Source organism: Papio anubis, chromosome 20 (genome assembly GCF_008728515.1).
Source record: "Papio anubis isolate 15944 chromosome 20, Panubis1.0, whole genome shotgun sequence".
In the NCBI taxonomy this organism is placed as follows: domain Eukaryota; kingdom Metazoa; phylum Chordata; class Mammalia; order Primates; family Cercopithecidae; genus Papio; species Papio anubis.
The window spans coordinates 7,699,265-7,770,730 of NC_044995.1; the positions used below are offsets into that span (position 1 = coordinate 7,699,265).

The following is a 71,466-nucleotide window of genomic DNA, read 5'->3' on the forward strand; positions in this document are numbered from 1 at the left end:
TCCTGGAGAAGCCCACACACACGCTGCAGCAGTGGGAGCTGGGTTGGAATGAGCTCCCCTTTAGGACACAGACGCAGCCCTGACCAAACCCCACACAGAGGCTGGATGTGGTGGTTCATGCCTGTTATCACAGCACTCAGAGGCCAAGGCAGGTGGATTGCTTGAGCTCAGGAGTTCGAAACCGGCCTGGGTAATACAGTAAAACCCCATCTGTACTAAAACTACCTAAATTTTGCCAGGTGTGGTGGTGCACGTCTGTGGGTCTTTGGGCCCAGCTACTCAGGAGTCTGATGTGAGAGGATCGCTTGAGCCCAGGGGCGGAGGTTGCAGTGAGCCAAGATTGCATCACTGCACTCCAGCCTGGTGACAAGAGTGAGATTTATCTTAAAAACAAAAAAGCCCAGGTGTGGTGGCTCACGCCTGTAATTTCAACACTTTGGGAGAGCCAGGCGGGCAGATCACTTGAGGTCAGGAGTTGGAAACCAGCCTGGCCAACATGGCAGAACTCCATCTGTACTAAAAATACAACAATAAGATGGGTGTGCTGGTGTGGGCCTGTAGAACCAGCTACTCGGAAGGCTGAGGTAGGAGAATCACTTGAACCCTGGCAGGGGAGGCTGCAGTGAGCTGAGATCATGCCATTGCATTCCAGCCTGGGTGACAGAGTGAGACTCCGTCTCAAAAAAATAAAAATGAAAAATAATCTGGAGAAAGCAGGGAAGGATAGTCTGCTGGTTTGCCATTTTGATCCCTGGCACAGATAGTTCCTCTATTTTTGCCCCCAGTCATATAGTATACGCTTAATAGCTACTGAGTGAGTGAATGAATAAGAGTGATACTAGTATGTCCTCTCTGGGGTCTCATGTGTACCAGGGTCCTGTTTGACTTTGGAATGGTCTTCATCTTGACGGGGGAGATGAGCAGGAACAGCTGAGGGGGACAGCCTAGGGTCCCTCACCCAGACCAGTCTGCTTGCCCAACAGGTGGGAAGAACAAGTGTATGTTCACCCAGAAATACATCTGGCGGATCTAAGGGGTCGCTGCCTGACCCTGAGCGAACCCACATTGGCAATTAAAGACCCTAAATTAAAAACCTTCCTGGGGCTGGGTGCAGTGGCTCATGCCTAAAATGTCAACACTTTAAGAGGCTGAGGCAGGCAGATCACCCGAGGTCAGGAGTTCAAGACCAGCCTGACCAACATGGAGAAACCCCATCTCTACTAAAGATACAAAATTAGCCGGGTGTGGTGGCGCACGCCTGTAATCCCAGCTACTCGGGAGGCTGAGGGAGGAGAACAGCTTGAACCCGGGAAGCAGAGGTTGCGGTTAGCAGAGTTCATGCCATTGCACTCCAGCCTGGGCAACAAGAGCAAAACTCCATGTCAAAATAAATAAATAAATACAGACATACATACAGACGTATATACATACATACATAAAGTAGTTCCTTGATATATTTATCAAGTACACGTTGAAACAACCTAAAATCATGTATCAGGTACTAGAAAATGTTTTCAATATATGATACAGACTAGAAAGCATGCAGTCCCCAGTGTAAACTGAATACAATAAATTTCATAAACTATTTTAAAATGGTTAAAAAATACATCTAATGAATTGTGGGGACAAAGGAGAAAATTTTGAACACATATCATAGTTACAAAACAATGATGTGAGCTCATAAGATTCTACCAAAGCTTGAGAAGATTTATTTTATATTTTATTTTATTTTATTTATTTTATTTTATTTTGAGACGGAGTCTCGCTCTGTCGCCCAGGTTGAAACGCAGTGGTGCGATCTCAGCTCACTGCAACCTGCGCCTCCCGGGTTCAAGGGATTCTCCTGCCTCAACCTCCTGAGTAGCTGGGAGTAAGATTACAGGCGCCTGCCACCACACCGAGCTAATTTCTGTATTTTAGTCGAGATGAGGTTTCACCATGTTGGCTAGGCTGATCTCGAACTCCTGACCTCAGGTGATCCGCCCACCTCGGCCTCCCAATGGGAGGCCGGTGCGGCTGGATCGCTTGAGCCCTGGAGTTGGAGACCAAGCTGGGCAACAAGGCGAAAGCCCGTCTCTAATCAACAATACAAAAATTAGCGCGGTGTGGTGGCGCGCGGCTGTGGTCCCAACTACTTTGGAGGCTAAGGTGGGAGAATCCCTCTAGCCCAGGATGTTGACGATGCAGTGAGCTGTGATCCTGTCACCGCTCTCCCGCCTGGGCAACAGAGACCCATCTCCAATAAGAAAGAAGAAAAAGGAAACACATGGGTCCTGGGTCTGGGGGCAGCGAATCTAAGGCCAATGAACGTGAACTTTCCAAAACTAGGCCAAAAGGAAAAACCCCATCTTTCCATCCGGAGCAACAAAGAATCAAAGGCTGCTCTCCCTACCGCCCTGCCCCTTCAACCACGTCTCAGATGGAAAGGGAAAGAGCCCAGGAGTGGCCAAGGCCAAGCACCGGCCACCCCTCCATCTGCATAGGGCACCCATCTGCATAGGGCACAGGGCATAGGGCATAGATAAGGGGTAGCCCATAGAGACCTCAAAAGAAATACTTTAAGCCCCAAAAACTTTGTAAACGGGGCCCTGGAGACGCTCGCTCGGGCCCACTCCTCCCTGTGGAGTGCTGTCTTGATTGATAAATTCCTGCTATCACCGCTTTGTTCTTTTGTGACTTTGGGCGAGTTATTATTATTATTATTATTATTATTTCATTCTATGTTCAACAGCGAAGAACCTGGAAACCTCAAACTCCAAACCCGCCTTCTGGTAACAACAGGGACAGAACGGGATAAGAGGGTTGCCTCCAAGAAGAGCATGTTTTCCAAGGGTTGGAATTGGGGAGCAGCAGGGCCCGGCACGAGGGGGGAGGTGGAGGGCGACGGCGCCTTCAGACCACGGTGGGGTCTGCAGGACCCCAGGACCAGGCAGAGAACGCAGCTTCCCCGGGACTGGGGCTGCCGCGGTGCGCTCCAGGCGCCGACAAGAGCAAGGCTGAGGCGCCCAGGGCGGAATTAAGCTCGCGGGTGAGGACTTGAAACAGCGCAAGGCGGGAGGACGGGTCAGGAAGAGTTTTGCGAAGGAAATTTTCCCGATAGGAGGTGTCTTCACGGCCCCACTGCAGAAAGACCGGGGATGGGACTGAAAGGAGCTGGGCACATTCCTCAGCCCCCGGGCTCAAAACTCCCTGAGCCCAGTACAAACACCACCTGGAAAGTCTCCGATAAGGAGACAGCCGTTCAAGGTTACTGAAAGCGCGGGAGCCAAAAGAATTTCTTTGTTCCCCTGCAACTTTCGGGCTATAAAAAGCAAATGCTCGCATTGTTCGGGGCCCTCTTGTATACTGTGTAAAGGAGGGACCAGGTTCGAACTTGTAGTAAAGATCCTTGCCGCTTGGCTTTGACTCTGGACTCTGGTGGTCTTCTTTGGGGAACAAACTGTCTAGGCATAACATCTGGGGGCCCGTCCGGGATTCCCCAAGCCCACCAGACCCCTGGTCAACGGATCTGCTAAGATCGATCTACTGATAGGTGAGCTGGCTCGTCTCCGGTTGTCTGTCTGTGTCTGTATGTCTGTTCTGAATCTGAATCTGTGACTCGTGAGGTCTGAAACTGAAGCTGGCACAGTCCTGGCGGACGCACTATAGGACAGCCACTGGAGACCGGTGGGAGACGTCCCCTGGCTCTCTTCTGATTTAAATTCCGATCTGAGCTGCGGGAGCGTGTTTGCGATCCAGGCAGCAGCTGCGCTGGCGATCTGAGTTGCCGGAGCGCGTTCGCGATCCAGGCAACAGCTGACTCTGAATTGCCCCGGTCCCCGGGCGCGCGCTCGCGGTCTGAGTTGCCCCGGTCCCCGGGCGCGCGCGCTCCCGGCCCCGGTCCCCGGGCTCCTGGCTTCCGGCGCCGCGCTTGCAGCCCTGGTCCCCGGGCTCCCGGCTTCCAGCGCGGATTTCCTTTACAGGGATTCTAACCCACATTCCTTTACAGGAAGAGACACAGAAAGTGAGACTGGGGAGAGGGAAAAAATAAGTGAGAGAGAGACCATAAGAGAGAAAGTGAGAAGGGAAATCGGAAAGAGAAAGGAGAGGAAACGGCAGACGTGGAGAGTCAGAGAGAGAGACAGAAAGAGAAAGAGACTGAGTGTAAAGGAGAAAGGACACGGGATGACAGAGAGAGAGAGAGCGCGCGCGAATGAGATAGAGACTTAAAGAAGAGACCCTGTGAGTCTGTCAATCAAAGATTTAGACAGAAACGAAAAGATTAGAGAGAAGGATAGAGGGAGGAAGCAGGCGGAGGGGAGGTGGCCGGCACTCACGGGCCCGCTGAAAAGGAAAGTAACTTTGAAAGACCGGTGGGGCAGACGCGAGGGTGCACTTCGCGAACTAGCCCCCACCCCCAGCCGCCTGACTCCACGGTGGCTTTACCCCTTCGGGAAATAGGACCCCCAGATGACACAGGAATCGCCAGGCTCCAGTACTAGCCATTCTCCACCAGTGATCTATATAACTGGAAGACTCAGAGTGCTCGGTTTTCAGACAACCCCAAAGATTTACTGGCTTTACTGGATAGTGTCATGTTAACCCACCAGCCCACTTAGGATGATTATCAGCAGCTCCTCCGAATCTTGTTTACCATGGAGGAGCGAGAGAGAATACAGGTAGAAGCTAGAAAGCTGGTCCCGGGGGACGACGGTCAACCGACTGCCAACCCCGACCTCATAAACGCGACCTTTCCTCTGAGCAGGCCGGCGTAGGACTACAACACAGCAGAAGGTAGAGGACGGCTACACCTTTATCGCCAGACTCTAATGGCAGGTCTCCAGGCAGCTGCTCGCAAGCCCACTAATTTGGCCAAAGTATATTCTATTCTATAGGGAAAGGCAGAGAGCCCAGCCACCTACTTAGAAAGATTAATGGAAGCTTTTAGACAGTACACCCCCATAGATCCAGAGACTCCAGGAATTCAGGCAGCTGTTGTAATGTCTTTCGTAAATCAGGCAGCCCCAAATAAAAAAAAAAACTCCAAAAATTAAAAGACTCGGAAGGAAAGCGGATTCAGGACCTCCTTCAAATAGCCCAGCGGGTTTATAATAACAGAGATACTCCAGAGGAAAGGCAATTTAAGGCCACTGAACCAAGGTCCTGGCAGCAGTAGTACAGAAAAAACATCTACAGCCAGAGTACACCCAACCTAGGCGCCCCCCCCCCGGCATGATAATCTGAGAAAAGACCAATGTGCCTACTGCAAGGAGGCTAGCCACTGGGTAAGAGACTGCCTCGCTGCTGCCCAACCCGGACCTGGACGCCCCACTCCACGACTGCACCGAGATACTAACTCAGTTGCACGGAGTTCGAGAAGACCTGCAGGACCGCCCACTTCCTGACGCCGACCTCGTCTGGTTCACTGATGAGAGCAGCTGCATGCATCAAGGCCAGAGGTACGCTGGAGTGGCAGTGACTTCAGAGACTAAGGTAATCTGGGCGGAACCCCTGCCCCCGGGGACATCGGCCCAGAAGGCCGAACTGATAACGCTCACCCAAGCTCTTACCTTAGGGGCGGGGAAAAAGCTGACGGTATATACAGACAGCCGATATGCTTTTGCAACGGCGCCTATACATGGGGCCATTTACAGGGAGCGGGGGTTACTGACGGCTAAAGGAAAAGAGATAAAAAAAAACAAGCAAGAAATCCTAGCCCTGCTAACAGCCCTATGGAGGCCAGAAAAGTTAGCCATTTTGCATTGCCCAGGGCATCAGAAACTAACTACTCCAACTGCTCAAGGCAACTTTCTGGCAGATCAAACTGCAAGAAAGATGGCGAAGGCTCCCAGCCAACTCCTTGCACTCCAGCTCCCTGACCCGGGCCCCCGGGACTTGCCATATTTCCCTGATTATTCAGAACAAGATCTCCAGTGAACTGACAAGCTTCCCCTGAAACAGATCCAGAATAGGTGGTGGACTGATACTAATGACCAAACCATCCTACCAGAAAAATTAGGACAACAAGTGTTAAAACACATCCACCGAACCACCCACCTGGGTGCTCGGCGGATAATAGACCTGATCAGACGCTCTAAGCTCAAATTCAGACATACAGCCAAGATGGCCAGCAACATCGTGACAAGTTGCAAAGTCTGCCAGCTTAACAATGCCTACCCCCAATCCCAGGCTGCAACAAGAACAAGGCTCAGGGGAACCAGGCCCAGTATCTACTGAGAAATAGATTTTACTGAGATAAAGCCAGAAAAATATGGGTATCGGTACTTACTTGTCTTTGTAGATACTTTTTCAGGGTAGACTGAAACATTCCCCACCAAAAAGGAAACTGCTCAGGTTGTAGCAAAGAAAATCCTGGAAGATATCCTCCCCAGGTATGGCTTCCCCGTCCAGATAGGGTCAGACAATGGGCCGGCCTTCGTCGCTAAGGTAAGTCAGGATTTGGCTTCCATCCTTGGGGCAAATTGGAAACTACATTGCGCTTACAGGCCCCAGAGTTCAGGACAGGTAGAGAGAATGAATCGGACCTTAAAGGAGACCTTAACTAAATTAACTATAGAGACTGGCACTAATTGAGTGGTCCTTCTCCCCTACGCTCTGTTCCGGGCCCGTATTACCCCTTATAGACTAGGCCTTACCCCTTATGAAATTATGTATGGCAGACCCCACCCTTAGTTCCCAGCCTAAAAGATAATCTGCTCAAGTCTGAAACAGAAAATGTCTCTGAACTCTTATTTTCCCTACAAGCCTTGCAGAAAATTCATCAAGAAATCTAGCCCAAGCTAAAGGAACTATATGAGACCGGTCCCCCGCCAACACCCCATCCGTACCAGCCAGGAGACTGGGTCCTAGTCAAGCGACACCGACAAGAGACCCTAGAACCCAGGTGGAAAGGACCACTCCAGGTACTCTTGACCACACCCACCGCCCTGAAGGTAGAAGGCATCGCATCGTGGATCCACTACACCCACGTCAAGCCAGTGGACCCAACCTCCGATCTTCTAGGACCAATCACGGCGGCGGCTAAAGCACCGGACGCGTGGACTGTGGACAGAGCTAAGAACAACCCCTTAAAACTCACCCTGCGCCGGCAGCATAGCTCACTGCAAACATGCAGTTAGGTAGTCTAACCCTAACGTTAGTCGCCCTAGTGGCCGCTGGAGAAATCACAAAACCAGCTCATAATCCCTTTGTCTGGAGATTCTGGCTTTATGAAAACCGAACCCACCCTGGGCAACCTCATAAGCCCGGAAAATTATTGGCCAGTGCTGATTGCCCTTCCTCAGGGTGCAACAGCCCAATTCTACTAAATTTTACTGGTTTTCAAATAGCCAAACCTATGACACCAATAATATGCTTTAAGTTTGATCAGACTAAATACAATTGTAAACACTATTGGTGGCACCAAAATGCCGGCTGTCCTTATAACTATTGTAACATCCATAGACCCCGTTATTGAGGAGAGAAAAAACAGTTAGACCCTAAGTGGCCCTTCCATCGTAGACAGGATAGAGACTTTTCATATACATGGATAGTTAGAGACCCCTAGAACTCCTGCAGGACCACACCTCAACATAGGGCTATATACTACTCCCCCTCCTCCACATGGCCTAGCAGTCACCTCTATCTGTGGCGAGGCCTTGTGCAAGTACTGCCCCTGGTCCACAGGAATATCCAACGACAAGAAAACAGACTAACACAAGACTTACGTCCTTTCTCCTGGTTAAAGTTATTACAAGAAGGACTAGAACTTGCTAACCTTACAGGACTTCATAGCCGGTCTGGCTGCTTTCTGTGCGCCACTCTAGGGCGTCCACCGCTAACGGCTGTCCCTCTGCCATGGGGATCCTCTACCTTTGCCCAAGCTAACAACCTCCGAAACCTCTCGTATGCTCCTATCCTGAACGTACCCCTATACCTAAACCCCAGTCAGGAGAAGTTTCCCTACTGTTTCTCAAGAACCAATTCCAGCCTCTGCAGCATCACTGCAACGCCCCCTAATATCACCTTAAAGGCTCCATCAGGCATATTCTTCTGGTGTAATAGAACCTTATCTAAGAACCTACCTAGTCCCTCTGTTAATAACCTACTGTGTCTCCCTGTCACATTAGTTCCCCGGTTGACTCTACTAACTGCTGGCGAGTTCCTAAAGTATACCAGTAACTGGACTAGTGCTGTTATTCACCCAGACCCTAGACCGAGACCTGCACCATATTTCTCCCCCTCATTGCAGGAATTTCCCTCACCGCATCCTTCATTGCGGCCGGACTGGCGGGGGGAGCCCTAGGTCACACCCTCATAGAAAGTAACAAGTTATACCAACAATTTGCCGTTGCTATGGAGGAGTCGGCTGAGTCCCTTGCCTCCCTTCAGCGACAGCCCATGTCCCTAGCTCAGGTAACCTTGCAGAACCAGAGAGCCCTAGACCTACTCACTGCAGAAAAAGGTGGTACATGTATGTTTCTAAAAGAAGACTGTTGTTTCTACATAAATGAATCAGGACTTGTAGAGGACCGGGTCCAACAGTTACGCAAGTTAAGCACTGAAGTAAAAACATGGCAGTTTGCTTCAGCTGCAGACCAATGGTGGAATTCCTCTATGTTTTCTCTGTTAGCCCCCTTCCTTAGACCCCTGCTAAGTCTACTATTTCTGCTTACCGTAGGACCTTGTGTTATTAACAGAATTTTACAATTTGTTAGAGAGAGATTTGACACCGTACAACTCATGGTCCTCAGAGCCCAATACCAACCTGTAAATGCTGAAACAGAATCAGACTTATAAGACCCAAGATTAGCTCTAAAGATACCTGAAAAGAAGGGGGGAATGAAAGGAGCTGAGCACATTCCTCAGCCCCCGGGCTCAAAACTCCCTGAGCCCAGTACAAACACCACCTGGAAAGTCTCCAATAAGGAGACAGCCGTTCAAGGTTACTGAAAGCGCGGGAGCCAAAAGAATTTCTTTGTTCCCCTGCAACTTTCGGGCTATAAAAAGCAAACACTCGCATTGTTCGGGGCCCTCTTGTATACTGTGTAAAGGAGGGACCAGGTTCGAACTTGTAGTAAAGATCCTTGCCGCTTGGCTTTGACTCTAGACTCTGGTGGTCTTCTTTGGGGAACAAACTGTCTAGGCATAACAGGACCAGCCTCAGGGTGACTTTAAACTCAGAAGGAAGGGACTCACGAACTCCCACTTGGATGTCTCAACTTGCTCTGGGTTGAGAAAGTCGCGCCGGAATTTCCGGGTCTGTGCGAACCCCACCTCCCTGGTATAGCAGCACCAGAGAATTGGGAAGCGCAACGCCGTGGTGCAACCCTCAGGCCACACCATCCGCTTCCGGGTCTGTGCCAATCAGCGCAGGACAGAAGCCAGACCTAGGCGGAACCCCCAGGAGGTGGACGGGGTATGATTGAGGAGGGGGCGAGGGAGAGTGACAAGGGGCCTGGCGCCGGGGAGAAGAGTCCCGGGTTGTGAGGCGTCCGCGGGGGCGGGGCCTGCGCTTTTCTCCATCTCGTTCCCCGCGCATCAGTTTTCCGGGTTTTGGAGACGAAACCCGCCAGTGAGGCTGGAGCAGCTCAGCAGTCATGGAAATAGTACCTCCCTGAGAAGTCGACGTGGGGCGGTAATTGGATCCAGGAAAGTTCCTTGCTATTGAAATTAATTTTACCAATTTAATTTCAAAGCCTTTAAGTTGTCTAGGGCAGGAAGGCAAGCTAGAATGCGAAATGCAAAGGCTTCCCTGAGCGAAACGTACAATTTCATGCCGATGGCCCACAGAACAGAAGAGAAATACTCCTCCTTTCTATTCTCCATTTACTGGGGTGGGAGACTCCACCCTGTGCTCAGCTCCAGAGACTTCCCTAGGGCCACCCCATGGGGTTCGGAGCGGACGGCCCAGACCTAGGAAGAGTGAGGTCACCACCTGATCCTTAAACACAACAGGGATGCGGGCGAGGTGGGTGGAGTCTGGGGTCCCAGCTACTCAGGAAGCAGGAGCAAGAAGATCGCTGAGCGCAGAGGTCCAGCCTGGCCAAAGACCCTCTACCCCAGAGCTCCCTCCTCCGTCTCAATAAGAAAAAAGGTGATTAAAAAAAAAAAATATATATATATATATATAAATTGCCCAGTTGTTCCTTACATTTGTTATTTCACGCTGCACTTAAAATGAACTATTCTTGTGGAAAAGAGTCAAACTCAGTAAAATATTTTGAGAGGTTTATTCTGAGCTAAATATGAATGACAATCAGGAGGTCCTGAGAACATGTGCCCAAGGTAATGGGGAACAGCTTGTTCTTAGACATTTTAGGGAAGCATTAGACATCAATCAAACACATTTAAGAAATACATTGCTTTGGCTCAGAGAAATGGGACAACTCAAAGCGGGTCTTCCAGGCTATAAGTAAATTGAAACATTTTCTGATTGACAGCTGGTTGAGTTTGTCTAAATACCTGGGATCAATAGCAGAAATGTCAGGTTAAGACAGAAGATTGTGGAGACAAAGGTTGTTTTGAAGTCTTCTACTGGCTGCCTTAGAGACAATAGATGACAAATGTTTTCTATTCAGACCTTTAAAAGGTGCTAGCTTCTTTCTTAATCTCTTCAGGATTGGGAGGGCCTAGAATAAAAAGATCTAGCTATGTTAGAGATTCTTTACAGATGCACATGTACCCCTCACAAAGGACAGCTTTGCAGGACCATTTCAAAATATGGCAAAGAAACATGTTTTGGGGTAAAATATTTTGACTTTCTTCTTTGTCACGTTATTCCAGAGTCAGACTGGAAATAAGACAGGATATATAGGACTAAATAAAACCATCTGATGAGTATTTATGGTTTGTAGGGCATGACTCCCCAGATTCCTCAGATAGGAATTTAGGCAAGATAAAAAAATCAGACCTTAGTCCTCATTCTCAAACTTTTTTTTTTTTACATTTCTTCCTGCAATATATTTAAGCGATAAATGTTGACAACATATCAATTCCTAAATGTAATATTCACTTTATGTGCCTTCTGAAAATAAGTACAAAATGTACTTTTTATCTTCAAGCTGTTCTTTTTTTTTTTTTTTTTCCCTAGAAACAGGACCTAGTTCTGTCACCCAGGATGGAATGCAGTGGTGGGAACGCTGCTCACTGCAACCTCAACCTCTGGGGCTCAAGCAATCCTCCCACTACACCTCCCAACTAGCTGGGGCCACAGGCCCTCACCACCATGCCTGGATAATTTTTTAACATTTTGTAGAGTCAGGGTTCCACTACGATGCTCAGGCTAGCCTTGAACTCCTGGACTCAAGCAATCCTCCCACCTTTGCTTCCCAAAGTGCTGGGATTACAGGTGAACCACCACACCCATCCAATTGTAATCTATTTTAGGTGTTTTCTTTATTGTTCTTGCATGAGTGTTCTATCAGGTGTGAATAATAAAGGCTGTAAAATAGGCAGTCTTCAAACATTGGGATTTATTTTCATATAGAGAATAATTATGAGATATTACTAAGGATACATCCCAGTCAGGTTATTCTGTTTTACGTGGGCCCTGAAGAAAATATAACTAAATTACAAAATTGGCTGGGCGCCGCGCCTCCTGCCTATAATCCCTGCACTTTGGCAAGCCTAGGCGAATGGATCACCCTGAGGTCAGGAGTTCGAGGTCAGCCTGGCCAACACGGCGAAACCCCATCTGTACTAAAAATACAAAAATTAGCTGGGCATGGTGGCACGCGCCTGTAATCCCAGATACTCAAGAGGTTGAAGCAGGAGAATCGCTTGAGCCCAGGCAGCGGAGGTTGCGGTGAGCTGAGATCTCACATTTGCACTCCAGCCTGGCCAACAGAGTGAGACTGCATCTCAAAAAAAGAAAAAAAAAAATTATAAACTTTTAAATCACCTCATTTCTGCATGCAATAATTTTATGGCAATATCTGTAAGTTAACATGTACTATGAACTCTATTTTTCACTCATATCCCTAGTTATCAAAGGTTTCATTTATCAAACACTAGTAATTAGCTAAAACATAATTACGTTTAGGAAGAAATTAGCATATCCAAAATATTAGCAAGTTTGAAAAAGCATAATGTGGCCAGGGGTGGCAGCTCGTGCATGTAGTTCCAGCATGATGGGAGGCTAAAGCAGAAAGATAGTTAGTGGCCAAGAGTTGGAGGCCAGCTCAGGCAACATGGTGAAACCTCATCTTTATATTTTAAATATTTATTTATTCATTCATCTTGGAGATGGAGTTTTGTTCTTATTGCTTAGGCTGGAGTGCAATGGTGTGGTGTTGGCTGACCACAACCTCTGCCTCCTGGGTTCACGTGACTCTCCTGCCTCAGCCTCCCGAGTAGCAGGTATTACAGGCATATGCCACCATGTCTGACTAATTCTCTACTTTTACTAGAGAAGGGGTATCTCCATGTTAGTCAGGCTGGTCTCGAACTCCTGACCTCAGTGATCCGCCCACTGAGGCCTCCCAAAGTGCTGGGATTAGAGGCCTGAGCCATTGTACCCAGCCTCTATGTAGCTTTTTAAAAAATCCTTGTAGCTATCTTGTTTACGGATAAAATTGGAGGAAGGTTTGCCTGACACTGTTCCCAGCTTGACTTTTCTCTTTGACTTAGTAATTTTTAGTTTCTTTCACAAGCTTCTGACAGACATAATGCTTTGATACACTGATATTGCTTTATATAGATTTTCCAGAACAGTAAAGTCCAAGGGTCTGTCATGAACTGGGTTAGTGGAGGCAAGAAGATTCCCAGAAGACTCCTGGTCTCAAGCAAACCTCACACCTCAGCCTCCCAATGTGTGACGAACACAAGTGTGATCCACTGAGCCCAGTGGAGTCTCCATCTCAAAAAAAAAAAAAAAAAAGCAATACAGGAGTTAAGGTACTCTATGGAATTACATCATTTGACTTTTTTTTGGAAATGAAAAGTCTGACGTATTTATTACTGAACCCAGCCAACCAACGTGTTCATAACAGATTCAGAGAGAAAAAAATGTATTCCCAATAAAACATGTCCCACTCTTCAGATAGTGGTGACATTTTCTGCTTGATATGGTAACGTGATTGTAATGCTCAGACAGCATAAATATGTATGTCATCTCATGTGCAATTCCTTATAGACCCAGCTTGGCTCTTCTCCAGTGTCTTCTTTTAAAGTTGCACCTGATTTTATTACCAGTTTTCATCTGAATCCACTGGGGAATGGAACGATTTTGCTTTTTTTCTTGGCCAGGAATCACTTAATCCCGAAAGTCTTATGAGAAGATATGGCTAGAAGTGGAGTCAAGTACAAACCACGATGGCAGACAAAGGAAGAGAAGGGGCTTGATATTTATTAGTATTATTATTATTATTTTGAGAGAAAGTTTCACTCTTGTTGCCCAGGCTGGAGTGCAATGGCATCATCTCGGTTCACTGCAACTTCCGCCTCCTGGGTTTAAGCGATTCTCCCACCTCAGCCTCCCAAGGAGCTGGGATTACAGGTGCCCACCACCATACCTAGCTAATTTTTATATTTTTAGTAGAGATGGCACTTCACCATGTTAACCAGCCTGTCCTCAACCTCTTGACTATTGTTTCTGCTGTTAGCTATCAGTCCTCTTCATTGCAGCACAAACAAGATTATTGTTTTTCCGTGAAACTGACGTGGATGGTCTGCCTGCTGCTCCATACATAACCTTCAACCTTGTCTTCTCACAACTCAAAATGAGTTATCCATTTACAAACTGTTGATTTCTTTTGGGCATTGTCCCCATAACCTTTTCATAAAGCATCAATGATATCATTATTCGTCTACCCAAACTTTACCATAAATATTCTTTTTTTGAGACATGATGGAGAGCAGTGGCAAGATCACAGTTCACTGCAGCCTCGACCTCCCAGGCTCATGCCATCCTTTGGCTGCAGACTCCACAGTAGCTGGCCCTGCAGGTATGTGCCACCATGCCCAGCGAATTTTTGTATTTTTTTGTATAGAAGGGGTTTTCACCATGTTACCCAGGCTGGTCCTGAATACCCAGGCTCATGTGACACACCTGTCTCGGCCTCTGAAAGTGCTGGGATTAGAGACCTGAGACACTGCATCTGGTCTCATCGTAAATTTGATGTTTCTTCTTATTTCAATTTTAGCAGAATTTATATTGCTTTGATAGTCTCTTTTCAAACTCATGCCTTATCCTTCTTAGTGCCTCAAACTACAGCCTGTTCAGACATGTTATAACAGATTTGTACCAGTTTATTTTGGTGCAAAAACTGTGAAATCCATGCACAATTTTCTCATAATACATATTTTTCCATGAGCTTCTTGAAGACCTCTTGTACTAGAAAACTGTATTCAAGTGGCTATATAAAAGGATTGTAGATATGCAAGTGCCATTTACTTCTGACATCCAAGGATGGTTCAACATATTCAAGCAAATCAATGTGATATACCACTTGAACAAAATGACAGATGAAAACCACATCATCTCAACAGATGGAGAAAAATCATTTCACAAAATTCAACGTCTGATCATCATAGAAATCTTAAAACAGCTGGGCGCGGTGGCTCACGCCTGTAATTCCAGCACTTTGGGAGGCTGAGGCGGGCAGATCATGAGGTCAGGAGATCGAGACCATCCTGGCTAACATGGTGAAACCCTGTCTCTACTAAAACTACAAAAAATTAGCCGGGCGTGGTGGTGCGCGCCTGTAGTCCCAGCTATTGGGAGGCTGAGGCAGGAGAATGGCGTGAACCCAGGAGGCGGAGCTTGCAGTGACCGAGATCGTGCCACTGCACTCCAGCCTAGGCGACAAAGCAAGACTCCGTCTCAAAAAAATAAATAAATAAAAAGAAATCTTAAACAAAATAGAGAAGGAAATTTACCTGACCATTGATGAAGTGACCAACGTGGAAATAACCAAGCAGGGAAAATGGAATGCTTTTCCTATAGGATCTCAAATGATGCAAGAATGCTCTCACTTTTTCTATTCAATAAATACAGGCTGTCCTAGCCAGAGCAATGAAATAGCAAAAGAAATGAAATGCCTCGAAATCAGAAAAAAGTAAAATTATATTTGTTTGTAGATGACATGATCTTCTGTGTAGAAAGTCACAGAGTCAAAGTACTACTGAGATTAATAAACACATCAGTAGATTTGCACAATACAATATCAACACCAAAAATTAGTTGAATTTTCATACATTAATAATAAACAATTTTAAATGAAAATTTAAAAACACTTCCATTTGCTACAGAACTTAAAGTAAGAAATACCTAGGAATAAACAGAAAGAAGTGAGAAATTCATACACTGACATCTACAAACATTGATCAAAATGATTAAAAACATATATAAAGATACAACCCATACTGATGTTTTGGAAAAATTAATATTGTTAAATGTTTATATAACCCAATGTGATTTAGATTCAACACGATACCCATAAAAATCCCTATCAGTATTTGTTGAAGAAACAAAAAAACAGGCTGGGAAAATGGCTCACATCTGTTGGCAAGGCTGCTCTCAAACTCCTGACCTCAAGTGATCTACTCAACTTGGCCTCCCAAAGTGCTGGGATTACAGGTGTGAGCCACCGCACCTGGCCTAATCCTCTGAACATAAACACTTTAATCTCAATTAATGCTTGAACTCAGTGTTAAGTCAACTCAAACTCAAGTCAATGCTGATTTGAATCTAATGTCAATTAATGGTTGATGGTTTGCTATACTCACTGCATTTGGAACTATTACCTCAAAAATGAATTTCCTGATGTCCTGCAAGGAGTCACCTCAGACTAAAGACCTTGCCACACATGACACTTGTAAGATCTCTGTCCAGTAGGGATTCTCTGATGTGTAATGAGGCATGAACGTGAAATAAAGGCTTTGACACAATCATCACACTTGTGAGGTTTCTTTCCTGTATGAATTCTCCTATGTTTTGTGTAAGATGAAACTTGACTGAAGATCTTGCCACAGTCATCACATTTGTAAGGTTTCTCTCCAGTATGAGTTCGCTGATAAACTGCAAGGTAAGAATGATGCCTGAAAAATCTGCCACATTTATAACACTTGTAAGATCTCACTTCGTTATGGTTCTCCAATGATTTGCAATGGTTGTAGCGTTACTGAAGACTTTGCGACAATCATTACATTAGTAAAGTTTCCCTACAACATGGATTGCTTGATGGTGAATGAGTGTTGACTGGCCACAGAAGGCTTTGCCACACTCATTACACTTGTACGGTTTCTCTCCAATGTGAATTCCAGTATGTTGTGCCAAATGTGAATCATACCTGAATGCCTTGTCACAAACCTTACATTTGTATGGTTTCTCTCCAGTATGAACTGTCCTATGTATTTCAAGGAGTGACTTGAAATTGAAAACTTTGTCACATTCTTCACATTTGTAAGGTTTTTCTCCAGTATGAAGTCTATAATGACGTGCAAGGTTTGATTTTCGATTAAAAACCTTGCCACAATCATTACACTTGTAAGGTTTCTCTCCAGTATGAAGTCTATGATGATATGCAAGACTTGATTTGTGATTAAAACTTTTGCCACATTCATTACACTTGTAACGTTTCTCTCCAGTATGAATGACCTTATGCATTACAAGAGATGAATTTTGAACGAAGGTCTTGCCACAGTCATTACACTTGTAAGGTTTCTCTCTAGTGTGAATTATAATATGTTGTGCCAGGTGTGAATCACGTCCAAAAGCCTTGTCACAAATCTTACATTTGTATGGTTTCTCTCCAGTATGAATTCTGCTATGTCTTTCAAGGTGTGATTTGCGACTGAAAACTTTGTCACATTCTTCACATTTGTAAGGTTTCTCTCCAGTATGAAGTCTACGATGACGTGCAAGGTTTGATTGTTGATTAAAAACCTTGCCACATTCATTACACTTGTAAGGTTTCTCTCCAGTATGAATTGCCTTGTGAATTACAAGGCACGACATGTGACTGAAGGTCTTGCCACACTCATTACACTTGTAAGGTTTCTCACCAGTGTGACATCTACTATGGCATGCAAGGTATCGCTTCTGATTAAAGACCTTGCCACATACATCACATTTATATTGTTTCTCTCCTAAATGGATTATCTGACGTTTTTTTAACAGTGAGCTACAATTAAAGGCTTTGTCACTCTCATTACATTGGAAAGATTGTTCTCTCATGTGTACCTCCTGTTTTTGTGTGAGTAATGAAGAATGGAGGAAATTATTCCCATACTTATTAGAAATATGGGTTTTAGGAATACAAGAAATTCTTTGGGATGTTGAAACCGAGGAAGCATCACTGATAAACTTCTCAACTTGATTATCAATTTTCCCTTTGCTCTGAAATACCTGCAGTTCAGGCAGATGCAAATGAAAGCTTTGTCCAACCTGATCTTTAATAGGCTTGTTTCTAGCATGCCTTTGATCATGTCGGTCTGTACTACCAGTCAACTTTTTGATTTCTGTCATGAGTGCTTCATAGCCATTTCTTTCATCTTCTTGCCACTGAAACTCAAAGTCCTGAAAATCTTTCTCAATTTCCTGGAGGGAAAAATCTCCAATGTGATGACTTGCTTGTCTTTGCAATGTCCCAGTGTGGATCACTTCCGTACTGCCTTGCCCTGTTAATGAGAACTTCCTTGTCATGCATTTGGAAGAGACAGCTACAAAATATAAACACCAATAGGTTTCCAATTAAGTGCAGACGGTAAATAATACTGAAATGTGTAAATAGGACACAAATAACAATACTTATTTTGAAATTCCCAAACATGACCTTCAAAGTTTAGGAACACAAAAGAACTAAGATTCTTTAATAAATAAAGGGCAATTACATGTATTTCAAATCATTTCTACAGAAGCCTATTCCCAATATTATGACAAAACACTGACAGGACACAAACATGTGTAAGCCTGAAGTAAGGAGTGTTTTTCCACTGTGACCCTAAAGTATATCACAATTTGCAAAAAAAAAATTACTGTCACATCAAAGAAGGAAAAAATATATATTCTTTATATTTACAGCATATTCAGAGTATACAAATAAGTGCTAAAGGACCGGACAACGTACTATATTGGTAAATAATCCACAACAAGCCCTTGTAACGATAATCAAAATCAATGGAAATTCTGTATTGTCAAACAATCATAGCACTGAGAAGGTAAGAAAAGATTACAAAAATTAGCCAGGCATGGCGGCCCGCACCTGTAGTCCCAGCTACGTGAGAGGCTGAGGCACAAGAATTGCCAAGAGGCAAAGGCTGCAGTGAGTCAATATCGCACCACTGCACTCTAGCCTGGATGACAAAGTGAGACTCCGTCTCAAAAAAAAAAAAAGGCAGGGCATGGTGGCTCACACTTGTAATTCCACTATTCTGGGAGGCCGAGGCAGGCGGATCACCTCAATACAAAAAGTAGCCGGGCATGGTGGTGTGCACCTGTAATCCCAGATACCTCGGAGGCTGAGGCAGAAGAATTGCTTGAATCTGAGAGAGGAAGACTGTGGGGAGCTGAGATTGTGCCACTGCACTTCAATCTGGGCGAAAGAGTGAGACTCCGTCTCAAAAAAAAGAAAATGTTAATACCATATTTTCCTGAATAACTGTGAAATATTTCCTATATCCATGTGGAACAGGCACTTTGTGACTTTTTAAAAAATATTTTATTACTTTTATATTTTTGAGACAGAGTCTTGCTCTGTCACCCAGGCTAGAGTGCAATGGCACGATCTTGGCTTACTGCAACCTTCACCTCCTGGGTTCCAGTGAGTGTCTTGCCTCAGCCTCCTGAGTACCTTGGATTACAGGCAAGTGCCAGCATGCCTGGCTAATTTTCGTATTTTTAGTAGAGATGGGGTTTCACCATGTTGGCCATTTCGGATTACAGGCATAAGCCACTGCACCCGGTGGCACTTTGTGACATTAATGAGTGCAGTGTGTCAGTTATATTGCATGCCACATACTGAATACTCACATGCAGAGTCATAAAATTCAATTAATAAAATATTGTAACCAATGATAAAACAAGAAAATAATACATACATTCATACAGTCTGCAGAATTGTAAACAATTTCCACTTAAGAAAAAGCCACAGCCGGGCACGGTGGCTCAAGCCTGTAATCTCAGCACTTTGGGAGGCTGAGACGGGTGGATCACGAGGTCAGGAGATCGAGACCATCCTGGCTAACACGGTGAAACCCCGTCTCTACTAAAAAATACAAAAAACTAGCCAGGCGAGGTGGTGGGCGCCTGTAGTCCCGGCTACTCGGGAGGCTGAGGCAGGAGAATGGCCTAAACCCAGGAGGCGAAGCTTGCAGTGAGCCGAGATCCGGCCACTGCACTCCAGCCTGGGCGACAGAGCAAGACTCCGTCTCAAAAAAAAAGAAAAAAAGAAAAAAAAAGAAAAAGCCACAATTTCTACTTACCACCAGCACACAATATAAGAACTGAATTACATGCTAAGATCACTACCTTCTGATTTTAACAGATTGACCTCTCATGAGGTCAAGGAAATACACAGCATTACAACGAGTAAGAATTGACTTAACAGCCAGGTGCGGTGGCACATGCCTGTAATCCCAGCACTTTGGGAGGCTGAGGCAGGCGGATCACGACATCAGGTGTTCGAGATCAGCCTGGCCAACATGCTGAAACCCCATCTTTACTAAAAATACAAAAAAATTAGCTGGGCATGGCGGAGGGTGCCTGTAATCCCGGCTACTTGGGAGGCTGAGGCAGGAATCCTTTGAACCCAGGAGGTGGAGGTGTCAGTGAGCTGAGATCAGGCCACTGCACTCCAGCCTGGGCAACAGGATAAGACTCAAACTACACAACTACTTCTCAAATTCGCTTTGGTAGTTTTGGTATTCTCTAATAGGATGTTCCTGCAGATGCAGACTTTGAGAGAATTTAGTCATGGGTGTTGACTACTCATGAATAGGACCAGTGCATTTATAAAGAGATATTAAAGGGCTCACTGCCTCTTCTTTCCACAGTGTCAGGACATGGCAGGAAGATGGCTGGGCTAAACCATGAAGAAGGCTCTCACCAGGAACCAATTTGGCTGGCACCTCGCTCTTGGATTTCCCACTTTCCAAATTCATGAAAAATAAATTTCTGCATCTTAAGCCTCCCAGTTTAAGTTATTTCCTTGTTTGTTTGTTTTTCAGATTCAGTCACGCTCTATCACCCAGGCTGGAATGTAGTGGCATGTTTCTCCTACCTCAAGTGATTCTCCCACCTCAGCGCAGAGTCACTCTGTCACACGGGCTGGAGTGCAGTGGCATGATCTTGGCTCAGTGCAACTTACACCTCCTGGGTTCAAGTGATTCTCCTGCCTCAGCCTCCTAAGTAGCTGGGATTACAGGTGCACACCACCATGTACAACTAATTTTTTTTATTTTTAGTACAGACGAGGTTTCAGCATGTTGACTAGGCTTGTCTCAAACTCTTGACCTCAAGTGATCGGCCTGTCTCAGCCTCCCAAATTGCTGGGATTACAGGTGTGAGCCACTGCGCCTGGCACATTTTTGGCATTTACTGCATTCGAGGTTTCACCATGTTGGCCAGTCTGGTCTCAAACTCCTGACCTCAAGTGATCTACCCACCTTGGCCTCTGAAAGTGCTGGGATTAGAGGGGTGAGCCACCATGGCCGGCGATTCTAAGCTATTTCTGACAGGACAGTGTTAATGACTGAGGCAGGAACAGGAGAATCTCATCATCAAAATCACTGACAGCTGACAAATCTTATTAAACAAAGGAAGTTAAGAGTCTGTACCATAAAAATTGCAATCCTTGAAGCCATCTAATGGCACTAACATGTTAAAAACCTTGAGAAAGGCTGGGTGCAGTGGCTTATGCCAGTGATCCCAGCGTTTTGGGAGGCTGAAGCAGGAGGATCAGAATGTCAGGAGATCGAGACCATCCTGGCTAACAAGACGAAACCCTGTCTTTACTAAAAAAAAAAATACAGAAAATTAGCCTGGCGTATTGACACCCACCTGTACTCCCAGCTACTTGGGAGGCTGAGGCAGGAGAATTGCTTGAACATGGGAGGTGGAGGTTGCAGTGAGCTGAGATCACACCACTGCACTTTAGCCTGGGCATCAAAGCAAGACTCCATCTCAAAGAAAAAAAAAAAGAGGAAATGAAAGAAGGCTACAGAGTAACTCTAACACACAAACATAAAGTTCTCCAATAAAGGTAAATAAGAAAAACAGATAGGCCGGGCATGGTGGTTCATGCCTGTAATCCCAGCACTTTGGGAGGCCAAGGCAGGCAGATCACCTGAGGTCGGAAGTTCGAGACCAACCTGACCAACAAGGAGAACCCCTGTCTCTACTAAAAATACAAAATTAGCCGGGCGTGGTGGCCCATGCCTGTAATCCCAGCTACTTGGGAGTCTGAGGCAGAAGGATCGCTTGAACCCAAAAAGCAGAGGTTGCGGAGAGCTGAGGTTGTAGCCTTGCACTTCAGTCTGAGTGACAAAAGCAAAACTGTCTCATAAATACATATATTAATTAATTAATAAAAGGACAAATACAGAAACTGGCACACGTGTACCTTTTCTTCATAACTAAACTTTTTTTCATATTATTTAAAATAAAAAGGCATGAAAAAACACTGTACATACATGTCAACCGAAATGCAACATACACAGAAATAATGTTGACATAAATTTTAAAAAGTTCTAGTGGAGAGGGAGTAGTTTTTGCAGGTTATCAGATTCTTCTGTTTTTGTTTGTTTGTTTGTTTTTGAGATGGAGTCTTGCCCTAGATCCCAGGCTAGAGTGCAATGGTGCAATCTCGGCTCACTGCAACCTCCACCTCACGGATTCAGGCAATTCTCCTGTGTCAGCCTTTCAAGTAGCTGGGATTACAGGCACCTGGCACCATGCCTGGCTAAGTTTTCTATTTTTAGTAGAAACGGAGTTCACCACATTTGCCAGGTTGGTCTCAAACTCCTGACTTCAGGTGACCTGCCTGCCTCCGCTGGGATTACAGTCACGCACTGCCGTGCCTCACTAATTTTTGTAATTTTAGTAGAGACAAAGTTTCGACATGTTAGCCAGGCTGGTTTTTAACTCCTGACCTCAGGTGATCCACTCACCTTGGTCTCCCAAAGTGCTGGGATTACAGGCGTGAGCCACTGCACCTGGCCAGGTTACGCAAATTTTAAGTTTCATCATTATGCTATAATTTAAGATGTTTAACATACCTGCAACAACAACCTCTGCCCAAATATCTATACAACACACTTCACTTCTGCATACTGAAAGGAATGGACACTAACGTGGTTGTTATATTCACCCTGGAATCATGCTTCAACCACTTACATGTTTACTAAGAACTAAAAGACAAAACTATCTAAAATAATAACAATGGTTGGGCCATGGTGGCTCATGTCTGTAATCCCAGTGCTTTGGGAAGCTGAAGAAGGTGGATCATTTGAGATCAGGAGTTGGAGACCACCCTGGCCAACATGGTGAAACCCAGTCTCTACTAAAAACACAAAAATTAGCTGGGCATTGTGGTGAGTGCTTCCAGTCCCAGCTACATGGAAAGCTGGGGCACAAGAATCCTTTGAGCCCGGGAGGCAGAGTCTACGGTTAGCCAAGATTGCGCCAATACACTGTAGCCTGGGCGACAGTGTGAGACAAGGAAAAGACAGAAAAGGAAAAGAAAGAAAGAGAAGAAAGAGAAGAAAAAAGAACAGAGAAATAAGCGGGGGAAAAAAGATGTCTATTCAGAGATCTCAGGATTGAACCTTTCCTTTTCCCACAGAATTCTCCCACTTGCAGAGAGTTTCCCCACACACTATTTGAAGGTGGAGCTTCCACTCTGCCCATCTGGGCTCTTACCTGCCTTTACACCTGTAATACATTCCCACCCAGCTGGATTTATTTATTTATTTATTTATTTATTTATTTATTTATTTATTTTGAGACGGAGTTGCCCAGGCTGGAGTGCAATGGTGCGATCTTGGTTCACCGCAACCTGTGCCTCCTGGATTTAAGGGATTCTCCTGCCTCAGCCTCCTGAGTCTCTGGGATTACAGGCGTGCACCACCACGCCCAGCTAAGTTTGTATTCTTAGTAGCGACAGAGTTTCTCCATGTTGGTCAGGCTGTTCTCGAACTCCCAACATCCAGTGATCCACCCACCTCGGACTGAAAAACTGCTGGGATTACAGGCAGGAGCCACTGTGCCCGGCCCTGAATTTTTTTTGCTATTTTCAGTTCACACTCCACAGTCCAGGGCTCTTTCCCTTGCTCCAACGTAGAGATAACAGGTGAGAAAGAGGCTTCTGCTTATAAAAAGAAAAAACCATAACATGCTGGAGCTTTTCTAGAGTCCCAGCCCTACGTTTCTGTAGGAAAGAAGACATTGCAGATGATCTAGGAAAATATTTCACTAATTGCTCCACTGATTGCCTCCTTCTGAATGCTGAGGGAGCATCATAATATGTAATACGTGGACATCGAGCTCTCTTCCAAGAACTACTGAATCGAAAGCACAGGAGAAGCAAACAGGGAACTGGATATCTTTAAAGTCTGCCAGAAGGTTTTATTTTTGTTTTTGTTTCTTCAGACAGTCTGTCGCCCGGGCTGGAGTGAGTGGAGTGTTTTCAGCTCACTGGAAACTTCGCCTCCTGGATTCAAGTGATTCTCTTTCCTCAGCCTTTCTAGGAGCTAGGATTAGAGGCATGCACCACGCCAGGCACGTGCCACCATGCCGGGCTAACTTTTCTATTTTTAGTAGAAATGGGGTTTCTACATGTTGGCCAGGCTGGTCTCGAACTCCTGACCGGAAGTGATCCACACACCTGGGCCTTCCAAGGTGCTGGGATGACAGGTGTGAGTCACCATGATCAGCCTGCCATAAGGTTTTATGCCTACTTTAGTTCTGGAACCCACACTGAGGTACCACGAAAAATGCAGAACATCTAAACAAAGGGGACAGTGAAAGTCCAGATGCTACATCATGAAGTTTTTCACTTCAAACTCAATATAGTGTCCATTTTAGTCAAGCAAGAATGGGGCTCCCAAAAGAAACAAGAGAAAATACAAAGACACACAAGGGCACATGCCCAGCAGGGAAGTTATCCTCACCCAAGGAGACCAGGTTCCTATAATTCTCCAACATCACGTCTCTGTATAGAGTCCTCTGAGCAGGGTCCAGGCATTTCCACTCCTCCTGAGAGAATTCTATGGCCACGTCCCTGAATGTCAACAGACCCTGAAATGAAAACACATTTTATGGCCGGGCGCGGTGGCTCAAGCCTGTAATCCCAGCACTTTGGGAGGCCGAGGCGGGTGGATCACGAGGTCAGGAGATCGAGACCATCCTGGCTAACATGGTGAAACCCCGTCTCTACTAAAAATACAAAAAACTAGCCGGGCGTGGTGGCGGGCGCCTGTAGTCCCAGCTACTCGGAGGCTGAGGCAGGAGAATGGCCTGAACCTGGGAGGCGGAGCTTGCAGTGAGCCGAGATCGTGCCACTGCACTCCAGCCTGGGTGACACAGCGCGAAACCACGGCAAGCAGGGTTCCTGTTAAAGAAATGTGAAAACACATTTTAACTAAATGGTTATGGGAGGAGTTCTTATCTTTATAGAAAATGAGAAGAGGAGAGAGGGGAAAGCAGGGATTTCATCGTAGTGAATGTTCTGACAAATCCGAGTAAGGGACTTTTTGCCACATGATGTCTTCCCAGTTGTGTTTGATTACACTTTTTGAAGAGGTCATGGCACCCTCTCAGTATGAATTTCTTATGTTTGTGAAAAATACAAGAAATAAGTAAAAAATGAAAGCAGGGTTCCTGTTAAAGAAATGTCTGAAACTTATATTGACACACCAAGTGACATTCAGTATCTAGATGAGACACAGCATGAGTGATGTCTTCAGAGATGACAACGTCCACAGTAAAAGATCAGCCAGGTGCGGTGAAACATGCCTATAATCCCAGCTATGCCAGAGGCTGAGGCAGGAGAATCGCTTGATTCCAGGAGGCAGAGGTTGCAGTGATCCCAGATGGCCCCACTGCACTCCAACCTAAGCAACAGAAACTCCGTCTCAAAAAGAAAAAGAAAAAAAAATTAGCCTCGCGTGGTGGCAGGTACCTGTGGTGCCAGCTACTTGGAAGGCTGAGGTGGGAGGACAGTTTGACCCTGAGGGTGGAGGTTGCAGTGAACCATGATCATGCCAGGGCACTCCAGCCTGGGCAACAAAGCGAGACCCCGTCTCAAAATAAAATAAAATACATGAAAACAAAATTATTCAAAGTCCAAAAATCCATCTATATTGGATTTTTGTACAAAAATCCAATTTGTACAAAAATCCAAAACACAAAAATCCATTTATAAACATATAGATATGTTTATAAAATAATAAAACCTACTCGGACTGACAAAAAACTAGATGTTAATACAAAGCACTGTCAATGAGGAAAGAGAGAGACCCTCTCACATTGTTTTATACTGTTTTATACTCAGTACCTGTTTTAAGAAAAAAACAAGGAAGTAAAACCAAAGACAGGCAGCCCGGTGCCAGGCCCGAAACCAGGCCTGGGTCTGCCCGGCCTAAACCCAGTAGTTAAAAATCAACTCATAACTTAGAAACTGATGTTATTCATAGACTCCTGACACTGTATAGAAGAACACTGTGAAACTCCCTGCCCTGTTCTGTTTCTGACTACCAGTGCACGAAACCCCTGTCACGTATCCCCTAGATTGCTCAATCACGACGCTTTCATATGAAATCTTTAGTGTCATGAGCCCTTAAAAGGGACAGAAATTGTGCACTCGGAGAGCTCAGATTTTAAGGCAGTAGCTTGCCCATGCTCCCAGCTGAATAAAGGCCTTCCTTCTACCACTCGGTGTCTGAGAGGTTTTGTCTGTGGCTCGTCCTGCTACATCATTTGTCCCAGATTTTCAAAACACATACGTGTGTGTTTATATAAGTATGTGTATGTCATACGTGTGTATATGTGTGGGGATGTGTGTGTGTATATATATACATATATGTGTGTATATATGTGTATATATATGTGTATATGTGTGTGTGTATATATATGTGTGTGTGTATATATATATATATGAGTTTTAAAAATACAAAAAGTAGCAAGTTTTGTTTAACTGAAGAGGAATCTCATCTTTCTGGAAAAGGACACTTTGGCAGTTGGGGGCAGGGGGGAATCTTGAGGGATCTGAGAAAACAGGAAATGCTTCATCCTAGAGGAGGCAATCACTCCTTCAACTGCCTGACCTGGAGGAATCTTCAGATATCTGTAGAAATGCAGGCATGCACGGAGGCAGCCACTATGGCACTCTTTATACAGGGAAAAATCGCAAATGACCCACAGGTTGTCACTCAGCCAATTTCCAACGCCAAAGAGCAAGCTATCCATATTTACTTGTAAATTTTCACAACTAGCAGGATCAAATATCAAAGTAAAATGTTTCCTGGAACACAAAGAAGAAAACAACAGACACTGGGGTCTACTTGAAGGTGGAGAGTGGGAGGAAGGCGAGGAGCAGAAAAAATAACTATTGGGGGCCAGGCGTGGTGGCTCACGCCTGTAATCCCAGCACTTTGGGAGGCTGAGGAGGGTGAATCACCTTAGGTCAAGAGTTCAAGATCAGCCTGGCCAACATGTTGAAACCCTGTCTCTACTAAAAATAGAAAAATTAGCCAGGTGTGGTGGCAGGTTTTTTGTAATCCCAGCTGAGGCAGAAGACTCACTTGAACCCTGGAGATGGAGGCTGCAGTGAGCTGAGATCATGCCATCACACTCCAGACTGAGCAACAAGAGCAAAACTCAGTCTCAAAAAAAATAAATTAAAAAAAAAAGTTATTGGGTACTGGGCTTGACGCCAAAGTGATGAAATAATCTGTACAACAAACCCTGATGACATGAGTTTACCTACATAACAAACCTTCACATGTAGTCTCAAAGCTAAAGTAAAAAAATATATATATATATAAAATTTTCTTTTTTTAATTTAGTACAGTTTTTTTTTTTTAGGTCTCACAACAATGCAGAAATACACGTGTACGAGACTTGCTCTGACACCTGGCACAGAACTGACAGTAGCGGCTCCCCAGTGAGGTTGGAAGGAGGGTGGAGGACGTGACAAGGAAAGGAGAAGCTTTATAGCTAAGAGCCTAAGCTGCAGCTTTGCTTGGAGTTTTACCACAAAACAAATACATACATCATGTGATGTTTAAATATAACAATATATATTTAATAACAATTGGTGTGCCTGCAATCCCAGCACTCTGGGAGGCTGAGGTGGGCAGATCACTTGACGTCAGGAGTTCGAGGCCAGCCTGATCAACATGGTGAAACCCCGTTTCTACTAAAAATACAAAAAAAAAATTAGCCCAGTGTGCTAGCACACACCTGTAATCCTAGCTACTCGGGAGGCTGAGGCAGGAGAATAATTTGAACCCGAAAAGTGGAGGTTGCAGTAAGCTGAGATCATGCCACTGCACTCCAACCTGGGCAACACAGCAGGACTCTGTTTCAGAAATAATAATAATAATCATAAAAATAGGTGGAATGAGAATATGGCTTTATCCCATAGGACAAAAAAGAAGTACTGCTCCCATATTTGAGAAAAATTGTAACCATTTTTATCAAAAACACCTGTTTCACAAAGCGCTCCACAGCAATTCCACAGTCTCCATGAGCTAAATGGGCTAAGAATGGTTGAATGAATCTCCTGCTATTACTGAGGTTGATTTCATATTCTTAAAATAATAATGGAATCAGCTGAGTGCGGTGGCTCATGCCGGTAATCCTAGCACTTTAGGAGGCCGAGGCAGGTGGATCACCTAAGATCAAGAGTTGGAGACCAGTCTAATTAACATGGAGAAACCTGTCTCTACTAAAAATACAAAATTAGCTAGGCGTGGTGGCGCATGCCTGTAATCCCAGCTACTTGGGAAGCTGAGGCAGGAGAATTGCTTGAAAGTGGGAGGTGGAGGTTGTGGTGAGCCGCGATTGCGCTATAGCCCTCCAGCATGGGCAACAAAAGCAAAATTGTCTCAAAAAAACAAAAAACAAAAAACTAAACCAACAAAAACTGATGGAATCATTCATGTGTCATTCATGTCAATCTAATAACTTTCTATTCCAATTAGTAAGTTTTTTTAGTCAGAAACACAGTAACTCATTCAATTACCTAAAAATGTAGCATAAAATCAGGTAGAAATCGGCTGGGCGCAGTGACTCATGCCTGTAATCCCAGCACTTTGGGAGGCTGAGGTGGGCGGATCACCTGAGGTCAGAAGTTTGAGACCAGCCTGACCAACATGGAGAAACCTCCTCTCTACTAAAAATACAAAATTAGCCAGGGGTGGTGGCACATGCCTGTAATCCCAGCTACTCAGGAGACTGAAACAGTAGAATCGCTTGAACCTGGGCGGCGGAGGTGGCAGTGAGCCAAGATCACGCCACTGCACTACAGGCTGGGAAACAAGAGCAAAACTCCGTCTCAAGAAAAAATAAAAATAAAAAAAGAAATTAAGCAGAAGATTTCCCATTATTGTTCTCCTATTCTAGAATTTTCCACATACTTTGTGTACATTAATATGTCACTTCTATTGGCAACTGCTCTAATCCTTGTCTACAGAGAGCTCACAGTGTATCCAGATGTGGCCCTTAAACAATCCCTGCTGCCCAACAGCACTGACACCACGGGACCCTCACCCCGTCTCCATCCATGTCTGGTGTGAGCCCTTCCCAGGCCCATGCCCAGTGCAGCCTCTTCCCAAGTTCATGTCACTGGGTCATGAGAGACGGAATCTAAGCGAGATGAGAGAGACTGAGGGAAGGCACTGGTGAGTGTGAGCAAACCTGTCAGACAGGACGCTTCAGACTCAGAGAAGATTCCCAACTCCAAGGCCCAGCGTTTCTGAAAGGAAGGAGACAGAACAATCCACCGAGAATATCATCTCACCTGAGGAAGAGCCATCCCTGACTCCTCTGCTTTCCTCTTCTGGGTTTCTTCCCCACGGACTAAGAGTCTTTGAAGTCAGTCCTGAATGTTAAAAATATGTTGTTTATTGCTCAGAATCAACACACCCCCTCCCTGTAGGCCACATACAAAGGAGACCTCAGCCTGAGGAAATACGGTCCCCTCTGCTGCCCACTGCAGCAAGGATGATAAACTCCTACAGGAAAACTCCGGCTCTCCTGGAGAAGCCACCACACACGCTGCAGGAGTGGGGAGCTGGGCTGGAATGAGCTCCCCTTCAGGGCACAGACCCAGCCCTGACCAAACGCCATGCAGAGGTTGGGTGCAGCAGCTCATGCCTGTCATCCCAGCATTCTGGGAGGCCGAGGTGAGTACATCGCTTGAGCTCAGGAGTTTGAGACCAGCCTGGGCAACACGGTGAAACCCAATCTCTACCAAAAATACAAAAACTTAGCCAGGTCTGGTGGTGCACGCCTGTTTGTCTGTTGTACCAGCTACTTAGGAAGCTGAGGTGGGAAAATCACTCGAGCTCAGGAATCGGAGACCAGTATGGCCAACATGGTGAAACCCTGTCTCTACTAAAAATACAAAAAGTGGACTGGGCACGTTGGCTTACGCCTGTAACACTAGGACTCTGGAAGGCAAAGGGGGTTAGATTACTTGAGGTCAGGAGTTCGATACCAGCCTGAACAACATGGTGAAACCCCATCTGCAGTAAAAATACAAAAAGTAATGGGCTTGGTGGGCATCTGTAATCCCAGCTACTCGAGAGGCTGAGGTACGAGAATCGCTTGAACCTGGGAAGTGGAGGTTGCAATGAGCCAAGATTGTGCCACCGCATTCCAGCCTGGGCAACAGAGTAAGACTCAAAAATAAAAGGAAATACAAATACAAAAATTAGCCAGGTGTGGTGGCATGCACACACCTGTAATCTCAGCTGCTTGGGAAGTTGAGGCATAAGAATTGCTTCAACCCAGGAGACGGAGGTTGCAGTGAGCCAAGATCACGAGACAGCACTCACAGTCTGGAGGACAGAGTGAGAACCTGTTTGGAAAAAAAAAAAAAAGCGCGTTTCTGATGTGACTGACACAGAGATAATAAAACCTGAGTAATGTGACAGAGACTGATAGGCAGAGGGAACTTCAAATGGGGGTGGGAGGGCATGGGAGACATCACAGAGCCCAGACCTGAAGGAGGAGAAAGGGCAGGGGACATAGGGTAAGAGCAGGGACAACGACTCGAGACAGGAAGGGTTTTGATGTTTGGGAAAAGAGAAAAGCAAATGTGACTGGGGCAGAGGGAGTCAGGAGACAGGGGCAAGCTCCCAGAAGGAGGCTGGACACTGGCAGGGGCCCTGGACACAGGGCTGTGGAGCCACAGTGAGGAGTTGGGCTTTCATCCTGGGGAACACGGGAAGCCGGTGGAGGGTTCCCTGTCAGGGACTGACACGACCTGCTTTAGATGTAGCTGTGGATGTACTGCATCCCATTGAAAATTCTAATTACAACCGGGCACTCCCCTCTCCCAGAGGAAAAGCCACACCCAGACACACATTCTATTTTGCCAATCATTTCAGGGGCCATGGTCACTCGGGTTGAGCTTTTCTAGTCTAGTCCGTCATCTCCAAGTTGCAGGGAGGCTCACTGGGGCTCAGAGCTGGAGACATTTTCACTGAGTTACCCTGAGAAGGTCTGAGATGAGTGAGAAGGTGTATCTGAATTCTTACATAGGGGCCTGGAAGGGCTAATGGGAAGGGTTGGTCTTTATCACCCCTATCCTTGAAAATTAGGGAAGCATTTTTCACACACCTGGGCTAAAGAAACTTCTTTTGCAAGGTTCTGATGCCATTGATTCCCAACATTCAATTATTTCTTACAAGAAAATCAGAGTAACATTCATAAAATGCAGAAGTGCGAACACACAGCTATTGACCTTGAAAACAGGGAAAGAAGGTCAGTTGTAGAACTAAGACATAAGCAAATTTTTTCAATCAAGAATACATGGGTGGCCGGGTACGGTGGCTCGTGCCTGTAATCCCAGCACTTTGGGAGGTCGAGGCAGGTGAATCACCTGAGGTCAGGAGCTCGAGACCAGCCTGGCCAACATGGTGAAACCCTGTCTACACTAAAAATACAAAAATTAGCCAGGCTCCATCCTCCCAACTCATTTGACCTCTTTTTACTCCTTCTCCCCAATCTTTAGATTGTGTTCAATCTCCATAGATTTCCACCTCTTCTCCCATCTCTGTGCCTCCTCTGCTCTCCCTGTTAAATTCTCTCTTCCCTGTTATACCCCCATGTCCTCACTCTCTAGCACCTCAGATCCCCAGGTGTCCTCCCTGCTGTCCTTCCCCCTCTGTTCTCTTTGCCACCAGCACCACTCTGCTCTGTCTGCCCCGGCTCCAAATCCCTCCTCCTCTCCCTCACTCTGATGAGCCTCCCTCTTTGCTGCCCCTCTCCCTACCTTGCTGTCCTTCATCTCTCTGTACATCTAGCTTTTCTCTACATTTCTCCAGTTGCTCTTCTCCTCCTGCTTTCTTATCTTTTGTTTAATCGCTTTTGCTGTCTCTTGGCAAATCCCTCACCCATCCTCTACTTTGCCATCTGTTATGGGTCTTTCTCATTCTTCTTTTCTCTGTCTCAGGTTTTCTACTGCTCTCTCAGTCCCTCTTTCTGTCTCCTGATCCCTTTGGCCCACACAATCACAGGAGGGTTTGGAGGAAGACGCCTGCATCCGGAAGGAGAGCATTTTCCAGGGGCTGGAGGTGGGCAGACAAGAACACCCCCGTGTCACAGGACAAGCCCCGGGCACCTCTCCCCAGCGCGGGCTCAGGGGAAGCGGTGACTGCAGAGGGGAGACATGGAGAGCAGTAGGGCCCAGTCTGAGTAAGAGGGAGGCGGGGGACAACGACGCCTTCGGAAAAGCGTGGGGTCCGCAGGATCCCAGCACCAGGCAGAAAACCCAGCCTACCGGGGACTGGGGTCGCGGGGCTGCGCTCCAGGGTCCGGCGAGGGTGAGGCTGGGAGACGCCCAGGGCGGGAATCCACCTCTCAGGTGAGGACTTTAAAAAGTGCGAGGCGGGAGGAGTCAAAAAACGGTTTTGAGCAGGAAAACTACGCGATAGAAAGTGTATATATTGTCCTACAGCAGAAAGACCAGGGACAGGAGCAGCCTCAGGGCGACTTTAAACCCAAAAGGAAATGACCTCCGGACTCTCACGGGGACGTCTCAATTTGCTGTTGGTGAAAGAAGACGGGCGAGAATTTCCAGGTTTGTGGGGATCCGACATTCCAGGTAAAGAAGCGCTGGGGAGGCCGGGCGCGGTGGCTCACGCCTGTAATCCCAGCACTTTGGGAGGCGGAGGCGGGCGGATCATGAGGTCAGGAGATCGAGACCATCCTGGCTAACATGGTGAAACCCCGTCTCTACTAAAAATAGAAAAAAACTAGCGGGGCGTGCTGGCAGGCGCCTGTAGTCCCAGCTACTCGGGAGGCTGAGGCAGCAGAATGGCGTGAATCCAGGAGGCGGAGCTTGCAGTGAGTCAAGATCGAGCCACTGCACTCCAGCCTGGGCGACAGAGCTAGACTCTGCCTCAAAAAACAAAAACAAAAACAAACAAACAAAAAAGAGCGCCGGGGGCCTGGGAAACGCAGACTTAATAAAAGCAGAGCGAAACTCACGCGCGGTTGTAGGACCTTTACTCCACGCGATCCGCTTCCGGGTTTGCGAGAATCTGCGCGCGCAGGGCAGAAGCCAGACCTGGGCGGGACCCCCGAGGAGGTGGGTGGGGCCTGGGTGAGGTAGAGGCTGGGCGCGAGGCGGAGAGACCTCACCCTTTAGAACCGGCAGAGGGCGGGGCCGGGGCGGGACCTGTGCCTCTCTCAGCCTTTTTCCCAGCGCCAGTGTTTTTCGGGGTTTTTAGGCAAGAACCGCCAGGAAGACTGAGGCGTGATTCGAAAGCCCTGGAATTATGTGGAACGGCCTCCCGGGGACTAGGGTTGCGAGGCTGCGCTCCAGGGGCCAGCGAGGGAGAGGCTGGGAGGCGCCCAGGGCGGGAATCCACCTCCGGGATGAGGACTTTAAAAAGCGCGGGCAGGAGGAGGGGTCAGGAAACGGTTTTGAGCAGGAAAACTACGCGATAGAAGGCGCGGGGACTGGACCAGCCTCAGACTGACGTTAAACCCTAAAGGAGGCTGGGCGCGGTGGCTCACGCCTGTAATCCCAACACTTTGAGAGGCCAAGGCGGGCGGATAAGGAGGTCAGGACTTCAAGACCTGTCTGGCCAAGATGGCGAAACCCTGTCTACACTAAAAACTACAAAAATTAACCGGGCAAAGTGGCAGGCACCTGTAATTCCGGTATTTGGGAGGCTGAGGCAGAAGAATCGCTTGAACCCGGGCGGCAGAGGTCGCAGTGAGCCGACATTGCGCCACTGCACTCCAGCCTGGGCGACAGACTGAGACTGAGTCTCAAACAAACAAACTCAAAAGGAAGCGACCCCCGGACTCTACAAGGACGTCTCAATATGGTCTGTGTGGAGGAAGGAAGGTGGGAATTTCCAGGTCTCTGGGGACCCTACCTCTCGAGTATAGCAGAGTCGGGGGCCTGCGAAGGCCCGACTTAACTAGAGACAGAGGGAAACTCACGCCCTGCGGTATGACCTTCACTGAGGCGATCTGCTTCCGGGTGGCGCGGGGATCTCTGAACCTGGGGGGTCCAGTTCAGCCTGGGCGACAAAGTAACACCCCCTCCCGCTGGGCTCCCTTACCCTTACTAGTCTCTCTTTGTTTTGTTTTTTTTAAAAACTTTTTTAAATAAAATTTTTGATGGTGTGACATAGGGGTGCAACGTTTTTTTCCATGTGAATATCCAGTTAGTTGTCCCAGCACATTTGTGGAAGAGATCTATTACTTTCTTTCATTATATATACTTTTTTCTTTTCTTCTTTTTTGAGACAGAGTATTTCGCTGTCACCCAGGCTGGAGTTCAGTGGCAAGATCTCGGCTCACTGCAACCCCTCCCAGCTGAACCCCTCTCCTGCTTCAGTCTCCGGAGCACTACTCCGGAGACTACTACTTGGTAGTCTCAGGCAGGAGAATCGCTTGAACCCTGGAGATTGTGGTGGAGGTTGTGCTGGGCTGAGATCACGCCATTGCACTAGAGCTTGGGAAATAAGAACAAAACTCCGTCCAAAAAAATAAAAATAAAAACCACTTTGGAAGAGAGAGAAAATGCATTTACGAATTTTCTAAATAAATGTCCTAATAAAAGAGATGCAAGGAAAAAAAAGTCTTCCCTTATTTTCAGAGGAGGACTTATACCTCTTATTTATTTGCTTGTTTGTTTGAGACAGAGTCCAGCTCTGTCATTCAGACTGGAGTGTGGTGGCGAGAAGAGGGCTGACTGCAGCCTCCAATTCCGTGGCTCAAGTGATCCTCCCACATCAGCGCCCCGAGCAGCTGGGACCACAGGTGTGCACCACCACACCTGGCTGAGGTTTTTGATTTTTAGTAGAGTGGAGGTCTCACTATGTTACGTTGCCCAGGCTGATCACGAACTGCTGGGCTCAAGCAATCCTCCCGTATTGACCTCTCAAAGTGCAGAGATTATAGATGTGAGCCACCCCTCCGGGTTCTAGCTTTATTTCCACAAAATATGAAATTGTCCTCCACCTCCTGTGTGTAATAGAGTGTTGCATGTCACCTTTCAGTTTCCATTATCCACTCAACTCATGATTTTGATTAGTTTAATAAGCCGTTCTAATTGTCAGTCCCCACTGCAACCAGCGCCTCACTTCACCCCTCTACCTGTCCTTTTCCCCTGCCCTGCCCCGCCCCAGACTGAGGGAGCTCGCCCCGCCTGCAGGACGACTCTACCTGCTCCAAAAAAGCGCTTTGCATTAAAACCATTTTCAACTTAAAAGGAAAAACAATTCAGCGTTCGGTACTGGTGGCCCACTACAATATGTTGTTTTACCTTCCATTGAAATATTAACTTCATATGAAATATTAACTTAAAACGGGCAGGAAGCATCCTATGATATTAGGGGTAATATCAGGACACATCAGAAACAATCCACCAATCAGAACCCGGAGGATCCAGTCCTCGGGGGCAAGAGGAAGACAGCAGGTGACACCTGGGGCCAAGCTGAGGAGAGAGCCCGGACCGCCCCCTCTGGCCCCGCCCCTTCCCGCTGTCCGGCCCAGCCCCAAGGCAGCCTCCTCCCTCTTGCCCTGCCCCAGTCCCGTTCCAGGCCCGTCCCCAAAGCGGCTTCCACCCTCTCGCCCCGCCCAGGCACCTCTTCTGGCCCCGCCCAAGCACCTGTTCTGGCCCCGCCCGCTAGGAGACATTTTCCCCTTCCCGTTCCGTCCCCGCCCACTGTCCAGAACCGGCCCAGACAGGGTCGAGGGCCCGCCCACCGTTGTTTTGCAGCGCCCGGGGCTGACTCAAATGAGTGTTTTTTTGTGTGTTTCTGCTTCAAACCTGTCTTTCGCAGGACCCCAGCCCCGAGTCCAGCCACACCAGGAATCTGGGTGTTTCGGGATGTTGAAATCCCCACGAGAGTTTGTGCAGTTTTCAGGGAGTCACTATGTTGGCCAGGCTGGTCTCGAACTCCTGAATTCAGGTAATTTGTCCCTCTTGGCTTCCCAAAGTGCAGGGATTACAGGTGTGAGCCACCACACGTGGCCAATTTTTTGTATTTAGTAGATTCAAGGTTTCATCACGTTGGCCAGACTGGTCTCAAACTCCTGACCTCAAGAGATCCACCCACCTTGGCCTCCCAAAGTGCTGGGGTTAGAGGCGTGAGACACCAGGGTCGGCCAGTCTAAGCTATTTTTGACAGGACAGTGAAATGACTGAGACAGGAAAAGGAGCATCTCATCATCAGCCTCACCAAAGGCTTACAAATCTTATTAAACAAAGGAAGTTGGCCCCCGCGGTGGCTCAAGCCTGTAATCTCAGCACTTTGGGAGGCTGAGATGGGCGGATCACGAGGTCAGGAGATCGAGACCATCCTGGCTAACACGGTGAAACCCAGTCTCTACTAAAAAATACAAAAAAAAAAAAAAAAAAAATTGCTGGGCGAGGTGGCGGGCGGGCGCCTGTAGTCCCAGGTACTCGGGAGGCTGAGGCAGGAGAATGGAGTAAACCCGCGAGGCTGAGGCAGGAGAATGGAGTAAACCCGGGACGCAGAGCTTGCAGTGAGCTGAGATCTGGCCACTGCACTCCAGCCTGGGTGAGAAAGCGAGACTCCGTTTCAGAAAAGAAAAACAAACAAAAAACAAACGAAGTTAACAGTCTGTACTATGAAACTTGCAATACTTGAAGCCATCTAATAGCACTAACAAGTTTTCAAAACCTTAAGGCAAGCAGGGCATGGTGGCTCACGCTGGTAATCCCAGCACTTTGGGAAGCTGAGGCAGAAGGATCACGAGGTCAGGAGATTGAGACCATCCTGCCTAACACGGGGAAACCGTGTCTTTACTAAAAAAAATACAAAAAATTAGCCGGGTGTGGTGACATGCGCCTGAGGTCCCAGCTACTTGGGAGGCTGAGGCAGGAGAATCCCTTAAAATCAGGAGACAGAGGTTGCAGTGAGCCCAGATCGCATCACTACACTCCAGCCTGGGTGACAGATGGAGACCCCATCTCAAAATAAAAAAGAAAAAGAAAGAAATGAAAGAAGGCTAAAGAGTAACTCCAACCCACAAATATATATAAAGTTCCCCAGAAAAGGTAGATAAAAGGACAGATAGGCTGGGTGCAGTGATGCAGCTTATAGCTTGCAGTGAATGCAGAGAATGAAGTACTCAGATAATTCCAGCTGAGTGGGGTGGGGAGCAACCCTTCTGAGAGAGTGCCACCCCAGAATCCGTCCTCCAAGTGTTTATTGAAAGGGCTTGTTTAAACTACACTTCAGACAAACAAAAGGCATCCACCATGGAGCTCTTTGCAGGCAGATCGTGAGGCACATATGGCCTTGTGAAAGCACGCAGACCACATTTACAGGAGACTGTTTTCAGCGTTCCTTATCACACAGTCTACTCCTTGTCCTGATTTCAGGGTCAAGGAGTTACAGTCTCCTACACAAACAACATACACACAATGCCTCAGTATTTTTCCATGCCTCAATCTCAAATGCCTTGTACATAAGCTTGATTATGTTGCTGTGCACCCACCAAAGGTGATTCACACCCAAAATCTCAGCACTTTGGGAGGCTAAGGCAGGCAGATCACCTGAGCTTGGGAGTTCGAGACCAGCTTGACCAACAAGGAGAAACGTTGTTTCTACTAAAAATACAAAATTAGCTGGGTGTGGTGGTGCATACCTGTAATCCCAGTTACTCAGGAGCCTGTGGCAAAAGAATTGCTTGAACCCAGCAGATGGAGGGTGCAGTGAGCGGAGATTGCGCCATTGCACTCCAGCCTGGGGGACAGGAGCAAAACTTTGTCTCATAAATAAATAAATAGACAGACAGATACAGAAACCGGTATAAGTGTCTTTTTGTTATAACACAACATTTTTTCCAATTATTTAGCAGAAAAAAGCATGAAAAAACACTATACATGTGTTAATGAAAATGCAACACACACAGAAGTAATTCTGACATAAATAACAAAGAGTTCTAGTGGAGAAACAGTAGTTTTTGCAAGTTATGGAAATTTTTGTTTGTTTCTTTCTTTCTTTGTTTTTTCAGGGATGGAGTCTTGCTCTGTCACCCAGGCTGGAGTGTAATGGTGCCATTTTGGCTTCTGCAATCTTCACCTCTTGAATTCAAAGAACTTAGCCTCTTGAGTAGCTGCAATTACAGGTGCCCACCACCGCGCTTCGTATTTTCAGTAGAGATGGAGTTTTGCCGTGTTAGCCAGGCAGGTGTTGAACTCCTGACCTCAGGTGATTTGCCCTGCCTTGGCCTCCCAATGTGCTGAGGTTACAAGAGTGAGCCAGCCAGGTAATGGAAATTTCAAGTTTCATTTTTATGCTATAACTTTAAGATATTTAACATACCTACAACAATAACCTCCCCTCAAATATCTATACAACATGCTTCGGTTTTTGTTTTGTTTTGTTTGAGACAGAATCTTGCTCTGTCTCCAGGCTGGAGGGCAGTGGCGCCATCTGGCTCACTGCAACCTCTGCCTCCTGGGTTCAAGCAATTCCACTGCCTCAGCCTCCCGACTAGCTGGGACTACAGGCATGCACCACCACACCTGGCTAATTTTTTCTATTTTAGTAGAGACGGGATTTCACCGTGTTGGCCAGGATGGTCTCAATCTCCTGACCTTGTGATCCGCCCGCTTCGGCCTCCCAAAGTGCTGGGATTATAGACATTAGCCACCGTGCCCGGCCCACACTTTGGTTCTTCATACTGAAAGGAACGGACACTAACGTGATTTTTATATTCACACTGGAATTATGCTTAAACCACTTATAAGTTTACTTAAAAACTAAAAGACAAAACTATTTAAAATAATGATAATGGCTGGGCATGGTGACTTGCGCTTGTAATGCCAGCGCTTTGGGAAACTGAGACAGGTGGATCACTTGAGATCAGGAGTTCGAGAACAGCCTGGCCAATATGATGAAACCCCATCTCTATTAAAAACACAAAAATTAGCTGGGTGTGGTAGTGCACCTGTAGTCGCAGCTACTCGGAAGCTGGGGCACAAGAATCGTTTGAGCCTGGGAGACGGAGGCTACGGTTAGACAAGATAGCACCACTGCACTGTAGCCTGAGCAACAGAGTGAGACTCTCAAAAAAAAAAAAAAAAAAAGTAAGAAAGAAGGGAATCAAAGCATGTCTACACAAAAAAAGCAATTAAACCCAAAAAGTAGGAAATGAGAAATGAAGAACAAAAATTCCTAGAAGAAATACAGAACAAAAACACAACGGTAAGGTCTTCTCCATCAGTAATTATTAAAATGTAAATATTTACCTCTGCACTCAGAAGGCAAAGACTGCCTCAATCAACAGGAACCAACTACATGTTGCCCACAGAAGACTCGTATTAGCCCTAAGGACACACATAAGCTAAAATTTAAAAAGTAAAAACCAGTAATTAGGTATGGGGGTTGGGGCCTGTAATTCCAGCTACTCGGGAGGCCAAAGAGGATCTCTTGAGCCCAGGAGATCAAGACCAACTTCAACAACACAGCATAAAAATGAAAGATAACCTGAAGAAAGCAGGGTATAGTCTGCTGGTTTACCATTTTTATCCCTGATACAGACAGCTCCTCTATTCGTGTCCCCCGGCATACAGTATAGGCTCCATAGCTACTGAGTCAGTGAATGAATGAGAATGACAGAGTGATACCAGTATGTCCTCTCTGGGGTCTCATGTGTGCCAGGGCCCTGTTTGACTTTGGAATGGTCTTCATCATGATGAGGGAGGTGAGCAGAACAGCTGAGCAGGAGAGCCCAGGGTCCCTCAGGCAGACCACTCTGCTTGCCCAATCAGTAAGAAGGACAAGTGTATGTTCACTCTGAAACACATCTGGCTGACCCAAGGGGTAACTGCTGGACTCTGAGCAAACTTACATTGGCAATTAAAGACCCTAAACTCTGCAGAAAGAGGAGAGGCTTCCTTGCTGCCCAGACTGTCAATGAAGAAAAATTCCTGGGGTCTAAGACTTCTCGCTTGGCAATGACATTGGCTTAAATATTCCCAGACTCAAATCCTTGGGTCTTAGGTTGGGTCTTGGGATGATGCAAACTGACAGAATTGCAGGCAATGAGTGTCAGAATAGACCAGTGGACAGGAAGGTAGAAGACTTGAGGGAGGGGATCAAGAACAGGCACAGAGAAACCACTCCCCTCCCTTAGACACCCACCTGGGGAAGCACCAACTTTGCCATCCTTGAGTAGACAACGGGAAAGGGGGGAGTATGCATAGGGTGGGTGACGGTGTGTACTGTTTGGAGAAAAACTCCTTTCCCTAAATGGGACTCCATTAGCTTAGCCCATCTATTGTACCCACTGCTGAGCACAGAGGCATCCTGTAAGGATAAATATGGCTCTTCCTTCCTCCAGTTCCTGAATCTCCAGGCCATGACTAGGGCTGTAACCCTCAAACTCCCTTCCCAGGACCCAGTGTTCCCTCTTTGTGGGAAAAATATCTGTGCTCCACATTTAGATTATAGCATCTTATTTATTTATTTATTTATTTATTTATTTATTTATTTATTTATGTTGAGATGGAGTCTCACTAAGTTGCCAGGTGGAATGCAGTGGCACGATCTCAGCTCACTGCAACCACCGCCTCCTGAGTTCAAGCGATTCTCCTGCCTCAGCCTCTTGAGTAGCTGCGACTACAGGCATGTGCTACCAAGCCCAGCTAATTTTTACATTTTTTCAGTAGAGACGGGGTTTCACCATGTTGGCCAGAATGGTCTTGATCTCTTGACCTCGTGATCTGCCCACCTCGGCCTCCCAAAGTGCTGGGATTACAAGCATAAGCTACCACTCCCGGCCATCATTTTTCATTTTTCATCTTTATTTGAGACGGAGTCTTGCACTGTCACCTGGGCTGGAGTGCAATGAAGCGATCTCGGCTCACTGAAACCTCCGTCTTCTGGGTTCATGTGATTCTCCTGCCTCAGCCTCCTGAGTAGCTGGGATTACAGGTGCACACCACCATGCCCAGCTAATTTTTGTTTGTTTGTTTGTTTGTTTGTTTTGTATTTTTAGCAGAGAAGTAGTTTCACTATGTTGACCAGGCTGGTGTCAAATTCCTGACTTCATGATCCGCCTGCCTTGGCCTCCCAAAGTGCTGGGATTCTAGGCGTGAGCCCCCATGCCCGGCCCACATTTACATTATAACATCTTGACCCTTGGCTCCCTAGCTGCCTTGTGACTCTGTGTGTGTGTGTGCGCGCGCGCGCATGCGCACGCATGCTCACGTGCTGTGACAGGCAAGGAAAAGCCAGTAGAGAGTCATTGCCACTGGCCTGGCAGGAGGAGGTGGCCCTCGGGCTGCAGTTCACTGTGCTGTTTGCATTCTGATCCTCGGAAGAATCTTTCCTGAAGTCGTAGAGCTTCTAGCTCCTCTGGAACAGAACTAGTTGTGTAGAGGTGTGTCCTTCATGACTCCAAGGCCTCTGACCTTCTCCTCATCCTTCCTGAAGGGAATCCAGCACCCCTGACTCTGAGCACATCACCTGCTGGTGGCAAAGCCCCTGCCCCCGATGGCCAAACTGGGCCCTGGTGATGTGCAGAGCGCGGAAGACCCGGGGGCTGGAGTGAGGCAGTGACACAGATGACAAACATGGGGATGCCTCGGCACTGCCTGAGGACACAGGGTCTGGTCTGTAGAGCTGTTCTGACCTTAGTGAGGCCTCACGCCTGTAATCTTAGCACACTGGGAGGCCAAGGCAGGCAAATGACCTGAGATCACAAGTTTGAGACCAGCCTGGCCAACATGGTGAAAACCTGTTTGTACTAAAAATATGAAAATTGGGTCAGGCACAGTGGCTCATGCCTGTAATCCTAGCACTCTAACAGTCTGGAAGGCCAAGACAAGCAGATCACTTGAGATCAGGAGTTCCAGACCAGCCTGGCCAACATAGTGAAACCCCATCTCTACTAAAAATACAAACAGTAGCCGGACTTGGTGGCTGTATGTAATCCCAGCTACCCAGGAGGCTAATGCAGGAGAATCGCTTGAACCCAGGAGGTGGAGGTTGCAGTGAGCCGAGATCGTGCCACTGCATTCCGGCCTGGACGACAGAGTGAGACTCAAAAATAAAATATAATAAAATAAAATAAAAACAAAAATCCAAAAATTAGCCACGTGTGGTTGCACACACCTGTAATCCCAGCTACTTGGAAGCCTGAGCCACAAGAATCACTTGAACCCAGGAGACAGAGGTTGCAGTGAGCCAAGATCACGAGACTGCACTCACAGCCTGGAAAGCCTGGAGGACAGAGTGAGAGTCTGTCTTAAAAAAAAAAAAAAAAAAAAAAAACGCATTTTTCTGATGTGACTGATGCAGAGATAATAATAAAACCTGAGTAACCTGCGTAACATGAGTAACGTGATAGACACTGATGGGCAGAGGAACTTCAGATGGCAGTGGGAGGGCATGGGAGACATCTCTGAGCCTAGACCTGAAGGAGGAGAAAGGGGCAGGGGACATAGGGTAAGAGCAGGAACAACGACCTGAGACAGGAAGGGTTTTGAGGTTTGGGAAAAGAGAAAAGCAAATGTGACTGGGGCAGAGGGAGACATGAGATGAGGGTAAGCTCCCAGGAGGAGGCTGGACACTGGCAGGGGCCCTGGACACAGGGCTGTGGAGCCACAGTGAAGAGCTGAACTTTTGTCCTGGGGAACACGGGAAGCCAGTGGAGGGTTCCCTGCCAGGGACAGACATCAGCTGCTTTAGATTTCACTGTGATATCCTCATACAGAGAAAGGCCCCGAAGATGGTCTCTGTGTCTGAGTCTACACTTCTGTTTCTTCCATTCTTCTGCGTTTTTTTTCTTCTTTTTTTTTTTTTTCATTTTTAGGGTACTGCAATTAGAATTTAAATTCTAGGGTACTGTTTTAGGGTACTGTACAATTTTAGGGTACTGTAATTAGAATTTAAAATTCTAATTACAACTGGGCACTCCTTTCTCACAGAAGAAAAGCCACACTCAGACACACACTCTATTTTGCCAACCATTTCAGGGGCCAAGGTCACTCAGGTTGAGCTTTTCTGGTCTAGCCCATCATCTCCAAGCTGCAGGGAGGCTCACCGGGGCTCAGAGCGGGAACATTTTCACCATGTTACCCTGAGAAGGTCTGAGATGAGTGAGAAGGTGTGCCTGAATTCTTACATGGGGGCCTGGAAAGCCTAATAGGAAGGGTTGGTCTTTATCACCCCTATCCTTGAAAATTAGAGAAGTATCTTTCACATATCTGGGCTAAAGAAACTTCTTTTGCAAGGTTCTGATGCCATTGACTACCAACATTTAATTCTTTCTTACAAGAAAATCACAGTAACATTTATAAAATGAAGAAGTGTGAACACACAGCTATTGACTGTGAGAACAGTGAAAGAAGGTCAGCTGTAGAACACAAGCAAAATTTTTCAATCAACAATATGTGGATGGTCAAGCACGATGGCTTATGCCTGTAATCCCAGCACTTTGGGGGATCAAGGCGGGTGGATCACCTGAGGTCAAGAGTTCAAGACCAGCCTGACCAACAATGTGAAATGCTGTCTCTACTAAAAACACAAAAAATTAGCCAGGTGTGGTGGCGGGCGCCTATAATCCCAGCTACTTGGGAGGCTGAGGCAGGAGAATCACTTGAACTTGGGAGGCAGAGATTGCAATAGGCCGTGATTGCACCATTGTACTCCAGCCTGAGCAACGAGACCAAAACTCTGTCTCAAAAAAAAAAAAAAGAGGCCAGGCGCGGTGGCTCACACCTGTAATCCCAGCACTTTGGGAGCCTGAGGCGGGCAAATCATGAGGTCGAGACCAGCCTGACCAACACAGTGAAACTCTGTCTCTACTAAAAATACAAAAATTATCTGGGCGTGGTGACATGCACCTGTGGTCCCAGCTACTCAAGAGGTAGAGGAAGGAGAACTGCTTGAACCCAGGAGGTGGAGGTTGCAGTGAGCCGAGATCGCAAAACTACATTCCAGCCTGGGTGACAGAGCAAGATTCCATCTCAAAAAAACGATTCTACCAAAACTTACTTCATAAGTAATTTTTTTTTAAATTAAAAAACAGGCTGCACGTGGTGGCTCATGCCTGTAATCGCATCAGTTTAAGAGACCTATAAAGCTGGATCTTTTTAGCTTAGGTGTTCGAGACCAGCATGGAAAACATGGCAAAATCCGGTATCTACAAAAAAATACAAATATCTGGCCGGGCTTAATGGCTCACACCTATAATCCCAGCACTCTGGGAGGTCAAGGTGGGCAGATCACTTCAGGTCAGGAGTTTGACACCAGCCTGGCCAACGTGGAGAAACCCCAATCTCTACTAAAAATACAAAAATTAGCCGGGCGTGGTGGTGCACGCCTGTAATCCCAGCAACTCGAGAGGCTGAGGAAGGAGAATCGCTTGACCCCAGGAGGCAGAAGTTGCAGTGAGCCTGGATCCTTCCACTGCACTCCAGCCTGGATGACAAAGAGAGTCTCAAAAAATAACAATAGTAATAAAACAAACATTAGGCAGGCATGGTAGGGCACACTTGTGGTCTCAGCTACTCTGGAGGCTGAGGTGGGAAAATCACTTGAGCCCAGGAGGTTACAGCTGCAGTGAGGAGTGATCCTGCCACTGCATTCCAGCCTGGGCAAGAGTAAGAGGGTCTCAAAAAATTAAAATTAAAATTAAAAAAAAAAAAAAACTAATGAAATGAGGAGGAACTAGAAAAAAAGAAAACCCAGCACAAAAAGAGAACAAAAGCACTTTTAATATTTCTTTTATCAGGTTCGATGTAGTAACAGAGACTCAGTCGCTTCTTACCCTACTTCATTCTCCCACCCCCCACCCCATCCATGAAAAGGGAAGAGGGGGATCTACAACTAATGAGATGAGTCACTGTCCTCTGGCTGAAGAGGGGTTGCAAAGGGAAGCTCGCCTCTGCTGCCATAATTATACAATGCACCACACTTAGACCCAGGAGTTTGGCAACTCTCATTCTTATCTGTATAATTTAAACAAATTTCAAATTTCTTACCTTCTTTTTTTTTTTTGAGACGGAGTCTTGCTCTGTCGCCCAGGCTGGAGTGCAGTGGCCGGATCTCAGCTCACTGCAAGCTCTGCCTCCCGGGTTCACGCCATTCTCCTGCCTCAGCCTCCCGAGTAGCTGGGACTACAGGCGCCCGCCACCTCGCCCGGCTAGTTTTTTTGTATTTTTAGTAGAGACGGGGTTTCACCATGTTAGCCAGGATGGTCTCGATCTCCTGACCTTGTGATCCACCCGTCTCGGCCTCCCAAAGTGCTGGGATTACAGGCTTGAGCCACCGCGCCCGGCCAAATTTCTTACCTTCTAAACAGAGAAAGCAACATGTCATCACTTCCTCATTACATCCAATCAACTCACCGCACATCTGCACCTAGGGTCCCCCTTTGTCTTCATTACTGTTTCCCTCCCTCATTCTGTACATAGCTCTTTCTCACCTTCTCCGAAATTAGAATTAGCCAGGTGTAGTGGCACATGCCTGTCATCCTAGCTCCTTAGGAGGCTAATGTGGATATCACTTGAGCCCACAAATCTGAGGCTGCTGTAAACTAGAATTGTTCCACTGCACTCCAGACTGGGCCCAAGAGTGACACCCTGTCTCTTAAAAAAAAAAGTTTCGACTGGGCGCAGTGGCTCATGCCTGTAATCTCAGCACTTTGGGAGGCTGAGGCGGGCGGATCATGAGGTCAGGAGATCGAGACCATCCTGGCTAACACGGTGAAACCCCATCTCTACTAAAAATATGAAAGATTACTCGGGCATGGTGGTGGGCGCCTGTAGCCCCAGCTACTCAGGAGGCTGAGGCAGGAGAATGGCGTGAATTCGGGAGGCGGAGCTTACAGTGAGCCCAGCAAGACTCCCTCTCAAAAAAAAAAAAAAAAAAGAAAGTTTCAAGTCAGACATATTGACTCACTAGTGTAGCTTCAAATCCATTACAAAATCAGACACAAAATATCTCCCCTAATTTGTCTCCATTTCCAGAATTTACCAGATATTACTGCACATTAATGTATGACTTTCATATACAGTTTCTCTGATCTGGTCACAGTTTCTCTGATCTGGTCCACAAAGTACTGAGCGTGCATCCAGATGTGGCCCCTGAACAATCCCTGCTGCCCAACATCACTGACAGCTCCATCCATGTCTGGTGTGAGCCCTTCCCAGGACCATGCCCAGTGCCGCCTCTTCCCAAGCTCATTCACTAGGTTATAGGAGATGGAATTTAAGTGAAGATGACAAGGACTGAGAAAAGGCATGGGTGAGCGCCAGCAAACGTGTGAGGCAGGACGCTTCAGACTCACAGAAGACTGGCTACTACAATACCTGACATTTCAGAAAGGAAAGAGACAGCAGAATCCACTGAGGAATATCACTCACCTGAGGAACAGCCATCCCTGGATCCTTTTCTTTGCTCTTCTTGGTGGCTTCCACCAAGCCAAGTAACATGACTCTTTGGAAATCAATCCTGTATGTGAAAAAAAATAATAATAATAATAAGAGATTTAATGTTTAGAAACCACTCACTCCTTTCCTGTGACAAAACACACACACAGGGGAGACCTCACCCGGGAGAAAGATGGTCCTCTGCTGCCCACTGCACCAGAGGTCATGCAGAGATAAGAACGTCCCACAGGAAGACATACAAGGGTAATTTTGACCCGTTTTCAGATCTTGCTCCCCTCCTGGAAAAGTCCACACACACGCTGAAGCAGGGCACAGATCTTCAGGGCACAGATCTGGCCCTAACCAAACCCCATGCAGAGCACAGTCCCCTCACCTCCCTGTGGATCACAGGCGGATCTCAGCTCTCAAGATGAAAGAAATTTCCTTGACGTTCAGTGCTGGACACAGATGAGAATCACCAGCGTCATTGTAAGAATTATTGAGTGTGGGTTTAATCCTATGATAACAGCAATCTCCGATAAAACAGCATAAAAGATGTATTTGCAAAATGCCTGAGAACCCTAATGTGAAGCTAGGGTTTTGCTCTATTCAGACGGCACCAGCCCAGCACAGCCCCACCTTCTGGCTCCGCTCTCTGCTTCCATACTTGTTCCCACCAGGATCCAGTGAACAGCGAAGGAGCAAAAAGAATCACACAGAACAGGCAATGTGGACCAGAGGTGGGGGTGAAGGTGGAGCTACCATGTCAAATGGGGACTGTGGGCGATCACAAACGTTTCCATAGAGAAAGTAATGTCAGAACAAAGACTTAGGTATGAAACGCTGCTTGTTACTTGCAGCTGAGGGGCCAGAGAGTCCTAGGAAGAGGGACATCTCAGGTGAAGGCACTGAGACAAAAGCAACCTCAGTCCCAGAAAAAGGAAAGAGGCCTGCGTGGCTGGAGCAGAGGGAGTGAGGAGGACACAGGCAGGAGATGAGGTCAGAGGGGTCCTGGGAGCACAGATCCCTAAGGATGAGGTTATGAAACATTTTTCTCTCATATCTCAAAAGAATTTTGGAAATGATGTATTTTCTCACTCCTTTCATGTATACACGCAACTTTCTCTTTACATTATAAATGACAACACTTACAAATAATGGAATTTATTTCCCATATTTAAAATACATGCTGTCAATTTCAGCTAAGCTCCCAGAAGTGCACTGTCATCCTCATCTGAGACGTGTGAGACTGCAAGGAATGTGTTTGGGGTTTAAGAAGTCACTTATGGACACCTGAAAGTGGAGATGACTGTTTGATGTCCCAGTAGAGAGAAGAGGAGGCCACTGGACACAGAATTGTAGAGCTCAGGGGAGAGGCCTGCAGGGGACATGGAGCTGTGTAGGTGGGTTAAAGCTCTGAGATGATAAGGCTCAAGGTGATTTGAGTCTAATCCCCTGTTTTTCCCATTCTTGTGCTTTTGTTTTTTACATTTTTGGAGGACTGGAATCCACTTAAAATTCAAATTACAACTAAGCACCTCCCTCTCCTACAGGAAAAGCCACACACTCCATTTTGCCCATCATTTCAGGGTCAGTGTCACTCTGACTGAGTTTTTCTGGTCTTCTCCCTCACCTGTATGTTACAGGCGGGCTCACCGAGGTTCACAGCGGGGGACGTTTCCCCAAGTCATCCTGAGAAGCTCTGAGTTTTGGAAGGAGGAGTCGCTGGTTTTCATGTGATGGCCAGGAAGGGTCCATAGGCTGCGTTGGTCATCCTCCTCTAGAAAATTCCAGGACTGGCCACGTGTGGTGGCTCACTCCTGTAATCCTAGCACTTTGGAAGGCTGAAGCAAGTGGATCAGTTGAGCCCAGGAGTTTGAGACCAACCTGGCAACATGGTGAAACCCCATCTGTAACATAAGTACAGAAAATTAGCCAGGCATGGTGGTGTGCATCTGTGGTCTCAGCTATTTGGGAGGCTGACCGGGGGGGATCACTTGGGCCTCAGAGGCAGAGATTGCAGTGAGGCAAGATTGTGCCACTGCACTCAAGCATGGGTGATAGAGTGATACTCTGTCTCAGAAAAAGGAAAAAAAACAATTCCAGGACCATCATTTATATAAAAGAAATGTCCCTTTCAACATCCAAGATTCTGATGGCACGAATCGTAAACATGTAATTATTTTCCCAGAAAAATGACAGTAATAACGTTCAAAATAAACACAATTGTGAACACATAGCTATAGGTTTTTAAAACACTGAAATTGAGGCAGCGGTAGAACTAAGCTGTGAGCAAATGTTTTCTTCATGAACACATGGGCTCTGCTGAAACAAGGTTCCAGGTCAATCCAGCCCATCCTTCAACATCTGCAAAGAATATTATGGACTAGAGGAACTTGAGGGGAATGTTTACTTAGAAGCTCACAGTTCACCATTTTATCAGATGACATAAGGAAAGAAAATGGAGAGATAGGCTACTTGAACTAAATTTTTATGTTAGTGTAAAGAAAATAGGTCCTAGGGCCAGGTGCAGTGGCTCATACCTGAAATCCCAGCACTTTGGGAGGCTGGGGCGGGCAGATCTCCTGAGGTCGGGAATTTGAGACCAGCCTGACCAACGTGGAGAAACCCCATCTCTACTAAAATTACAAAATTAGCTGGGCGTGGTGGTGGGCGCCTATAATCCCAACTACTCAGGAGGCTGAGGCAGGAGAATCGCTTGAACCCCAGAGGCGGAAGTTGCGGTGAGCCAAGGTCACACCATTGCACTCCAGCCTGGGCAACAAGAGTGAAACTCCATCAAAAAAAATAAATAAATAAATAAAAGAGAAAGAAAGTAGGTCCTTGACATCTTCATCAAATACACATTGAAACAACCTAAAATCATTTATCAGGTACCAGAAAAAGTTTCCAATATATGATACAGACTAGAAAGCATGCAGTCTTCGATGTAAACTGAACACAATACATTTCATAGATAAACTATATTAAAATAGTTAAAAATATATACTTCTAATGAAATGTGGGGTCAAAGGAGAAAATTTTGAACACATAGTTAAAAAACAATGATGTGAGGCTGGGGTGCAGTGGCTCACAGCTGTAATCACAGCACTTTGGGAAGTCAAGGTCGGCAGATCACAAGCTCAGGAGTTCAAGACCAGCCTGGACAATATGGTGAAACCCTGTCTCTACTAAAAACATAAAAAATAGCCGGGCGTGGTGGCGGGCACCTGTAGTCCCAGCTACTCGGGAGGCTAAGGCAGGAGAATCACTTGAACCCAAGAGGTGGAAGTTTCAGTGAGCCGAGATCGTGCCATTGTACTCCAGCCTGGGCAACACAGTAAGACTCCATCTCAAAAAAAAAAAAAAAAAAAAAACCGATATGAGCTCACAAAATTCTACCAAAGCTTATTTGAGAAGTAGCTATTTATTTTATTTTTTTGAGATGGAGACTCGCCCTGTCACCCAGGCTGGAGTGCAGTGATGCAATCTCAATTCACTGCAACCTCTGCCTCCCAGGTTCAAGCGATTCTCCTTCCTCACCCTCCTGAGTAACTAGGATTACAGGCGCCAGCCACCACACCTGGCTATTTTTTTGTATTTTTAGTAGAGACGGGGTTTCACCATGTTGGCCAGGTTGGTCTCGAACTCCTGACTTTAAGTTATCCGCCTCCCTTAGCCTCCCAAAGTGCTGAGATTACAGGCGTGAGCTACCGTGCCTGGCCCAAGAAATACCCTATTTTATTTTATTTTTTGAGACAGAGTCTCACATTGTCACCCTGGCTGCTGTGCAGTGGCACAGATCTTGGCTTGCTGCAACTTCCGCCTCCCAGGTTCAGGCTATTCTCCTGCCTCAACATCCCGAGTAGGTGGGATTACAGGCGCCTGCCACCATGCCCGGATAATTTTTTGTATTTTTAGTAGAGACCAGGTTTCACTATGTTGGCCAGGTTGTTCTTGAACTCTTGACCTTGTAATCTGCCCGCCTTGGCCTCCCAAAGTGCTGGGATTACAGGTGTGAGCCACTGCGCCTGGCCAAGAAATACTCTTTACTTCACTTTTTAAATGTTGAGAAAATATAATTGAAAACAAACAAACAAAATATTCCCCTAAATGAGATATCATCTCCACCACAATAACAAGACCTTGCCACATACATCACTTTCATATTGTTTCTCTTCTAAATGGATTATCTGATGTTTTCTTAAAAGTGAGCTACAATTAAAGGCTTTGCCACTTTCATTACACTGGAAAGACTTTTCTCTCATGTGTACCTCCTGTTTTTGTGTAATGATGAATTGAGGAAATTATTTCCATAGTTATAAGAAATATGGGTTTGGGGCCTACAATAAATTATTTGGGATGTTGAAACTGAAGGACCATCATTAGTAGACTTCTCCACTTGATTACCAATTTTCCCTTCGGTCTGAAATATGTGGAGTTCAGACCAATGTGAATAAAAGCTTGATCTCAGCTGGTCTTTAATAGGCTTGTTTCCAGCATGCCTTTGATCATATCAGTCTGTACTACCGGCCAACTTTTTTATTTTTGTCATGGGTGCTCCATGGGCATTTCTTTCATCTTCTTGCCACTGAAACTCAAAGTCATGAATATCTTTCTCAATTTCCTGTGTGAGGAAAGAAAGAGAGATCAGATTATTACTGTGTCTATGTAAAAAAGGAAGACATGAGAAACTTCATTTTGATCTGTACTAAGAAAAATTGTTTGTTTTGAGATGCCGTTAACCTGTAGCTTTAGCCCCAACCCTGTGCTCACAGAAACATGTACTGTATCGAATCAAAGTTTAACGGATTTAGGGCTGTGCAGGATGCCCCTTGTTAACAACACGTTAGCAGGCAGTATGCTTGGTCATCGCCATTCTCCATTCTCTATTAACCAGGGGCACAATGCACTGCAGAAAGCCACAGGGACCTTTGCCCAAGAAAGCCTGGGTATTGTCCAAGGTTTCCCCAATAAGACAGCCTGAGATATGGCCTCGTGGGAAAGGAAAGACCTTACCAGCCCCCAGCCTGACACCCATAAAGGGTCTGTGCTGAGGAGGATTAGTGAAAGAGGAAGGCCTCTTTGAGGTTGAGATAAGAGGAAGGCTTCTGTCTCCTGCTCGTCCCTGGGAATGGAATGTCTTGGTGTAAAGTCGACCATTCCCATTCTTTCTATTCTGAGACAGGAGAATATTCTGAGATAGGAGAAGGCCCTCCTCCTTCCCCCTTGCCTAGTTCTCAAGACAGGAGGAAAGGAAGAAAACAAAAAGTTAGAAAGAAACAGAAGTAAGATAAATAGCCAGACAACCTTGGCACCACCATTCGGCCCTGGTGGTTAAAAAAAATAGTAATAATAATATCAACCCCTGACCTAAACTACTTACGTTATCTGTAAATTCTAGACATTGTGTGAAGAAGCATTGCAAAACTTTCTGTTCTATTAGCTGATGCATGTAGCCCCCAGTCACATTCCCCATGCTTGCTCGATCTATCACGACCCTTTCACGTAGACCCCTTAGAGTTGTAAGCCCTTAAAAGGGCCAGGAATTTCTTTTTCGGGGAGCTCGGTTCTTGAGACGCGAGTCCGCTGATGCTCCCGGCCGAATAAAGCCACGTCTTTCTTTAACCCAGTGTCTGAGGGGTTTTGTCTTCTGCTCGTCCTGCTATATTTCTTGATTCCCTGACTGGGAAGCAAGGTGATTAAATGGATGGTTGAGGCAGCCCCTTCGGCGGCTTAGCCCTGCCCTGTGGAGCATCCCTCCAGAAGACTCTGGCCAGCTTGAGCGACGTGGATCCTGAGAGTGCTCCCGGGTAGGCATTTGCCCCAGTGGAACACCTCATCAGAGCAGTGCCTGGCAGGCCTCCATGGAGGATCAACGCAGTGGCTGAACACTGGGAAGGAACTGGCACTTGGAACCCAGTCATCTGAAACACAGTAAGACTGGTCTTGGGAACTTGCCCACTCCATTTGAGTGGAAGCGTGGCCTGATCACCCATGGCGTGCCTTCATTGGCACTTTGGTTTTGGTTTTAACTTGGCTTGAATTGCTTGATGAACAGGTGTGCCTTTAATGACACTTTGGCTTTGGTTTTGATTTTGATTTAGTGTGAATTAGACGAGTCAGCGACCTTTTACCCTTTCTTTCTTGTAGTGGGAGTGTTGTTTTGCTTGAGGATAAATGGGTCAGGCACAAAGTAAGCCCACTCCGCTACGAACTATGTTGAAAAATTTCAAGAAAGGATTTAACAGAGACTATGGAGTTACTATGACACCAGAGAAACTTAGAACTTTGTGTGAGATAGATTGGCCAGCATTAGAAGTGGGTTGGCCATCAGAAGGAAGCCTGGACAGGTCTCTTGTTTCAAATGGCACAAGGTAACTGGAAAGCCAGGACACCCAGACCGGTTCCCGTACATAGACACTTGGTTACAGCTGGTACTAGACCCCCCACAGTGGCTAAGAAGGCTGGCAGCAGCAGTGCTAGTAGCAAAGGGACAGATAGCCAAGGAAAGATCCTGCTCCACCTGCCAAAGGAAAAAAACTCCTAAAGTTCTGTCCGACCCAACACCAGAAGACCCATTGCAGGAGATGGCACCAGTGATCCTGGTGGTGCCTTCCCCTTACCAGGGAGACAGGCTCCCCACTCTTTAGCCCACAGAACTTGCGCCTCCACAAGACACACACAACTCTAGGCCACCCAGAGTAGACAAGAGAGGATGTGAAGCCTCAGGAGAAACCCCTCCCTTGGCAGCTTCTTTACGACCCAAAACTGGGATACAAATGCCCCTGAGAGAGCAGCGGTATACTGGGATAGATGAGGATGGTCACATGGTGGAGAGGTGTGTTTTGTGTACCAGCCCTTTACCTCTGCCGACCTTCTCAACTGGAAAAACACTTCGTCCTATACTGAAAAGCCACAAGTTCTACTTGTTCTTTTCCAAACTATCATCCTGACCTATAACCCCACTTAGGCTGATGCTACCTCACCAGGAAGAACATGCTCATGTCCCTCTCTAACACAGATGAAAGGTGGAGAGAGCTCCAAGCAGCGACTAAGTGGCTGAAGGAACAGGCACCGGCTGATTACCAAAACCCCCAAGAGTATGTAAGGACCCAGTTCCCAGGAACCGACCCCCGGAGGGACCCAAATGAAAGAGAGGACATGCAAAGGCTGAACCGACACAGGGCAGCTCTCCTGGAAGGATTAAAGAGGGAGCCCAGAAGGTCACAAATGTTAACAAGGTCTCTGAGGTCATCCAGGGAAAAAAGGAAACTCCAGCACAATTCTAGGAGAGGCTGTGTGAGGCCTATGGTATGTATACTCCCTTCCATCCCAATAGCCCTGAAAATCAGCACATGATTAACGTGACTTTAGTCAAAGCGCAGAAAACATTAGAAGAAAACTGTAGAAACAGGCCGGGTTTGCAGGGATGAATATGTCACAGTTATTAGAAATAGCTAACCAGAGGCCAGGCGCGGTGGCTCACGCCTATAATCCCAGCACTTTTGGAGGCCAAGGTGAGCGGATCACGAGGTCAGGAGATTGAGACCATCCTGGCTAACACAGTGAAACCCCGTCTCTACTAAAAATACAAAAAATTAGCCAGGAGTGGTGGTGGGCACCTGTAGTCCCAGCTACTCAGGAGGCTGAGGCAGGAGAATGGCATGAAGCCGGGAGGCGGAGCTTACAGTGAGCCGAGATCGTGCCACTGCACGCCAGCCTGGGTGACAGAGTAAGACTCCGCCTCAAAAATAGATAGATAGATAGATAGATAGATAGATAGATAGATAGATAGATAACCAGGCGTTTGTAAACAGGGACGCAGTAAGCTGTAAGGAAAACCACAAAGAGAATGAACGCCAGGCCCGGCGAATCATTGACCTGTTAGCCGCAGCAATCCAAAGGGTCTACAGATATGTTAGATATTATGTTCAACATAACACGTGATATTCATTATCTGGATGAGCTAAAATACAAGTGCTGTCTCAGAGATGACAAAGTTCGGCGGGTTTAAAGAAAGGAAAGTCAGGGCTGGACGCAGTGGCTCGCGCCTGTAATCCCAGCACTTTGGGAGGCAGAAAAAGACAGGAAAAAAAAGGAAAAAGAAAAAGAAAGGAATGTCCAAATCGGAAAACTGTCATGATCACAGCAATAGCCATGACGAGCATTTGTGAATGCTTCCCATGTGCTATATACACTCTTCTAAGCGCTTCCCATGTCCTCAGCCGAAAACTAACAACTGTCCCATGAGACAAGATTTGTACTGGGAGAGAACTGCCTCACACACACTCTGGGAAAGTGGCCACATATCAAATAGCTAAAAATGTCAACCTAAGCACCTGAATCCAGATGTCTGGGATTCAGCTTTGAATATAACCACCTAAATAACAGATACAGCTTCAAAACTAAACTGACAGGGGTTTACCTAGTGGAAAGAACATGAGAGAATTCCAAGGGTAGAAGCAGAGTCTTGCTCTATCACCCAGGCTGGAGTGTGGTGATGCGATCTCAGCTCACAGCAACCAGTGCCTCCTGGGTGCCAACGATTCTCTTGCCTCAGCTTCCCAGTAGTTGGGATAACAGGTGCCTGCCACCACAAGATAATTCCTGTGGTTTTAGTAGACAGGAGGTTTCACCATGTTGACCAGGCTGATCTCGAACTTCTGACCTCAAGTAATCTGCCCGTTTCAGCCTCCCGAAGTGCTGGGTTTACAGGTGTGAGCCACCACGCCTGGCCCAATTCTTCTTACTTTTAAGTCACTATTGTGATAGCCAATGACAATGGAAAATACCTAACATCATTTCAATTATTATAAAAATAAAACATTTCTTTTTCTTTTTTTTTTTTTTTTTTTTTTTGGAGACAGAGTCTTGCTCTGTCACCCAGGCTGGAGTGCAGTGTTGTGATCTCGGCTCACTGCAACCTCCGCCTCCTGGGTTCAAGGAATTCTCCTGCCTCAGCCTCCTGAGTAGCTAGGATTGCAGGTGTGCGCCACTGAGGCAGGATGCTTCAGGCTCAGAGAAGATTGGCTACAATACTTGGCATTTCAGAAAGCAAAGAGACAGAATAATCCACTGAGGAATATCACTTACCTGAGGAATCAAAACCATCCCGGCTAACACGGTGAAACCCTGTCTCTACTAAAAATACAAAAAATTAGCCAGACATGGTGGCAGGCACCTGTAGTCCCAGCTACTCGGGAGGCTGAGGCAGGAGAATGGCATGAACCCAGGAGGCGGAGTTGCAATGAGCCGAAATCAAGCCATTGCACTCCAACCTGGGTGACAGAGCGAGACTCTGTCCCCAAAAACAAAAAAAAATTTAAATAAATTTAAAAAGGAAAATAAATGTAAGGCTGGGTGCAGTTGCTCACGCCTGTAATCTTAACACTCTGGGAGGCCGAGGTGGGCAGATCACCTGAGGTCAGGAGTGTGAAAAGAGCCTGGCCAACATGGTAAAACCCCATCTCTACTAAAGATACAAAACTTAGCCAGGTGTGGTGGCGCTCACCTGTAGTCCCAGCTACTCAAGAGGCTGAGAGAGAAGAATCACTTGAACCTGCAAGGCAGAAATTGTGGTGAGCTGAGATTGTGCCACTGCACCCCAGCCTGAGTGACATACAGAGACTCTGTCTCAAATTAATTAATTAAAAAATGAAAATACAGAAAAATCTGGAGAGGTCTCAGGAATCTCCAGCCAACCTGATTGGAAAGCGTTCTTCCTCACTGAAGTCAGACACCAAAAACCATGAAAGCTGGCTGATTTCTGAACTGCTGAAGTTCCAACAGACCTTAACCAGATATACAAAGAGAAAACATGGATGATCCCAAGGAATTAAACACAAATTAACAAAACAGAGACTTAGAAATAATCAGACCAAAAATTCAAAATAAGCCTGGGCAACATGTTGAAAACCTGTTCCTACCAAAAATACAAAAATTAGCTGGACATGAGTGAGGTGCACACCTGTGAGGTCTGTACTACTTGGGAGGCTGAGCTGGGAGGAGTCACTTGAGCCTGAAATGCAGAGGCTGCAGGACACATGAGACATCTCCATGTTTCTCAGAGAGGGCTTTTACACAGCTGGGAGTAGGGATGGAATCTTCCCAGATCTAAGAAAGAGGAGTACCACATCCTAGAAGCCATCAGTTTCTCAATGGCGCCCCTACAGGAACCCTCAGATACATGGTAAATCAGCACACTCACAGGCAGCAGCCAGCAGAGCCCACAGTAACAACCGAACAGCCTGGGAAGGACTGACGTGTCTTCATTCAGAGGAAATGCACGCCAAAAGATGAAAAACAGCAAAAGCTCTCTTTGTTTCCTACCTGGCCTACCAAAACATGGAAATTTTCTCAAAACATGGGATAAAAATACATATGTGCTCGAAACAACAGCGAACAACTTCTGGAAGGTTAGCGTGTCTTCATTCAGAGAATGCGCCAAAAAAGATGAAAAACAGCAAGCTCTCTTGTTTCCTACCTTCAAAACATGGAAATTTTCAAAACTTGTAGGATAAAATACCGCAACAAAACATTTCTCATGCCGAGCTCAGTGGCTCACGCCTGTAATCCCAGCACTTTGGGGGGCTGAGGAGGGAGGATCACTTGAAGCCAGGAGTTCCAGACCACCCTGGCCAACATGGGTGAAAACCCCCATCTCTCTACTAAAAATAAAAACTTAGCCAGGCTTGGTGAAGGCACACCTGTAGAACTCTTCTCCAGCAGCTTCTTTCGGGGACTGGCTGAGGGCTGGGAATGTCGGCGGCTTGAACCTGGGGGCCAGAGTCTGCAGTGAGCTGAGATTGCACCACTGCACTCCAGTCTGGGCGACAGGCGCATTCATCAACGATTTTTTTCTAAAATCTCAAAATGATGTCTGAATATATTTCTGCAGGACTTATGCTGACTTGCCACAGAACTCTCAGCAGTGATTCCCCATTGAGCCATGTAGGGCAGATTGGAAGGCTGGACAGGAAAGGGGCCTTTATAAATGCGCTTTCTTCAGACTTTTACTACATAACACATACATACATTGTGTGGTGTTTAAAATTCACAAAAAACAGGCGGTATGACGAAACCAGAAGCCTGTAATCCCAGCGCACTGAGGCAGAGGCAGATTGAATCGAAGATCCAGGAGATCCCGGGGAGACCATCCTGGGCGAACAGGTGAAACCCCGTCTCTACTAAAAAATATCTAAAAACCTTGAGGCGAGGTGGCTGAGCCTGTAGTCTGGCAGCTACTCGGGGGAGGCTGAGGCAGAGAATGGGGAACCCGGGGAGGCTGGCGGAGCTTGCAGTGAGAGCTGAGATCAGCCACTGCCTCCAGCCTGGGCATGCCAGAAGCGAGACTCCCGTCTCAAAAAATTTAAAAACAATTTAATAGTAGGAAGAAGAATATGGCTCCATCTTCTCTAACAATAAGTTCTGCTCTGATGTCAGAATAAAATTATAATCATTTTTACCTAAAATGCCTGTTTCATCAGAGTTCCTGCAAAAACAAAACAACCTTTTTTTTTTTTTTTTTTTTGAGCGCAGTCTTGCTCATCACCCAGGCTGGAGTGCACTGGCCGTCGCGGCTCACTGCAGCTCCACCCCTCCCAGATTCAAGCAATTCTCCTGCCTCAACTCAAATGGAATGGACTACAAGCTTGGCGTCTGTCTTGGCTATTCCCCATGTTTTTAGAGCAAAGGGATTTCCTCATGTTCATCTCCTGACCTCGTGATCCTTGACCTGGGTACTCCCAAAGCTGGGATTACAGGCGTGTTTCCACAGCATCCAACTAAACTTTGTAACTTTAAACATCAGCTAGCATAGGGTTTCTTTCTGTGTGTAAATAATCCAGGCAAACTACAAAATTAGCCGGGTAAATGTAATTTTGTTTACATGCCTGTAGACAAACTTGTCATAATTTAGGATCTAAGGTTATTATTTGACATTAGCTATCTAGGTAATTTCCAGTTTAAGAATTATAGGAAGCTGGGCCTGGTGGCTCAACCCTGTAATCCCAGCACTTTGGGAGGCGGAGGCAGAGGCGGGCGGATCATGAGGTCAGGAGACCAACAGCAACCTGGCCATCATGATGAAACCCTGTCTCTACTAAAAACACAAAATCAGCTGACCGTGGTGGCTTGCGCCTGTAGTCCCAACTACTCGGGAGGCTGAGACAGGAGAATCCCTTGAACCAGGGAGGAGGAGGTTGCAGTGAGCAGAGATCGCCCCACTACACTCCAGCCTAGGCCATAGAGCGAGAGACTCCGTCTAAAAACAAACAAACAAACAAAACAAAAACAAAAAACAAAGAAGACAGAGAAAACACAGTTACAAGTTTTCTAAATAAATGTCTTGAGAAAAGAAAGGACGGGAAAGTTGTCCTTCACCTCCAGTGTGCAATAGGCAGTTCCACATGCATGTCACCCTTCATTTTCCATTAGCCACTCAAACAACACAGGTCCTTGCTTAAAGAGGCATCTCTTTTTCTGAGACGGGTCTCGCTCTGTCGCCCAGGCTGGAGAGCAGTGGCGCGATCTCCCGCTCACTGCAAGCTCCGCCTCCCGCGTTCACGCCATTCTGCTGCCTCAGCCTCCCGAGTAGCTGGGACAACAGGCGCCGCCACCGCGCCCGGCTAATTTTTTATATTTTTAGTAGAGACGGGGTTTCACCGTGTTAGCCAGGATGGTCTCGATCTCCTGACCTCGTGATCCACCCGCGTCGGCTTCCCAAAGTGCTGGGATTACAGGCGTGAGCCACCGCTCCGGGCACCTAAACAAGCCGTTCTAAATCTCGGTCCTGGCTGCAACCAGCGCCGCACTCCACCCCCTTACCGAGGTCCTTGCCACCTCGCCCTCCCCCTACCCCAGCTACCCCAGGAGCTCGCCCCCGCCCCCCGCCCCCAGGCGTCTTTACCTGCTCACCTGCTTTGCATTTAAACCACTTTCAAATTAAGAAGAAAAACAGGTCATTCCAGCACTTCCGGAGGCGGATCACCTGAGGTCGAGTTAGAGACCAGCCTAGTCAACAGGCTGGTCTCTAATTTTGTATTTTTCTACTAAAAATACAAAACTTAGCCGGGCATGGTGGTGGGCACCTGTAATCCCAGCTACTCGGGAGGCGGAGGCAGGAGAATGGCTTGAACTCGGGAGGTGAAGGTTGTGGTGAGCCCGGAGCACACCATCACACTCCTGCCTGGGCAACAAGAGCGAAACTCTTTGTAAAAAAAAAAAAAAAAAAAAGCTACTAGTTACACAGTAGGGTTCCTCAGAAAGCAGGGGGAATGCCTCTTGTTTCAAGTTTTTCTTGTTTAGGGGCTTAGGTAAAAGCTAAGCTAACTGCTGGTGGGCTGATAGTGTGACAAAACTTACTACTTTGTTGATTTAAAGCGATCCTTGGTATTTTAGTGTGCAAGTACTTGAAAGCATGACTGTAATTATCTTCGAAGCATACATTGTCATGGGATATTGGGTCATGTGGAATTGTGTTTCTGTAGGAGTTTGTCCTTGCAGATACCATAAGCTGCTTTCCTTAACCATTAACATCTTATGACCTTGACTTGTGCAGTAAGGAGTATGTCTTCCTAGTTTTAAAGGACTTGAGTTTTGACATCCTGGCTCTCCTAGGTTCCTGCTTAACAGTTTATCCACTCGTACACCACAGAGTCTGAGCACCATTGTGGAAGACACCACTCCAGTAATATATCAAAGATAGACTGAGCACCTACTCCAATAACATAAAATAGTAATAGCAACGCTATGGGAAATATTAAGAAGTTAAATGTATGTATACAATTGATCATTTATTTTCAGTTTTATATTGGCTAAAACTACATAGGATGGTTAATCAAATATTAGAAATGTCTTTCAAAAATGCGATCTAATATAAACACACAGTTTGAGAAGACCATTTCCTCTATGTTCAATATATATGGAGTTCAGATTTATGAACTTATTTTATGCTTTTCATTAGATCGTTTGTTTTCTATCTTGATTTCGTCTGTGTTCATGAGCTTGTGAACCAAAAGTATCTAATAGGTCTCAATTTAGAAAGTTTACTTTGCCAAGGTTAACGACGTGCTTTGCAGCCGATGTGGTCCAGATGTAGCTGGGTGATATATCTTCTGCTGTGGCCTCAAGCAAACAGAGAGCAGGGAGACAAGGAACCAAGTGCTCGGTGCCTCTTGTGTTAAGGGCATGCATCCATTCCTGAGGGTTCCCTTCTGTGATCTAATCACCTCCCACAGTCTTCAACTCCTAATCCCATCACATTGAGGGTTAGAATTTCAACATATATGTTCTGGGATGGACACATTCATTCCACAACACTGTCCATTATCTCTCTCTCTCTTTTTTCTTTTTTAGAAGGAGTTTCACTCTTGTTTCCCAGACTGGAGTGCCATGGCGTGATCTTGGCTCACTGCAACCTCTGCCTCCTGGGTTCAAGCGATTCTCCTGCCTGATTCTCTAGTAGCTGAGATTACAGGTGGATGCCAAAATACCCAGCTAATTTTTGTATTTTTAGTAGAGATGGGGTTTCACCATATTGGTCAAGGCTGGATCTGAACTCCTGACCTCTGGTGATCCACCCACCTCGGCCTCCCAAAGTGCTGGGATTACAGGCATGAGCCACCGTGCCCGACTGATATTTTTAATTTTACATAGACCAATTTAGTGATCTTTACTTTATCAATATTTCTTGATTTGTGCCATGGAACTGCCAGTTTTTCCTCTCCCAGTATACAAAGAATTTCAACCACAATTTTCTTTGTCTTGATATAATTTCATCTTTTTTTTTTTTTTTTTTTTTGAGACGGAGTCTCGCTCTGTCGCCCAGGCTGGAGTGCAGTGGCCAGATCTCAGCTCACTGCAAGCTCTGCCTCCTGGGTTTAAGCCATTCTCCTGCCTCAGCCTCCCGAGTAGCTGGGACCACAGGCGCCCACCACCTCGCCCGGCTAGTTTTTTTTTGTATTTTTAGTAGAGACGGGGTTTCACCATGTTAGCCAGGATGGTCTCGATCTCCTGACCTCGTGATCCACCCGTCTCGGCCTCCCAAAGTGCTGGGATTACAGGCTTGAGCCACCGCGCCCGGCCTAATTTCATCTTTTAATTTCACCTATAGTCGAGACCAGCTCAGTCGGGGAGACCCTAACCCAGCGGTGCTGGAGGAATTAAAGACACACACACAGAAATACAGAGGTGTGAAGTGGGAAATCAGGGGTCTCACAGCCTTCAGAGCTGAGAACCCTGAACAGAGATTTACTCACGTATTTATTAACAGCAAGCCAGTCATTAGCATTGCTTCTATAGATATTCAATTAACTAAAAGTATCCCTTATGGGAAATGAAGGGATGGGCCAAATTAAAGGAATAGGTTGGGCTAGTCAACTGCAGCAGGAGCATGTCCTTAAGGCACAGATCGCTCATGCTATTGTTTGTGGCTTAAGAATGCCTTTAAGTGGTTTTCTGCCCTGGGTGGGTCAGGTATTCCTTGCCCTCATTCCGCTAAACCCACAACCTTCCAGCGGGGGCATTATGGCCATCATGAACATGCCACAGTGCTGCAGAGATTTTGTTTATGGCCAGTTTTGGGGCCAGTTTATGGCCAGATTTTGGGGGGGCTTGTTCCCAACAACCTATCAAATGTGTTGATTTGTACCTACCTTTTAGGTAGATTATGATGGGAGGACCAAACTCATGTTTTTCAAAGGCGTGTCCAGTAAGCCAAACACTAATCATTAGAAGTATTTACAAAGTGACCTACAATTAAAGGCTTTGCCAAATTCATTACATTGGCAAGGTTTTTCTCTTACGTTTTTGTGTGAATAATGAAGAATGGAGGAAATTATTCCCATACTTATGAGAAATATGGGTTTGGAGCCTACAAGAAATTCTTTGGGCTGTTGAAACTGAGGAAGCATTGTTGATAGACTTCTCCACTGGATTACCAATTTTCCTTTTGGTCTGAAATACGTGCAGTTCAGGCAGATGCGAATGAAAGCTTACTCCAAGTGATCTTTAATAGGCTTGTTTCTAGCATGCCTTCGATCATATCACTCTGTACTATCAGTAAACGTTTTGGTTTTTGTTATGGATGTTTTGTGGCCATTTCTTTCATCTTCTTTCCACTAAAACTAAGTCATGATTATCTTTCTTAATTTCTGGGAAGCAAAAATCTCCAATGTGATGACTTTTATGTCTTTCCAACATCCCTATGTAGAAACCTTCTCCTGTATTACCTTGCTCTGTTGACGAGAATTCCATCATGCTTTTCGAAGAGATATCTACAAAATATAATGACCAATAGGTTTCCAATTGAGTACAGATGGTAAATAATATTGAAATGTGTAAATATTACACAAAAATACTTATTTTAAACTTCCCAAATATGATCTTTAAAGTTTAAGAATACAAAAGGAGTACAATTCTTAAAGAATGGGCGCGATCTGACTGCACAACCCCCTCTGACTTTCAGTGTTCCACATTCCCCGGTCAGAGCCTCCTCGGCTTCTTTTTTTCCCCCTTTCCCCTTTCCCCCCGCCACAGCTGCCTCCATTTCCTTAAGGAAGAGTTTTTTTCTCTTTCCCTCCCCCACACCATAGTGGCGTGTGAACAGGCCAGGCGGGCGGCCAAGTTTTCCAAGCGATAACTTACCAAGATGTCCAGTGATAGGCAAAGGTCCGATGGTGACAGCCCCAGCATCAGCAGTGGCAGATGTGGACAAACAAGACCCAGCCGCTCCAGAGGCTGAAGAACATGAGGAAAGAAAACCTTCTGCCACCCAGCAGAAGAAAAAACACCAAACTCTCTAGCAAAACCACTGCTAAGTTACCCACTAGTGCTAAAAGAATTCAGAAGGAGCTAGCTCAAATAACCTTTGATCCTTCTCCTAATTGCAGTGCTGGGCCTAAGGAGATAACATTTATGAATGGAGATCAACTATACTTGGTCCACCGGGTTCTGTATATGAAGGTGGTGTGTTTTTTCTGGATATCACATTTTCATCAGATTATCCATTTAAGCCACCAAAGGTTACTTTCCACATCAGAATCTATCACTGCAACATCAACAGTCAGGGAGTCATCTGTCTGGACATCCTTAAAGACAACTGGAGTCCCGCTTTGACTATTTCAAAGGTTTTGCTGTCCATTTGTTCCCTTTTGACAGATTGCAACCCTGCAGATCCTCGGGTGGAAGCATAGCCACTCAGTATTTGACCAACAGCACAGAACACGACAGGATAGCCAGACAGCGGACCAAGAGATACACAACATAATTCACATAATTTGTATGCAGTGTGAAGGAGCAGAAGGCGTCTTCTCACTGTGCTGCAAAACTTTATAGCCTTTACGATATGAACTTCTGTGTATATGATACAGTGATTCTACTCTGCGTTTATCCTTTGGAGCCTGGGAGACTGCCCAAAAAGGTAAATGCAATCAAGAGTAGAACTTTGCAGCTGTAGATTAGTTATATTTAAAATGCCTACTTGCAAGTCTTGCTTCTCTGAGATATCAAAATGTATTTTGTGATGTACTAAGGATACTGGTCCTGAAATCTACCAAATATTATAGTGCATTTTAGCCTAATTCATTATCTGCATAAAGTGATAAAAGTAGCTGTAGATGACTAGGAATTACGTCATTTGTATTAAACCCAGATCTATTTCTGAGTATGTGGTTCATGCTGTTGTGAAAAGTGTTTTACCTTTTACCTTTGTCTGTTTGTAATAAGAGGATTTCCTTTTACCCTTTGTAGCTCAGAGAGCACCTGATGTATCATCTCAAACACAATAAACATGCTCCTGAAGGAGGAAAAAAAAGAAAAAGAAAGAAAGGGCATGATCTCGACTCAGCACAACCTCCACCCCCAGGTTCCAGCGATTCTCATGCCTCAGCCTCCCAAGCAGCTAGGACTATAGGCGTGCACCACCACACCTGGCTAATTTTTGTAGTTTTAGTAGAGAGGGGGTTTCACCATGTTGGCCAGGCTGGTCTCAAACTCCTGGCCCCAAGTGATCCACCCATCTCAGCCTCCCAAAGTGCTGGGATTACAAACATGAGCAACCATGATGAGCCAGAGATGTGTGTTCTGAAAACAAAGCCAGATAGAGATTGCTGCCTAGTTCTGTGCATGGTCCTATTAGTGAAGAAAAACAATAATGTGCTAAATATGAATAGTAGTGCCATATAAAAATTTGAGGGTAAATCTTGTTTCTTATATAAAAGTAATGGTGTCTCTTTTGCTGATCCCTATATGATTTGAAATAAATCCCTGGACCTCTAAACACAGTCTGTGGAATAAATAAGACATAAAAAGTAAAGCCAGCAAGTTGACAGACTAGCAAATGCTAGGCCCTCATATCCTCATGGAGACACCAACTTAACAAAAAATTTTTCATCAAAAATATCTTTGCGAAAAAAGTCTGGAAACCAGTAAGGGAGCCGCAGTATTCAATGAACACCGATGCAAAATTGGACTGAATGGGTGGGAAAGTTTGTGGAAATTTGTTCATCTCTGTCCCATTGCCTCCCTGGCACAGGGCAGTATGCTTCTCTCATTATTTTCTTCTAGGGACAAAAGAAAAGAGTAAAACTTAAATCCACTGTTCTGGCTTGTCGGGCATTTGCATGACAGACTGCATTCTGTCTCTTTTGACTGGGATTATTGAAAGAAAAAGTGAAGCCCAGGAGCGGTGGCTCATGCCTGTAATCCTAACACTTTGGGAGGCCAAGGCAGGCAGATCACGAGGTTAGGAGTTTGAGGCCAGCGTGGCCAACATGGTGAAACCCCGTCTCTACTAAAAATACAAAAATTAGCCGGGCATGGTGGCGTGTGCCTGTAATCCCAGCCACTCGGGAGGTTGTGCAGGAGAATCACTTGAACCCAGGAGGCAGAAGTTGCAGTGAGCTGATCATGCGAGTGCAGTCCAGCCTGGGTGACAGGGTGAGACGCCGTCTCAAAAAAAAAAAAAAAGAAAGAAAGAAACAGTGACATAGTTTGTAAATCAGCTTGGAGGGTGGAGAAAAAGGAGACACAACACACCAAACCTCATGGGATGCAACAAAAACACTCCTAATAAGGAAATGTATAACTAAAAATGACTACATAAAAACAGAATAAGAGTTTCCAATCAACAACCCAAGTTTATACCTCAACGAAGTAGAAAAAGAAAAAACTAAACAAAAACATACATAAAAAGGAAATAAAGACTAAAAGAAAAGAAGTAAAATAGAGAATAGAAAGCACTAAAGTCGTGAAAGTAACAGGTGATACTTTGACAAATTCAAGAAAATTGACAAAAATTGACTTAAAAAAACTAAAATCAAAAAGGAATCACAACTCATTCTATACAAAGGAAATAAAGAAGAAATGGATAGATTTCTGGAAACACATAACATACACATACTTACTATGAATATAAAAGATACAGACCTGTAACTTGTAGGAAGATTGAATCAATAATCAAGAACCTCTTCAAAAGAAAAGTCCTGTACCAGGTAACTTCAGTGGAGAACTCTACCAACTCTACCATACATTTTAAGAAGAATTAAAGCTAATCGTCCTTAAACTTAAAAAAAAAAAACAAAAAAAAAACAAAAAAAAAATACTCAAAAAGCCAGGCGCAGTGGCTCACACCTGTAATCCCAGCACTTTGGGAGGCCGAGACAGGCAGATCATGAGGTCAGGAGATTGAGACCATCCTGGCTAACACAGTGAAACCCCGTCTCTCCTAAAAACACAAAAAAAATTAGCAGGCATAGTGGTGGGTGCCTGCAGTCCCAGCTAATCCAGAGGCAGAGGCAGAAGAATTGCTTGAACCTGGGAGGTGGAGATTGCAGTGAGCCGAGATCGCGTCATTGCACTCCAGCCTGGGTGACACAGCAAGACTTGGTCTCCAAACAAACAAACAAACCCTGAAAAGAAGGGAAAGGAGGGAATACTTCCAAACTCATGCTATTAGGCTAGCATTACCTTGACATCAAAGCAAGGCAAAGCTACTACAAAATATAGAAAAATATCCCCAATGGATGGGGAAAATAATTTTCAGAACACCTCCCCCAAACTAGCAAGTTAAAATCAAATGCATATTAAAAGGTCGTATACCATGACATGTGAGTTATTACTGGAATGCAAAGATGGTAAAACACACGAATATCAATCCATGTAATACTCCACATTCAGAGAATTAAAGGGGGAAACGACATGATTTTCTCACTTGACGCAGCAAACATTTGTAAAGTGAACACATTCTTTTGTGATAAAATCACTCAACACAGTAAGAATACAAGAAATCCGGCCGGGCACAGTGGCTCACCCCTGTAATCCTAGCACCTTGGGAGGCTGAGACAGGTGAATCATGAGGTCAGCAGTTCAAGATCAGCCTGGCCAAGATGGTGAAACCCTGTCTCTACTAAAACTACAAAATTAGCCAGGCGCGGTGGCGTGCACCTGTATTCCCGGCTACTTTGGAGGCTGAGGCAGGAGAATTGCTTGAACCTGGGTGGCAGAGGTTGCAGTGAGCAGAGATCACCTCACTGCACTCCAGCCTGGGGGACAGAGTAAGACTCCATCTCAAAAAAAAAAAAAAAAAAAAAAAAAACAAGAAACCTACCTCAACATAATAAAGGCCACTTAGGAATAGCTCACAGTTACCATCATACTTGATGGTGAAAGCCTGAAATCTCTTCCTCTAAGATCAGGAAAGAGAAGCCTGCTTTTGCCATTTCTATTCAGCATATTACTGGAATCCTGACCAAAGAAATTAGACAAGAAAAAGAAATAAATGCCAAGCAGCAGAAAAAGAAAAGTAGAATGCTCTGTGTTCACAGAAGATACCATCTTACATGTGGAAAACACTAAAGATTCCAAGGGAAAAACTGTGAAATTACATGTGATTAGGAATATAAGGAACTCTTACAATTCAACAACAGAAATTAAAAACAAAAATTAAAAAATGAATCAAGACCAGGCATGGTGGCTCATGCCTGTAAAGTCAACACTTTGGGAGATGGAGCTAGACAGATCACCTAAGGTCAGGAGTTCGAGACCAGCCTCCTGCCTCAGCCTCCTGAGTAGCTGGGACTACAGGCGCCTGCCACCATGCTGGCTAATTTTTGTATTTTTAGTAGAGACAGCGTTTCACCATGTTGGCCAGGATGGTTTTGATCTCTTGACCTTGTGATCCACCCGCCTTGGCCTCCCAAAGTGCTGGAATTACAGGCCTAAGCCACCGCGCCCGGCCTGCAATTCTTATTCTCAAATTTAAACAAAATTTAAATTTATCACGAGAGAGAAATCAACATGTCACAATTATCACATACAATCAACCCACCACTCACCTGCACCCCTCTTTCATCATTACTGTTCCCTTCCCTCACTCTGTATCTCTCATTCTCATCTGTGTCTAGCTTTTTTTCCCGTTTCCCCCCGGGTTTCTGCTCCTTATTTTGTGCCTCTCTCCTCTCCTGCTCTTTCTCCCCTTCTTCCCTCGAATCCTTCAATTCCATATATTCTCCTCCATTCTTGCAACTTGTTTCGCCCCATACTCGTCTTTCTCCCCTATCTTTCCATTGTCCGAAATCTACATGTTATTTCTGCTGCCCCGTGGCTCTCCCTGTTAAATTCCTTCTTCCTTGTTATAACCCGCTGTCCTCACTCTCTGGCACCCGCAGATGCCCAGGCCTCCCCCTGCTCTCCTTGTCACCAGCTGCCCCTCTCGCTGTCCCACCATCATCCTGCTCTGTCTTCAGTGGCTCCAAATCCCTCCTCTTCCCCACTCTGAGAGGCCTCCCCTTTGCTGGCTCTCTCTTTATCTTGCTGTCCTTCATCTTGCTGGACATGGAGCTTTTCTCTACATTTCTCCAGTTGTTTCCCTGTTACTTTCTCAACTCCTTCGTTCTAACTTCTTTTTGCAAATTCTTCACCCATAGTCTACTTTGCCATGTGTTTACGGGTTTCCTTCATTCTTTCCTCTCGTTTTTCTATTTCTCTCTCAGTTCTCTCTTTCTGCCTCCTGATCCTTTTAGCCCACACATTCACAGGAGGGTTTGGAGTAAGACGCCTGCATCCCGGAGGAGCACATTTCCAAGGGGTGGAGCTGGGCAGGCAAGAACCGGACAGGCCCCGGGCGCCTCCCCAACGCACAAGCGATGACTGCGAAGAGACCTGGGGACGAGCAGGGCCCGGCACGAGGAGAAGGGAGGTGGGGGGCGACGGCGCCTTAGGCCGGGGTGGGGTCTGCAGGATCCTAGGACCAGGCAGAGGACGCGGCCTCCCCCGGACTGCTGCTGCGGCCCTGCGCTACAGGGACCGACGAGGGCAAGGCTGGGGAACCGCATAGCCCTGAATTCACCTCGTGGGTGAGGGCTTTAGGTGGTGCAGGGCAGGAGGAGGGGTCAGTAAAAGGTTTTAAACGAGAACATGGAACGAAAAGACGTGTCTACGTGACCTGAAGGCAGAAAGATCCAGGACGGATTCAGACTCAGAATGATTTTACCCCCAAATCATTGCCACAACCCCGGCTGTCACGGCGATGTGTGATTTCCTTGGGGAGGGGTTATTTTCGGGGGGGTACGAACCTGCAGATCCCAGGTACGGAAGCACCAGAGGACTGCGAAGCCCAAGTTTAATCTTTACAGACGTGCTGCCGCCCAAGGTTAACTCCGTGCGATCTGCTTCCGGGTCTGAAGGAAACGGCACGCGCAGGGCGGAAGTCCGGGCTTGGCGCGCCCAGCAAGCTGCGGATTGGGAAGGGAAAAAAAGAGGGGGCAGGGCCTGTGCTTTCCTCTTCTGGCTCCCAGCGGATCTCTATTTTCCGGATTAAGGAGGCGATATTTACCAGTGAGGCTGAGGCAACTCAGCAGGATCTCCCTGGGGCGGAGTAAAGTCTGCGATTGGATCCAGGAAAATTCCTGCTATCGAAATTAAGTTCAGTAAAGCCCTGGAATTGTCTGTGAAGGGGATGCCAACTGGAAGGGGAAATGCAAACTCTGCATGCAGTGATAGTCCAATTCCATGCTGACGCCCCACCGAACAAAATAGAAATCCCTTTATTTTCTGGTCTCCATTCACTCCAGAGTCAACCCTGTACTCATTTCCAGGAACTTTTTTTTTTTTTTTTTTGAGACGGGTTTCGCTCTTGTTGCCCAGGCTGGAGTGCAATGGCGCGCCTACCGGGTTAAAGCGATTTCTCCTACCTCAGCCTCCGGAGTAGCTGGGATTACAGGTACGCACCACCGTGTCCAGCTAATATTCTTTTTGTATTTTTAGTAGAGATGGGGTTTCTCCATGTTGGTCAGGCTGGTCTCAAACTCCTGACCTTAGGTGATCCGCTGGCCTCAGCCTCCCAAACTGCTGAGATTACAGGCGTGAGTCACTGCGCCCAGCCCAGAAACGTTCGTAGCGACACCTGGGGTGCAAGGCATGGGAAGCTAGGTCTGTTATCATCCAGATTCACCTTGCCTCTGCACAGGAGACAGTGCACTGAAAACAGCAGGGTTTTGCAGCAAATAAAGAGTTTAATAATCGCAGGGCTAGACAAGTCGAACAAGTGGGAGAGGGAGAGAAGAGTTAATTATCAAATCCGTCTCCCGAAAAGCTGGGAGACTAGGGGTTTTGAGGATAATTTGGAGCAAGGGGCTAGGAAATTGGTGTGGCTGATTGGTTGGGGAGGAAATTATAGGAGGGTCCAAAACTATCCCGGAGCTGAGTAAGTTTTTGGGTGGGGAGGGGTCACAGGATCGGGTGGTGCCAGTTCTCTGGTACCAGTGAAGAGCTCCAGGTGGTTGAATACTGGAGGTTAAAAAGTAATAAAGAAAATAAGAAGTCCAGGTGGCCTGAGCTGGTCTGCCCAATTGGAAAAGCCTGAAAAACACCTCAAAGACCAATCTTAGGTTTTGACAAAAGTGATGTTATCTATAGGAGCAATTAGGGAAATTACAAATCTTGTGACCTCCATATGGCTGGTTAATGTTTATACCTACATTTTAGCAGAATTCAGGTACCTCCCATAATCCTAACCTTGTGGCCTTTCATCATGTAAAAGGCTTCTTACGAAGGTGGTACACGTCACCTGAGGGGGTCAGTTTGGGAAGGGACTATTATCGTCCTTGCTTCCAAGTGATAACTATAAACTGAATTCTTCCCATAGTTAGCCGAACCAATGCCCAAGAATGAGCAAACACAGCTTCTGTGGTTAGAAACAACAATTAAGTTTCACTATCAATTTTTGCAAAGGCGGTATCAGGTTCAGTGATATGTTAGATGACCAGATGACCAACTTATGCTTTAAATAAGAAGCTGTATTTTTTTTTTTTTTTTTAAAGAGATGGAGTCTTGCTCTGTTGCCCAGGCTGAGTGCAGAGGTGCAATCTTGGCTCACTGCAACCTCTGCCTCTTGGGTTCAAGTAATTCTCCTGCCTCAGCCTCCCAAGTAGCTGAGACTACAGGTGCACACCACCATGCCCCACTGATTTTTATTGTATTTTAGTAGAGACGAAGTTTCACTGTGTTGCCCAGGCTGGTCTTGAACTCCTGAGCTCAGGCAATCTGCCCGCCTCAGCCTCCCAAAGTGCTAGGATTACAGGTGTGAACCACCACGCCTTGTCAAGAAGCAGTATCTTTTTAAAAGTAGATATTAATTACATAGTTATTCCTTGTAATTGTTATTCATATTTATGTATTTGAAACACTCTCCTGTCATATTTATTTGTTCACTTTTATTTATTTGAAGCAGTCTTCTGTCCTCCAGGCTGGAGGGCAGTGACATGATTACGGCTCACTGCAGCCTGGAACATAGAGGCTGAGGCGATCCTCCCACCTCAGCCTCCTGAGAGCTGGGACTACAGGCATGAGAAATCACACCCTGCTATTTTTTCTTTTTCTTAAATAGAGATGGGGTCTCCGTGTATTGATTGGCAGGTTGGTATCAAACTGTTGGCCTCAAGCAATCCTCTCACTTCAGCCTCCCAAAGTGCTGAGATTACAGGCCAGAGCCACCACACCTGGTTACTTTTGTTAGTTTATTCTATGCAAGATGAGTTAACCTCAAATACTTCTGAAATGAACTTTGTTGACATCCTAATGAGAACTAAACTCAGATTTTTTTTATCTTGCCCAAATTCCTATCAAAGGGGCCTGGGGAGTCATGCCCTACAAATCATAAATTCTCATCAAATGGGTTTTATTTAACTGTATATATTGTGACTTACTTTCCAACCTGACTCTGGCATAATACTACAAGACAAAAAAGAAAATCAAAATATTTTACCCCAAAACATGTTTCTTTGCCATATTTTGAAATGACCCATGGCCGGGGGCAGTGGCTCATACCTGTAATCCCAGCACTTTGGGAGGCTGAGGCGGGTGGATCACCTGAGGTGGGGAGTTCGAGACCAGCCTGACCAACATGGAGAAACCCTGTCTCTACTAAAAATACAAA

At 46.1% G+C, this 71,466-nt stretch overlaps 1 protein-coding gene, 2 long non-coding RNA genes and 1 pseudogene across 9 annotated transcripts; 3 read left to right on the forward strand and 1 right to left on the reverse strand.

Annotated features, from left to right (window-relative positions):
* Positions 1 to 3,889: 3,889 nt before the first annotated feature.
* LOC116271724 lies at positions 3,890 to 8,298 on the forward strand. The gene is made up of 2 exons (XR_004180444.1): positions 3,890 to 5,472; positions 6,745 to 8,298. It is a non-coding gene; the product is annotated as an uncharacterized LOC116271724 (long non-coding RNA).
* Positions 8,299 to 10,196: 1,898 nt separating this feature from the next.
* On the reverse strand, positions 10,197 to 46,699 carry LOC101014756 (zinc finger protein 888). Of its 7 annotated transcripts, XR_004180430.1 has the most exons (6): positions 46,026 to 46,699; positions 29,887 to 30,005; positions 28,944 to 29,024; positions 24,091 to 24,217; positions 14,860 to 17,643; positions 10,197 to 10,610 (listed from the first exon to the last, which is right to left on the reverse strand). XR_004180430.1 is itself a non-coding variant. In XM_031660206.1 (5 exons), exons 3-5 carry the CDS (start codon positions 28,956 to 28,958, stop codon positions 16,130 to 16,132), a joined length of 1,614 nt encoding a protein of 537 aa, XP_031516066.1. In that variant the 5' UTR covers positions 28,959 to 29,024; positions 29,887 to 30,005; positions 46,026 to 46,699; the 3' UTR covers positions 15,029 to 16,129. The 7 variants fall into 7 exon arrangements, 6 of the variants coding, with proteins under 6 accessions (XP_031516066.1, XP_031516067.1, XP_031516064.1 ...); XM_031660206.1 differs by lacking the exon at positions 10,197 to 10,610 and having other exon boundaries at positions 15,029 to 17,601; XM_031660207.1 differs by lacking the exons at positions 10,197 to 10,610; positions 24,091 to 24,217 and having other exon boundaries at positions 15,029 to 17,643.
* A 239-nt stretch (positions 46,700 to 46,938) lies between these two features.
* LOC116271722 lies at positions 46,939 to 47,767 on the forward strand. The gene is made up of 3 exons (XR_004180439.1): positions 46,939 to 47,030; positions 47,234 to 47,434; positions 47,678 to 47,767. It is a non-coding gene; the product is annotated as an uncharacterized LOC116271722 (long non-coding RNA).
* A 14,915-nt stretch (positions 47,768 to 62,682) lies between these two features.
* LOC101015117 lies at positions 62,683 to 63,339 on the forward strand (annotated as a pseudogene).
* Positions 63,340 to 71,466: the final 8,127 nt, after the last annotated feature.

Excerpts from the sequence above, each read along its gene's own strand:
- LOC101014756 (XM_031660210.1), bottom strand. Across the intron at positions 17,644-24,090 it reads TAGGAACCTGGTCTCCTTGG|CTGTCTCTTCCAAATGCATG; the intron begins GTGAGGATAACT and ends TATATTTTGTAG. Across the intron at positions 16,074-16,147 it reads ACCATCAAGCAATCCATGTT|AACCATAACGAAGTGAGATC; the intron begins GTAGGGAAACTT and ends AAATCATTGGAG.